The sequence below is a fragment of the Pinus tabuliformis genome, chromosome 5_2 (genome assembly GCF_031772625.1).
Source record: "Pinus tabuliformis cultivar Carrire ecotype Pingquan chromosome 5_2, CPIR1, whole genome shotgun sequence".
In the NCBI taxonomy this organism is placed as follows: domain Eukaryota; kingdom Viridiplantae; phylum Streptophyta; class Pinopsida; order Pinales; family Pinaceae; genus Pinus; species Pinus tabuliformis.
Window position 1 is genome coordinate 394,813,013 of NC_142306.1, and position 72,089 is coordinate 394,885,101.

General features: G+C 33.5%; 1 protein-coding gene across 1 annotated transcript; it reads right to left on the minus strand.

The window, feature by feature from the left end:
• Positions 1-18,223: 18,223 nt before the first annotated feature.
• Positions 18,224-42,706, minus strand: LOC149159168 (uncharacterized). Its single transcript, XM_089434216.1, has 7 exons — positions 42,235-42,706; positions 21,732-22,483; positions 20,694-21,518; positions 20,061-20,197; positions 18,639-19,655; positions 18,436-18,473; positions 18,224-18,305 (listed from the first exon to the last, which is right to left on the minus strand). The coding sequence occupies exons 1-4, from the start codon at positions 42,704-42,706 to the stop codon at positions 20,165-20,167; spliced, it is 2,082 nt and encodes a 693-aa protein (XP_089290342.1). The 3' UTR covers positions 18,224-18,305; positions 18,436-18,473; positions 18,639-19,655; positions 20,061-20,164.
• Positions 42,707-72,089: the final 29,383 nt, after the last annotated feature.

Consider the following 72,089-nt stretch of genomic DNA (forward strand, 5'->3'; position numbering starts at 1 on the left):
GTATATATATATATATATATGGAAGCATGCATATATGGAAGATAGCTTATGTATATGTGTAGCTCTAGTCTAGGGCTTTTGTTTATGCACGTCTTCTATAACATAGATATGGAATTTTCCATATATGGAAGATTGCTCTCATATATGCGTAAATTTTGTATATGCACAAATATATGGAAGCCAACTTCTGTATATGCATGCTTCCATATTTATGTGCATGTATAGAATTTATGCATATACAAAATTTGTGAATACGGAAGACATGTTCCATACAAAAGTATCCATACATACACATTTCCCTTACATATGTGCATATACAGAAGCCACACATATGAAGAAGTCATCTTTTGTATATGTGCAGGTTTTATATATGCACACACACACATATATATGGAACCAAACATATACAGAAGATTGATTCTGTATATGCACAACTTCAATATATGGCTTATGTATATGTGCATCTTTTATAACATAGATATGGAAATGTGCATATATGGAGTATCACTTCCATATATGCGCAACTTATGTATATGTAGATATATATGGAATTCATCTTCCATATATGCACAATTCCATATCTATGTGCATATAAATAAGTGGTGCATATATAGAAATTTTCAATATATGGAAACCATTTTCCATAAATGCACGTTTCCATATATATATACATACATTTGTGTGTGTATGCAAAAGTTGCACATAAATGGAAACAATTTTCCGTGTATGCACAGTTCCATATCTATGTTATAGAAGATGCACATATACTGAAGTTGTGCATATACAGAAATAATATTTCATATATGCATGCTTCCACATATATGTATACATGTGCATATACAAAATTTGCATATTTTGTATATGACCACACACACACACATATATGGAAGAATGCATATAAAGAAGATGTCTTATGTATATGTACAACTTCTATATTTGCACTTATATATGGAAATCATCTTCCATATATGCACTCTTCTATATATATATATACACATATGCACATATATATGTGTCTGTGTGTGGTCATATACAAAATATGCACATATACGAAAGTCATATTTTGTATATGTGCAACTTTTGTATATGCATATAGATATGGAAGTGTGCATATAAGGAAGATGGTTTCCATATCTATGTGCATAAATAGAGGTTGTGCATATATGGAGGTCATATTTTGTATATGCACACTTCCATACATATGTGCATATACAAAAGCCACACATATAAAGAAGCCATCTTATGTATATGTGCAAATTTTGTATATGCACATATATACATATATGTGGAAGAATGCATATATGAAATATTGTTTCCATATATGCACAACTTCAATATATATGCATCTACTTTAACATAGATATGGAACTGTGCATATACGAAATATTGTTTCCATATATCCACAACTTCTGCATACACACACACACACACACACACACACACACACACATATATAGGGGAATGTGCATTTATAGAAAATGACTTCCATATATTCGCAACTTGTGTATATGTACATAGACATACAAGCATGCATATATGGAAGATGTATTCCATATATATCTACATATACAAAAGTTGTGCATATACAGAAGCAATCTTCCATATATGCACATTTCTATATCTATGTTATAGAAGATGCACATATACATAAGCCATATACTGATGTTGCACATATATGGAAGCAATATTCTGTATATGCACACTTCCATATATATGTGTGTGGGTGTGTGTATATGTGTATATACAAAATTTTCACATACAGAGAAGATGGCTGCTTCATATGCATAGCTTCTGTATATGCACATAGCTATGGAAGTGTGCATATATGGAAGCTTTTGTATATGTGTAGTTTCTATATATACACATATATATGGAAGTGTGCATTTACGGAAGATGGCTTCCATATATTCACAACTTTTGTATATGCACAAATTCTATACATGCACATAGATATGGAAGTGTGTATATACGAAAGTTAGCTTCCATATATATGTGCATATACAAACGTTGTGCATATACAAAAGCAATATTTCCTATATGCATAGTTCCATATCTATGTTATAGAATATGTGCATAAACAAATGCCATATAGTGAAACTACACATATATGGAATCTATCTTCTATATATATCCGTGTGTGTGTGTGTGTGTGTACAAAATCTACACAGATATGGAAGATGACTTCTTTTAACGTGTGGTTTCTGTATATGCACAAATTTATGGAAGTGTGCATATATGGAAGATGACCTCCATATATGCACAATCTATATATATGCACATAGATATGGAAGTCATCTTCCCTATATGCAGGATTCCATATGTATGTCCATATAAAAATGTTGTTCATATACAAAATATGGCTTTCGTATATGTGCATATATATATATATATATATATATATATATATATGAAAGAGTTCATATATATATATATATATATATATATATATATATATATATATGAAAGAGTTCATATATATATATATATATGGAAGAGTTCATATACAAAATATAGCTTCCGTATATGAAAAAGTTTTGTATATGCACACACACACACACACATATATATGGAAGCATACATTTATGGAAGACAACTTCCATATGTGTGCGCCTTCAGTATATGGCTTCTATTTATACAGATCTTCTATAACATACATATAGAACTGTGCATATATAAAATTTGCACATATACGAAAGTAAAGTAGAAAAGATAAGCACACAGATATTCCTTCAAAATCTTCTTTATTAACTTCATATCTTCAAAGTTACAATCTTCTTTCCCTGTGCACACAGTTGCAGACTTACCAAAGTCTCCATGCACACAACTTCAAGAGCCTTCCCCTTCAATCTATTACAGAAAGATATGATAATGCAGGCTCAAACGATAAAAAATAATGACTTCCTTTAACTTACTAAGACAACCCTTTATATATCTTTTTGCTTTACAATACTATGGTCCGCAAACCATGGGCGAACTCAAAACATTCAAATTAATCACATCCCTTTACAAAACAAGGGGCTTTATCTTGTCCTAAATCCTATGTGACTCCTAAAACACTATGCGAAGCACTTTCCGCTCCTCAAAATGCAGGTTCTTTACAAAAAGTTGACAAAAATTTGACCTAGGGGGACCCTACCCAACAGGACCCCAACACAAAGATGTGACTCGTCCTGAGTCACTCAACTAGTATGTCCTGAATATTTGCTTTGAGACCACTATATGCATCCTTCAAATTTTGAAGTGTCTCTGCAAAATACATGGTGACCTGTTATACTTCCTCTACCAACTTTTCAGGCATCGGCCCTGTTGTTTCTAGACCGATGGCTCTTTGCACCTGCCATAGGTTCTTCAGCCTGCTCTCCATTGTCTCTGAGAGATGAATGACTTACTCATCCCATGGTTGTGTCTGTACTGAAATGATCTACTCTTTTTGTCGTAGCTCATTAATCTATCCCTCCAAAAAATTTCCCTCCTGGAAACGGGAATAAAGTTTCACAGGTTCTAAGGTCTACAAAGTCACTTTGATGTCGTCAAACTTTTGTTGCATGTCAAAAATCTCTTCCTATATCTTCCATACATGTGGCTCCTCCTGTAGCAACATCCATATCTCTATAGTATCTTCAAATATTTGATTACATTCCTTGACTGTAGTCATTATATCTTCTGTAATAGCCTTGATGTTTGTTGCACGCTGTTTGCGAACCTCTAGCAGAGTTTTCAGCTGCAGCATCATATGTTACTCTGTAATCTGCATTTCTAGCTCGAATTTGACTCTCTTAACTTGTGCCTTTGATTCTTTAACTTCTACCACATTCTTCCGAAGCTTCTCCTCTGGTGTTCCCTCTATCTAGATCTAGAGCTTCAGTGGCTCCCTGCATGGTTTGGTGATGTCGACTTCTAGTTTCTTCTTATGTGCAGTTGACTCATCACATTGTGTTATGTTAGGTACCTCAACTTTTGGTCTTGAAACCTCATGTTTTCCTTCTTATTCAGGGATGTTAATGTTGCACACATATTTGTTGCCATCTTCCACAATCATATTATAGCATTCTATTACATGTTGCAGCTGCATGTTCCAGTCGGGTTAGACCCAAGTCATTGGATCCTTTGGTATCTGCAAAATTGTTTCTTTGATTTCATAAATGGCATCATCTATACACTAAAAACTATATTCAAAGCTGAAGGTTAATAGGAAGCTTTCCCTTAAACTGTAGCAGTCAACAGCGCCATGGCACAACTTCGATTCGAGATACCAATTCATCAGTATCACATCCAATGTATGGACAAATATGTGCCCCCATTCTGGTTGAGGTTCTTCACCCCATGCCATAGTCCAATGAGACAAATGTTCTCGGGATCATCCTTACCATTATATTTCTTTGTGAGCCTTGTGTTTGCATGATCAAACCTTAGCCTAATCAGATGACAATACTCCTTTCAATGTCCTATATTGTCTTTATGTGTGCCCCACCATCATGCAGGTGTTGCCCTTAAAGCGATATCCAAGGCCTAGAATCGTTGTTCTTCTAGTACTTCCCATTCAAATTCATCAAGAAATAAGCTGACATCATCGAGACCATCGTAGTAAGGTAATTAAGTACCTCTGTTGAGATGCATCAAAGAGATTTTGTAAGTCTATTACAACGCAGAGTAGAAACTTCGTGCAACTGGTTCTACCAGTTCTTCAATTCCTCATTCAAGTCCGCAACACATGAACTATCCATTACCCAGCTTATCGCCCATATGTGGAGGGGTTGATCCAATCCTTGTATACCTCAGAGTTAACTTATAGATATAGTCAATATCTTCATTGCCAAAGTCATCGCAAACAAGCTCTGTATACTACGCTCCTTTAGAAGGGTCCAAAGGAACAATGAACCTGGTACCATTCTTCTCGAATACCATACTTCTTCTTTTCAGGTTGATTATTGCATCCATATAAAAATCCTAATCGATTCCAATTAAAGCCAAATAGAGATTTCTTACGTCCATGATCTTAATGACTTCAAACTCTACCATCACGCTTTCTCCTTCAATGTCCACAACAATGCCATGAAATCAGCCCATCGGGATGATTTTCTATTGATTGGCCATGGGTAGCTAAATCGGTGACCATTGTAGCTTTAGTTGCCTCATTTTCTCCTATGTCTACTTCGGTAATACATTCTCATCTGATCCCAAGTGTAGAATCAATTGATCCATTTCAAATTCGTTAATCTATGTAGTTAATCACATCTCTTGACCGACTCTTTTCTTGTTTTTGTTTACTTTATTTATTGCACATTGTTTAGGCTCTGGCTTCTCTTTACTAGTGAAATTATTGACTAGTTCTTGAAATCCTTCCACTGCTTTCTGATCCCCTAACAACTTCACACATGTCTGCAGAAAGGACTTCAGAATGGTTGGATCAGGGTTGTTCGTCGTAGTAACTATTTCAGGATTATACTTCAATGGTACTAGTTGCATCTTTCTTTAACGTCGAAGCTCCTGGGTCCATGAAACTCTTCTTCTTTTCCATGAAGGTTTTTGTCTCCCTCTACATATTGAAGCCGATAGGCTTTTCTCTAGCGTTCCTAACCCATGTATCTTCCATAGGATTTTTTCCCTCTATTTTTTCTTCTCCTATAGCTGCACCAACTTGTGTCACTATGTTAACACTTGGACTATATTCACATGGTTCAGCCTGCATCATTTTCAAGTTCTTTGTAGGCTATTGATTCTTCTTTTCCTGCATGTTAGCCATCAAAACGGGACAATCCTCTATTACGTGGCTGAACTATCTACAATACTTACAGGAAGGGGTAGTGGGAATTTGATAATTCCACACAAAATGTTCAGTTCCGCCGCAGTTATAACATATAATCTGGCCCCAAAATCATCCAACACCCCCTCCTCGAATACATCCTCAGCCCCAAAATCCTCTACGGGCCGTAGGTGAACCATGATATTCCTGCATGTGGGCTTCAACTTGCATTATATAAGCTGCAGTATGCTCTATCATCAAATCATAACTGCGAAAATTTCTTTCGCCATGTCTTACTAATCAGCAGAAGTTACAAATTAACTGCTTTACCACCTTCATATACTTCTGTAACAAATAATAGTGTTCAGTTGGGTGCTGGCATACAACTCAACAAATACTACAATAGACACTCGATCCAATACTTAGTCCAACACTAGGTTCCAGTTTTAGATGATTAGGACCTCCAACAGCCAAATAATTAGGATAAATAGGACACTGGTCCTTATAGTGACCTTCCACTTTACACTATATGCACCAGATGTATGATCACATATCAAGCCGAACATCTTTTGCCTTCTTTAAATCTTGTAGCTCCATATGTAAGCTCGCTAACTAGGTCTGTATCTGTTGAACTCCTATGTGAGTATCCTGTATTGGTGATGCTTCTAGCTTCATCACAATTTCTAATGCCTCATCTTGTGATGCGATCTTTTGTTGTGATAGCAGTAATATGATATGCGATAATAAAACAACTATATACCACTCTTTGTGCTGCTCATCAGAGATCTGAAAGTCGAATTGTCCCAAAAAACATTTTAATCTATGATCTAATTCCCACGCAGTATCATTGACTACTTTCTTAATCTCTTTTATCTCCGTAATTCACTGCAACTGTGACTTTGGTTCCTTTAACTCTATGTTTAGTGCTTTCTTTGTCTCAGCTAGTGAAATGGCTAGGTTTGTTGTACTATGCTTAATATAACACGATAGCGCTCTGTCTTGCAACGCTATGACAAGCTGAGATTTCTTCTTATCCTCATCATTGATCTCTTGTGATTTCCATGCAACTTTTGTGACAAACCAAAATTTCTTAGGATCCTTTGATCTTTGACCCTTAAAAGTAGGCATCTTTACTGAGTTAGCCATATTAAATGGGGCAAGTGGATGTGGAGGTGAGGGTGGAGATGGAGTAGTTGGATGGGTGATCTTAGAAGTAACTTGATTATCCGACTATGACACACCTCTAGGCATTCTAGGGTTGCTTCTTTCTTCTTCCCTTTTGGATTCACCTAATAACAGACTATAAATAGCTTCAATGAAATTATCCTAGTCTATTATGAACCCTTTTCTGCTTCGCGTAGATCTAGTCTTGTTTCCTTTAAACATCAATCTTCTTGCATGCGCAATACGCCCTTTTCACATAACAACATCTTAATCCAAAGCTTTAAGAAATTCAAATACTTACCTCTTGGACCCTTGAAAAACCGACGCTCAACTTCACTATAGGAAACTGATGTGTCAATTGCAAATTCCATAATAAAGCCTCTGATAATACTATTAATCGAGTAATCAACAACTCTTGTGATCTTATTTTCACTCCCCTTGATTCATTTAATCAGCTCTCGGGTCCAAGTAATAGGCTCGCGCTTCTAACAAGTCTTCTGTCTAGCTAGTTTTGAAATCCACTTGTGCAACTCGTTAGTGAAAGATGCAGAAAAAATATCATGATGTTCTATATAAATATACCTCTGAAACCACATTTATGTTGACAGGAGCTATTGACAGGCGCTAACTTCAGATCGAACCAATCTTGAATCTATTTCCAGTTGGATGCCACATCACATATCCCTCAAGAAGATCCATGTCCCAACAACGAAACCATTTGTTGGCTTGAGGGGCTCAGACCTAGGCAGGAAAAATTTTAAGAAACACCCTAAATTTATATGTATAATAAATGGGTGATCCCCATGATACATAGGAAAAATGGGAGGCGATTTTATCAATAATATAATATGTATATATAATTATTTTGGCGAATCTCTCACTAGATTATATTATCTTGTAAAGTCATGGCGAATCTTTCATTGAATTATAAAATCTTGTAAGATCTTGGCAAATCTTTCACTGAATAATAAATCATTGTAACGTCTTGGAAAATGTTTTGTTAAAGTATAAAACCCTATATAATAATAGGAAAACATATTCATTAAACTATAATATACTGACAGACATGTTTGGAAGAAAGAAACGTAACTTTCTCTTCCTACAAACAATGTTGCAACTTTCAGTGGTCATGTTTGTCAAGGTTCTTATTATACACTATTTCATATCCTTCTATTAGTTTCGATAATATTCCACAACAATTTTCTTCTAGGTGTTGATCTTGACCACTAGTTCTATCAAGGTAGGAGAGATTAATCTTTTCTATACCACTTTTGTCAAGCTATCAAATTTCTTTCTTATTCCATAGACTCCAACTGCGAGATAAAAAAACACATCAAGTTTGTTTACCCCAACATGCCAACAAGTAGCAAGCCCCAACTATATAATATAAGAAAGTAGTAGTATCCCAAAGGCCTGAAGGGGAACTAATGGAAATAAGTGATCATTGTTAGAAGCCTTCCAATCAATATATAAATATGTAAATGTATATTTATTATTATTTTGATTGGAAATCTTCAATTAAATAATAAAATTTAATTACGTCTCTCTCAATCTAAATTGCTTATTAGCATAATTCACTACCTTCATATGTCTTGAATTTTTTAACATCATTGTAACATGTGGATTAATTTCCCTTTTGGTGCACAATCTTCGCCTTTTAGGACAATATGGTGCAGTGGCCCAACCCCTACATATCATTACGATAAACTAAGAATAACAGAGAAGATGAAAGGTTGTACAAACCCACATATTTTTCAAACAACTAATTCAACATCAGTACCTTAACTTTTTCATGAAGATATCATATTGAGAACATTTGAAAAATGGTGGGAAATCTGGACAGCGACTATCCCTCTTCTGCGAGGGTGATGCGGAAAGAGTGATAAGATTTCACTGTTTTGATTTTCTTGTTGTTGTTAAATCATAAAAACCGATATTAATGGAGATATTGGTATTTTTTTACTAAATTTTGTGAAGTGACTAAATGTATCTTTAACGATTCACCTTAATATGTTTTTTACAATATGATTTACTAAGTCTATTTAATATCTTCATTATCATAAAAACCAACCTATATCCATCTTAAATCGACATCTACCACTCTTAGAAGGATGAAATCTATTTATCCCTCTCAGCACTTGGTAGACCCAGAATTAAGATGGATCTAAGCTAATGGAATTTCCCCTTTAAATAGTCTATGCTTACATGAATACCATGGTATTACCATGGGTTAATACCATGGGTTATCATAAACCTAGAGCTTAAAAACTAGTATTATTAATTTATAAAAATTAATAAAATTAATAATCGATTTTTATTTTATTTTTTTATTTTAAACAAGTTAAAATGTTTAAGTGACATTAAATTACAAAATCCATTTTTACTCTTGACCTACCAAGCCCCAAGAGGGATCAAATATTTTTTCACTCTATGCTAGTTGGGATATCATGATATTTGATCCCTCTGGGGGCTTAGTAGATCCAGAGTAAAGATGGATCTATGTTGGTTTAATTCCCCCCTTTAAATAGGCTACATTCCATGTGAATACCATGGGTCAATACCGTGTGCCGTCTTTATTTTTATTAACACTAATATTAGGGTTAATAATGTTATTTTTCATGGTAATAATAATAATTTGGCCCATGTTATTTGACCAATAGTCTTCACCTAAATATAACACATTTTTTGACTGTTCTTAAATATAAGGTGACTTATGGAGTAAATATAAAAAAATGTTTTATCTATTCACCACACCTCTCGTTTATTTACAATTTTATCGATTTACCATATCTCTATTATAAATATGGTATTTTTCTCATAGGATTCACTTAAATAAAATCTCTTTTTTGAGTCTTCTTAAATAGAAAGAGGGTTATGGACTAAATATAAAAATATGCTTTATTTATTTACCATACCTGTAGTTTATTTATATTTTTATTTATTTACCATACCTTTGGAGTAAGTATAAAAAGAGGTTTTATTTATTTACCATACCACCACTTTATTTATATTTTTATTTATTTACAACCTTGCATGTTCTTAAATATAAGGTGATTTATGGAGTAAATATAAAAATATGTTTTATTTATTTACCATACATCTCATTTATTTATATTCTTATTAATTTACCATATGTCTTTTATAAATATGGTATTTGGTCCATAGGATTCACTTAAATAAAACCTCTTTTTTTAGCCTTCTTAAAAATAGAGCTATAGACTAAATATAAAAAGAGGTTTTATTTATTTACCATACCTCTAGTTTATTTATATTTTTATTTATTTACCATACCTTTGGAGTAAGTATAAAAAGAGGTTTTATTTATTTACCATACCTCCACATTATTTATATTTTTATTTATTGGGACCAAATACAACCTCCCAAAACACAAAATGGGTGATTGCAAATGAATTTAAAATTGCAAAGTAAAAAATCGGGCGATTGTAATGGAAGTTAATCTCCCAAACTAGGTGAATCGGGTCAAATGATTCTTTTCATAGTTTATCCACCCTTTTTATGGGCTAAAATGAAAAAAATAATTAATTTTTAAATAAAAGTTGGGTTAAATATATGAAATGGGTGTTTTATAAAAATTTCATCCCTCCAAAATGAAAAACCCCTTAAATTTTTCCCTTGGGCTAAAATTCGCCCCTAAAATTTACCATGGACCCAAGTTCATAGTTAGTTGCACTATCTAACAAAACCCTAAACCACCATCCCTTTTGGCAACGACTTGCTTGTGCAGACCATAGACTCACCCGAGGTGCTAATGGGGGATGTTGGAACCAGGTTTCCATATCGAGAAGGATATGGAGTGTGGATCTCGTCTTAGCCTTATATCTATTTCTGCGCTATGTGATATTACTTAATATTATACTGCATTTGATCTATTCATACAAAAAGACTACTCACGGATCTAAACTCTATCTATTGTGGATAAATCAATGGACCTTAATTGTAATTAATTGTAACTGCATTCAGCTATGAATTCCGATTTGATCTTTATTGCGCAACACAAAAGTAAACAATAATCGCATAAAGTAAAGTAGAAAAGGTAGGCACACAAAGCTGCCTTCAAAATCTTCTTTATTAACTGCAGATCTTCAGAGTTACAATTTTCTTTCCTTACCCACACAGCTGTAGACTTACCAAGGTCTTCGCTCACATAGTTGTAGGAGCATTCCCCTTTGCTCTATTATAAAAATATATGACAATACAAGCTCAAACGATCAAAAAATTATTAATGCCTTTGACTTACTAAGACAACCCTTTATCTATATTTTTCCCCTACAATACTATGGTCCACAAACCATTGGCAGACTCAAAACATTCAAATTATTCCCATCCCTTTACAAAAATAAGGGGCTTTGACTCACCCTAAAGCCCTTATGACTCCTAAGACATTATGTGAACCACTTTTCACTCCTCAAAATGTGGGTTCTTTACAAAATTTTGAGATAGGGTTTAAAAAAATTAGAAAATAAATCAAAGATTCTTCGATACTCAGAAAATGAATTTTTAAATTATTATTGTGGGTTCTTTACAAAATTTTGAGATAGGGTTTAAAAAAATTAGAAAATAAATCAAAGATTCTTCGATACTCAAAAAATGAATTTTTAAATTATAATAATAATTTTTTAAAAATGTATATTATTAATTTCATTTTTTTTATTTTATCATAATTTATTACGATAATTATTTTTCTCCCTCGTGTTTTTATATCAATATCCTCAAATTTTCTTTTTGTCTCACGTATTTAACTTAAATATCTCACTTATAATGAATTTTAGTGCTCATAGATTTCCTAGATATTTTTTCCGTAATAAGTATATTAGTATATCCAAATTTTGTGTGCTCGACGTTATTACAATTTAAAATAGAGTAATCTTGTGATTAACGTTCGAAGAAACGTCATCTAAAGCATTAAACCAGTTTCTTCAAATTATTTTGTATAAAAGTTTGCAAGCACAAATCTAAGTTATAATAATTTAACAATAAAATTGTTAAACAAAATATATATTAAAATACACATATTATAATTTGGAATGAACAAATAAATTGTTAGGTTACTATCTACTCATAAAAAAGAGTCAATTGAGTTTTTAATCAGTGTAATCATGATAAAATTATTAGAATTTATATCCCAATCATGTTTAAGAAGCAGGATGATGTGTCTTTTGATGTGAGTTTCCAAGTTAGAGAGAGCATCTAGGGAGGCAGATGATTCCTATTACTTTCCCTATAACATAATTAATATTTTCTAAGTCCAATAAACGATTCTCAAATTCATAACAGTATGGTCTCTAACGTCATTTTCCTCTTATTTTTTTGTTACCCATGGCCTTCTTCCAATTTTTCCATTTTATAGATAAAGCAGTGGTCATGCCCATGGATGGCATGATGTAATTTTTACACTATCATTCCTTAGACCTCAAATTCTTATAGTAGGAAACGTCAACAACACCAATTAGACATCGCTTCTAGTATTTTGTTTAACATTAGAGGGGCCATATATTGGTTGAATTGATATAAAATATATCCATTATTGCAAACTCTCCTGGATCTTCCATCTTCTCCTCAAGGTATCTCTAAAAAATAATACTGTACCCCAAATCCATGGAACAATTAATAACCACCTTTAATTCCTTCATATTTTCCCATCCTAGACAAGGCAATCATTAACATTATACTAGTCATTAAGAAAACAATAATCATCTTATTGACTTTCAAATTAACCCTAATTCCTTTATACTTTTCCATATTAGATAAGACAAATATCAACCTTAGATCAGGCCATGGAGGTTTCGACATAAAAAAAATCAACCAAACAAACTATAATCGTAATGATCAAAATTTAATAATAAGAAATAACAAAAGAAAGTGGACATGGGATTTTAATTCCCTTATCTTTTACATGTATAAGATTTGAAAATTATTATAAAAATCATCAACCATCGGGGTAGGTCGAACCATGGACGTCCCACACTAGAAGGTGATTTGCAACCAATTTAGGGTTTCCACCCAGTTTTATAACTTAATTTACTTGTCTAACAAGGCTTGTGGGTGTTTGTGTTAGGCTCAACGGTAAAGTGATAGTCCTACTCACTCGATCACAAACATCCTTGGTGATACGTGAAAGGTCTCTCTCTCTCTCTCTATATATATATATATGTGTGTGTGTGTGTGTGTGTGTAGAGAGAGAGAGATTATCACCTTCAACCCTCTTACAATTAAACAACTTTTGTATATATTGTAGAGTGTATATTCTATGTTATGACTTTTGTATATATTGTATTGTGAACATTCTATGTTATGAAACAATTTTATTTATTCAAATTAAGACATTTCAAATTTAATAGCAAAATATTTTAATTTTAATCCAAATTATTTTCGTAATAATTTTGTTACCAATAACTAATCATATGTTGAATGAAAATCAATTTAATTTGACTTGTTTCTTCATGTCTTTATTTTAGTCATCACAAGTCAATCAACAATATTGGATGACACTAATTCTTAATTCATGTATTAATTCTTCTTGTAATAATAATAATAAATAAATAAAATTATAATTTAATTATTTTATTTTTTTATTTTAACTCGACTTGTTTCTTCATTTCTTTATTTTAGTCATCACAACTCAATCAACAATATTGAACGGCACTAATTCTTAATCCATGTATTAATTATTCTTATAATAATAGTAAATACATAAATAAAAATATATATTTTATTTTTTATTTTATTTTAATAATGTAAGATATATTATAGAATAAATATTTTGATACCTATCTTAAATTATTGTTTTTAAACCTTTACTAATTATTGTCTTTCTATAATTATATTAACTTTAATTAAATAAATACTTTAATAATACAATTACTCTTAACTGATCATAATTTATCTATTTAATAAATTAACATAAATTCAACTTAACCTTTTTCTTTCCGTAAAAGATAACAAAAAAATCTACAATATTAAAAGATATAAGTTCTTTATCTTTTAACCATGCTTCTCAAATAATCTAATCATATTATTTTAATTTGAGTTCAATAGTTAGTGATACTTTTTAAATTAAAGAACTACTGAGTAATGCACTTCGTTGCTATGCTTAATCTCAATCACGGGCTTTGTGGTTTAAGAACATTTTATGGTTTACAACTACTTCCTTCTCTTTCTTTGACTTTTAGTTTTTAAAATATTTGTCTTTTAATAATATAATATTATTTTAATATGATATAAAGCCAGATGGGTTGTGATAGTGGAAATGCCATCTTAGCTTGGATTAAAATATTTCAATTAACAACAACACACCTTTAAAAATTATGAAAAATTAATCAGCGATGTTGGGTAATCAATTTTACTAATGTGCATTGAATTGTGCCAGAGATAGTGTCAAACATTCACACAAAGCAATTTTAAACTGAAATTGTTGAGCTGGTAATATCTCACTTTAACGGGACTTAGAAAGAGGGCGATAGAATAAATATCATTATTCAGCTTGTGAAAATCCGTTTTTCCAACAACTATTAAGAAATTAAGAAATAAAAAGACAACGAAATGTTCGTAGATGTAATAGCCGTGAAGAATTCATAGATGTAATAATAGGGAAGAATTACAAAGAGTTGTACATTAGAATTTTTCCTTAGATTTTATAACCTTTAAAAAGAGGACCTGAAGGCGTTTAAAACTTTAATCAAAATATTGGAGCATTGTGAGAAAAGGTAACTTGCACATGTAGAAAAACATAGATGGTAATTACGCAAACAAAAACCATGCAGAATTGTTGAATGAAACATAGAGCTGAAGATTAAAGTTCAAAAATTTTGATGCGAAATTGAGACCTTATGGCAAGATTCCTAAATCATATTTGCCAAGGCTGCAAGTTTACGGGCAAAAGAAGAAATTCTACCTTAAATGATACAGAAACAAACGGAATACTTGTTACATTTAGAAGAAATAGTTGAAATCCATTAATTAATTACCACACTGAGAGATGACCATAAGTTGTACACATCAACAAAAAATTAAACCATACAACTTCAAAGATTTCAAGGTTTTTGGGTTCGCCTCGTTTTGTCTTCCAAGATTTCAAGGTTTTTGGGTTCGCCTCGTTTTGTCTTCCAGTTATTACTAGCAATTGTCCCAAAAGGTACAAAGAGAGGCCGATAGGATTATTAAATTACAATTGTTGAATTTCACTGAAAGAAATGTTGGTTCAAGTCTACAAGGAGCAAAGAGATTTGATGTTTGGAGTTCTATGCTTTTTGGTCACTTCTTTAAATACAAAATAGTTACGACTCTAGAAAGTAAATTTACTTGCAAATCCAATACATCAAGATTATGTAACCGATAAAGCACATCTGGTATACTTCCTACACATAAAAAGACATCAAGACATCACTGAAGCTTTCCATGTTCTAAAGATGCAACAAATATAGTTTCATGATCAACTGCCATAAAAACGCATCATTGAATCTTTCCAGTCAAGAAGAATGGCATGAAAGAAATATGCTGATGGTGCAAGTGAAACCATACAACCCAAAGTTCTAGTTTGACAAGTTAACAGAGAAAAAGCATTGGTTATCCTCCCCACGAAGACGTTGTGTCAGAGCTCAATCTGGACAGACGTACGAAAAGGGGATCCATTTCAATAGGAATTTTTAGGATTTGTAAAGAGAAATTGTTCATATTCATGAAACAATGCAGGCAAATGAACTAAAGAGTTTAACCCAAGCTTTAGAGGAAGTCTAATGATTTGTAAAGAGATTGTTCATATTCATAAAACACCGCAAACAAATGAGAGTTTAACTCCAGTTTTATCATTATGAGAAAACAGAAATGAATTCATGAAGATCAACTGATTGTTATTCCAACCCCATGAGAAGGCCATGAAAATAACACAAATCATGCACAGTGAACAGATACTATAGTGGAAGTTGGATGTTTGATATAAAATAACAAATTCACACAACTGCAAGTATCAGTATAGGAGAAGTAGGCTTTGAAATTGTTATTTTTTTTCCAATCAAGGGCTTTCAAAATTAATCTCTCGTGGTGTAGACCATTGTTTTCTTTTGTTTTAGAATTTTGTTGACATTATCTTTTCTTGCCCAGGTATAGCACACACTCCTCAACTACCTTGCAATCAAACACAATTACAGTCCTCAACTACCTTGCAATCAAACACAATTGAGTTAGGGTAGAAACTTCCCCAAAATGTCACCGTGCAATGGGAAAAATGAAAATGAGGAAAAATCACTCAAAGAAAGGAACCTAACTGTCAGTATGCCAAGGGAAAAATAAATAGAGAAAAATAGGTGTCAGTAAGGTTGACTATCACTGTATCTGCACCATGCAGAGGGAAAAACAAGACAAACGAGGCCGAGAATGTTTCCTCCAGCAATAGGTAATATTATCAGTCTTTATTTTGACGCTCGACTACCCTAACCCTCACCCACCCATTCGTTTCGACTACAGTACCTTTGAGAATCGAGATAAGGAAGGTACACTCGAGATAAGGCATAAAACCAAATGACAATAAAAGGTACGACTACAACAATATCACCTGTAGTTTTCGCAAGAGCTCTGGTCAAAGAATATCTTTTTTCCGGAGCTATGATCAAAGGTTATTTCTTTACCTATTATCGAGGCTGACAACCGATATTCTTTCATAAACATTTCTCGACAGAATTTATTCAATTTGACCATATATGATACCAATACATCATGACAATAGACCTGTCAAAGTTCATAAGTAGGTATCTATCCCCTGGACCTAACAGATGTCCAATCACTGATAAATCATCAGCTGTAATTTCAATTTCATGAACCACTAGCACTATGTACTAAAGTAAAAGCAGTTTTATCTTCACAGAGAGAATTCCTCTTTCTCCTGCCCTTCATATATGTAGAAAGATTAACAAGCAGCATCATCCTATTATAAAATGTTGTATCCCTCATTGCATGTTGCAGTTCGAACTTCTTACATATTTGCTTTCATGTTAAGGCGAGCTGCTATCTTCTGACCCAATGATTTGTCACATTGCACCAATCCATGTGATTAATAATTAATATCAATAATAGGTTATTCCAACGGATGTATAAAAAGGATCACAATCATAGTAGCTAAAACGAAATATAGAGAGTCTGAATGGCAAACCTGTGACCAATAAGATATCCAAATACAACAAATTTCATGGGTGACCCTAGGATCTGACAAAGCTGCCACCCATCACTTCACAAAACGCTCTTGCCTGCAATTTAAAATCATCACTGTAATTTCTATCCATATAACAAAAACAATGAATTGACTACTAGAAATCAAGCCAACCTATCGTTCTGGTGCAAATGAACGATATCGCTCTCCAGGTTGTTTGAAATTATTCTCCTTCTCTATCACGCACTGCAAATACCAAAAAATATCCAATATTTCTTAGACTTGCACATTTCTCTTTTGGCAATCTTTACTTCCCCAATTTGTAAACGATGAATTTGATTGATGACAAGGCAAAGCCCTTCCTAACACTTAAATGAAATCAACTTATAAATTAAGGAAAGATGCATCGAATAGCCAAGACACAAAGTGGACTGAACCAACAAACAGAAATAAATTTATGATAAACTGAAAAACGTTAGATCATCAACTGTGACGATATATCCAAATCCAAGAAAAAGCAGCAATAATCTAAGTCATTGTCATCATAATCACAAAGAGAAAAACTATCGAATAAAACAAAAAGCATGCAATTAATAGTCTCCAAAAACAGACTATTCTGAGTTTCAAACTAAAATAGTACAAACATCTATTTCAAAAATAAAAATTATCAAGAAAAACGCCACTACGCCACATACATACTACAATAACGAACTGTCATTGTATCATAATATTGTAAAAATCACAGATCTACGCCAACCATCAAACATGACCTGTAACAGATTTCGAGTCGAGTTGTTTGATCTGCCTTCATTAGATGCCAGATAGTGGCAGGGCCATTGAATTATGAATATTTTTCCCATATGCACCAAACATAATTTACAGGCTAATATAAGAAAAGAATGCACAAGTGCCAGTGTAGGATGTAAAAAAGCTTATCGCATAATTTTTCCAGATTATCCAAACTAACTACTAGCACCTTTCTTATTGATGTTTACCATTTTATAGAGTATCATTCAAAAGCATTATTGGCCATCACAAACTTCCAACATACAATTTTATGATAGAGTATGAATGTTTACATAGGAACCATTTGTATCAGCCTAGAGGTCTTACTTCGCTGCCATGGCCATTTGTTGTCGCTTCAGAAAATATAGCACTTTCATCAGGGTCATAGCAGCAGCTTCATTATTCATGTTATGATGCTCTCTTTCCAAGACATCCTTTTCTTGCTCAAAATCTCTGTGTAATCAGTCAGAAAAGAAAGTATCTAGAGCTCTTTAAAGGAAGCAGTTTTGCCAGATGATTATCGGAGAAAAAAATTATTTGTATTTCAGGTCCATATCAACCAAACTACAGATCAAATCTTTACCTGCATCCATTTTTTTTGCTGATCCGCTGATTCCTAACCTACCAACAAACAAGGTAATAAGACTATTTATTTTGTATAGATAGCTGAATTCAAAATTTTCTTTTAACTTTTTTTACTTTCATTAAAATATAAAACAGCAACAAATAGCTATTGTTAAAACTCTGATGAGAGAAAAGCATTAGGTATACCCCCGGATGCCTTACATGTAAAATAGTACCAGTGATAGGGCTTTTAAGGGGCAGAGATGGTTGTTTCACCAAGGAAACCAAATCGAGAAGAGCCCTGACAAGTTGCAGAAATTATATTTAAACAAAAGAAAAACAAATCAGAATTGCTTTAATGTTTTTGTGTTCAAGTCAATATAATGGTAAATATTCAATTATTTAAAAAGAATTAAAATGTATGTAAAAGATGAGAAATAGGCAGTACTGTTGATACAACAAGGTTGTACATTTTTTCATGATAATTCCCAGTTTTTGCATCTTGCTCGAGTCTTGTAGTTACAAAAATTGCATCAGACCATTGACAAGTTCCGTTATTGATGGAAACTCTTCCTGTATTGCTTATGATTTTACCTGTCTCTAATGATATCAATGATATACTCAAACTTGTCATATCCTGGTTGTGGTACCTGAAATGAGCAGGACAATATATGTTCATTGTAGTTTTCAACTATGAAGAAACTGTAAAAGGCTGATCAACACAATGCTAGTTCAAAGTTAATAGAGGTTAACATAGATGCATCCATTCCTCTAGGTATCCTGAATAATCAAGATAAAGTAGCAAAACGATCTTGATGACTTGGGTCATGCTCCAAATTGCCTTATTACAAGAAGACAGGCGTTAATTAGTTCACCTGTGCTCTAAGAATAGGGTAAACTCAGATTGTACAGGATTGTGCTCTAAGGATAGGGTAAACCCTAATTTTACAAGATTGGCACCATTGCAATCAAAGGTCAGCTGTTGTGCTATATTTTCATCTAATATGGTTTTCTCAGGCATGTTCCTGACTTTGTAAATTACTGTTATTTCTTTTAAATGAATCTATGAAAACAGCACGTACAACCCGTTGCAAGCCAGCTATTTAGTGCTGGATAATTCCAGTTGCCTACAGTTTTGTAGAGCAAATCCACCATTTCAACCAAGTGACATGAACATTATCCAGTCGATACCCCATCTAAATTGAACTCATTTTCTGAAATCCCCATCCCGTCCTGTTGCTGCACAATTACATAGCCCGAAAGATATATTTGTTAGCAAGAAAGTGAATAGGACAGAACATAGACCTAGAATGTTTAAATGATAAAACCATCAATCACCAGCAGAAGCATCAGCAACATACTCTTCTTGTTTTTAGCATGTACCACATTCATTCACAACAAGGTCATTGAAAATATTCTTACAACACAATTCATTCTGATAAGTGAACAAATGTATGCATGTTATAATTGTAGCCGCACAAATTAGGAGGTGCGCATACAAAAATGTATGCTGGTGCATAATTTTGTGTCCAATAAACTTCAATTTATTGTTTTCACAAAAGAAAACAGCCTGACCCAATGCATTCATAGCATACGTTTTCTTCCCAGAAACTTGATGTTTAATTATAATTATTCATAGCATACCTTTGCTTCCCAGAAATAAAGGTCTGTATGACACAAGGCAGTATAATGCACTTTGATTCTCACTTCCATTGCCTGTGGAGGAACCACTTCCACTTCTTCAATCTTCAGAAGCTCCCCTGCACCCCATGCAACAGCAGCTATAACAAAAGTACAAATCAAAATATATCAGATTTCAAGAAGCATAAATTGCACACATACAGTTTGCATAAATCCAGCTTAACCCTGAATATTGAAAGTAGAATATGAGATTTATTCTAGACAGGAAAAATGAAATTAGAGTATACTTATTACAAGAAAATCAGCATAGAATCAGGATAGATTCACTTATAAGAGAGAAAGGAGGACTTAAGAGCTTTAAATCAGGATTTATTATGGGTATCTATCAATATAACAAAATGTTATGCATAAGAGACCATCTAACTGGGATCTCCCCATCTGTAGTTGGTTTCTTTTGCTAATATCAATGCCTTTTGGTTGTTTTGTACTGATTAAAAAGGGTAACTCATCTGTGTCCACACAATTAATTTAACCTTTCAAATTAAATAACATCTGCCACAAATATGTGTAGTCTCCTAATTTATAATAACCATTCCAGTCCTGTTAGAATTGGCTCTGGCCGAGAATGGTACTTACCTGTTTCCCCTCGAAAGCTTTTGGAAAACTCAGGTCGTGGAATATGCACTTGTCTGAAATGATATCAGACAAGGCACTCACGTCCTTCTTGTTTATTGCCACAAAGAATTCCGTCACCACGGGCATAGCCGAGAGCACCTCTGGGTGTTGTTCTTCTGCAGAGGATTTGATCTCAGTATCACCACTCTTTGAATCCGATTGCAGAACCGAGGCCCTCTGTGTGTGCTGTTGTTCTCCAGGGAATTCGATCTCAGAATCACCACTCTTTGAATCGAATTGCATAGGCGAGACCACATCTGGTTGTTGTTTATCTGCAAACGATTTAATTTCAGTATCGCTACTCTTTGAATCCAATTGCGTAACTGAGACCATCTCTGGGTATTGTTGTTCTCCGGAGGAATCGATCTCAGGATCAGCACTCTTGGAAGCCGACTGTTTATCCAAGACTGCCTCTGGATGTTGTTTTTCTGTGGAGGATTTAATCTCAATATTACCATTCTTTGGATCCAATTGCACAGCTGAGACCACCACTGGGTGTTTCTCGGAGGATTTGATCTCAGCTTCACCACTCTTTGAATCCGATTGCATAGCCGAGATCACCTCTGGTTGTTGTTCCGAGGAGGGTTTAATCTCACTATCACCACTCTTTGGATCTAATTGCACAGCCGAGATCACCTCTGGGTGTCGTATGGAGGATTTGATCTCATCGTCACCACTCTTTGAAACCGATTGCATAGCCAAGATCACTTCTGCTTGTTGTTGTTCTGCAGAGGGTTTAATCTCAGTATCGCGACTCTTGGTAGCCGATTGCATAGCCGAGACCACCTCTGGGTGTTGTATGGAGGATTTGATCTCATCGTCACCACTCTTTGAAACCGATTGCATAGCCAAGATCACTTCTGCTTGTTGTTGTTCTGCAGAGGGTTTACTCTTGGTAGCCGATTGCATAGCCGAGACCACCTCTAGGTGTTGCTGTTCTCTGGGGGATTGCATCCCAAAATCAGTACTCTTTGAAACCGATTCAATAGCCAAGACCACCTCTGGGTGTTGCTGTTCTCCAGGGGATTCGATCCCAAAATCAGTAATCTTTGAATCCGATTGAATAGCCAAGACCACCTCTGGGTGTTGTTTTTCTGCAAAGGATTTAATCTCAATATTACCAATATTTGAATCTGATTGCATAGCCGAGGCCACTTCTGGCTGTTGTCGAGAGGGTTTGATCTCCACGTCAACACTCTTTGAATCCGATGGCACAGCCGACTCTACCGCTGGATGTTGTTGTTCTCCAGAGGATTCGATCTCAGAATCAGTCCCCTTTGAAGCCGATTGCATAGCTGAGACCACCTCTGGGTTTTGTTCTTCTGCGGAAAATTTGAACTCAACATCACCATTCTTTGAAGCCAATTTCGTATCTGAGACCAGCTCTGGTTTTTGTTGCTCTGCCGGGGAATCGATCTCAGCATCACCACCCTTTGAAGCCGATGCCGAAGCCGAGACCTCTTCTGTGTCTTCTTGTTCTTCGGGGGATCCGACCTTAGCACCACCGCCCTTTGAAGGTGCCATCCCGTAAGCAATTTTGATCTCGCGACGTCTCGCACTCACGAACTTATGCGCTCGAGGCACCGCATTTAACCAGAAACGGGCATTGGCAAATGAAGGTACCCGCGCAAGGGAATAAGCATAATGCTGCGACTTGTAACGGCCGGTAAAGAACTCTCCACGTGTCAGCAAATAACACGATTGCAGAACTCTCCACGTGTCAGCACGAGGAACAAAGGGACGACGAAAGTCTGTTTCAAAGGAAGGCCTATCGGCCTAATTATAGCATGGGGATTTGGGGCCGAGACACTAGGACACATACCGACAACATGGATACACATAAGCGTTTCGACATCATGTAGAAGTTGTCACACAGATATGTTGAGCCCGGAATTAAAACCAAAGAAAAAATCACAATGCCATTAATCTGCGGCAGGTACTCCACCCGGTATACAATTTACAAATTGTGGACACTTTTCGTTCTCCAACCATTACCTAAAACAAAACGACCAGCAATACAGAGATATGAGGAATAAGAATTTATACTATCTAAAGAAACAAATCATTCATATATGGAAAATTTAAAACAATCAATAATGGCACCTTCCGAACTTCAAACTCAGGATGAACCCGATTTCAGCTCCTGTAACCATTGGCTGAAGGCACAACATATTAGATATAAAAATTCCATGAATGATGTGATCCATTAATTTTAATTAGGCACGGAAGAGGGTTTTTACACCTTGTAGATTTAAATTAGTTGATCAGAGACTAGAGTTAAGGTGACATTACTCACCTATTCTTGCAAAGATCAAATTGATAAAAATGCCACCATAACCGTTAACAACGTCCAAGTGTCGACATTGGTCCCTAAACTTCCCTGCTGGTTGGATCATTTAGAAAGGGGAACACAGATAATTCATTGTGTGCGTTAACCATTAACAACGCTAGTCACGGTTGAGGTCGCTTGATACCCGAACAATTAATATTTTCCCTCACAAACCTGAAACTACATGGATGAAACTCATTCATCGATTCCCAAATTTGAAATTCAAATGTCTTTCTCTTTTGGGAGGGGTTTTTCATTTTTAGTTCTCAAATGATGCATTAAGTATGCGTACATCATTATATGATAGTCCGCATTGGAAATCAACAACACAGACAGGGGCGGCTCGATGGATTGCTATGGGCATGTCGAGGCTCATTCCTACGGTGTTCGGAAGTAGCCGAAAATTCTTCATTCATCCAAATGATGGATGCGCCATTGGTATGTTGTATGGATGGGTCATTGGCTAGCTGACCCATTATACATGATCTTAAGAGAATGCATTAAGTCCAATTATTGGCTTAGTGACTTTTTGCAACTAGATGAACGTTGCCATGGATGATGATCATAAATAATATGACAATAATTACTTCCTAGAAACTCACTTTTCCCTACGAGTTTACATCTCCAGAGGTCTGACAACGAACAAAAGTCGTTGCCAATGTTCTTCCAGGCCAACTCAATTAAAGCGAGCCTGCGGCATAATCTTTATGTGAAATTCAAAATTTGAAATTTGAGCATGCTCCATGCCCGCCCATGCTCGCTTTGGGTGAATGCTTGAACGCGCAAAGGATGGAGAGGATGGCAGTAGGTGGTGGATGGATTCTCTAGCAGGTGGCTTCCCAAAGAATTTATGCTTCCCCGGTTGCTACAACAACTCTGTCAACATTATCAACCTCTACTTCAATCTTGTGGCTGGAGAAGGTACTTATTACTCTTCATTATTACCCTATATTGTAGCCGAGGTAAAATATTATACTTATTGGATATCCTACATGACACATACCTGTAACCATGAATATATGTATGGATTTTATGCCTGAATTTAGCCCATAATTGATTCATATAGATATGCAATTTATGGTGTCTACTTGCCACACCTGTGCGAGGCTCACAGAACCGGAGACCGTGGGATGATAAGTGAGGTTACATCATTTGTTGTTGCTCCTACGACAATTGGTTTTGGAGATATAACAATTCCTCCCACTTCAACTCCATCTCGAGCCTCTTCGCTCAGTCATTAGCTACCAAATTCGGTAATTCCATCTCGAGCCTCTTCGCTCAGTCATTAGCTACCAAATTCGGTAATTTTTCTGATGCTTCTACAAGCAGTGGAGTGTACATTCAAATTCGTTTTGCAGAACTTGTATCTTATATCTGTTATTATTGAAGGGTCCAATGTGATTCATTGGAGTTAATTTTCCAAACATTCCTTCCATTAATAAAATTCAACTTTATTTGGAACAAGGGATTTAATTTGTAATAGTAAGTGTTTCTCGCATCACTTTATCGTTTTATGGTATACTTTGGCACTTTGCCGAAGTATGATTATAATACACACATTTTGTGTATGATATTTTACTTTTATGAATTCTTCGTTCAAGCAGAGTTATTTCAAATTATTAATCATCTCTATATAGTAAAACTTACATGAAAGGGTTTTTTATTATATTCGTTCCATTGTCCATTTTGAAGGCGAAATAGAGTTTCTTGTCTAATTATATATTAAATGATGTTAATAAACTACATTCATCTTTCTCGTCTAATTATATATTATATGATATTAATGAGATCACCAAGCTTGAAATGAATTTAAAATTCCAAAGAAACTAATCATGCACGATATTAATGAATTATATAATTCCATCCTTAAAAAGCTCAAAGAGCTTTTAATACTAAAGAAGAAGTAGAAAAAAAACTAACAAAATTATAAAATAATAAAAGTATAAAATCAAGAAAGTGAAAGAATAAAATAGATAAAATTTAAGAAATGAGAGATAATATTAAAAAATAAGAAAAATTATACTTTAAAATTTATCAAAATAATGAAATCATTTTTAAAAAATAAAAAGAAACAAAAATAAATAAATAAAAATATATCAAACTAATTAATTCTTCTAACACATTAAAGAAAAAATATTTCCATCATTTATTTTTTAATTTACATAAACTTACAAGTATTAATAGTGTGCACCCATTAGTACATCAAGAATAGCAAAATACATGTGAGGAAACAATTAATGAATATATTGCAACATTAAAAAATTAGAAAAATACAAATTAATCCCATCTTAAAATTATATTATGTAGTGTGTTTTGCTGAGAGAGAACATCTAAAGAAATTTGATCCCTTAAATAATTGATAGATTCAATTTTAAGATGGATCGACACTAGTTAATAATAATATAAGTTTATATCATGCAAAATTTGTTATGAACAGAGCAATGAATATAATGCTACATTAAAATTTTTAATATATATAAGTCAATTACATTTTAGATGGCACTAAATGAAATTAAAAAAATAAATAAATCACATGCATAAATAGATATGTATGTGACAACATCTAAAAAATATTAAACCAATATTCATACATCTTAAACCTAGATATATCAAGCATTTAGAGGTATAGAGTTTGTTAGTGTGTAAATTTTATTAATATAAAGGAATTAATACATAACATGGAATTAAATGATAAAAAAATTACATTTTAAAAAATTGATCTCTTTAGGTGCTCGATAGATTCAAGTTTGAGATGAATATGAGCTAGTTAATAACAATATAATTTCATATTATGCAAAACATTTCATACATTTACAATGTAGTATGAATAGAAGTTGTGAAGAACAAACCAATGAACATATTATTGCATTAAAAAAATACAACTCAACTCAATCTTAAACAATATTAAATTAAATTAAATTAAATAAATCAATAACTACATACAAACATATGTATGTGACAACATTTAAAAAAAAAATCATCTAAGATCCATCTTAAAACCAAATCTTTCAAGCATTTAGAGGTATCAAAGTTGTTAGTGTGTAAATATTTTAATATCAAGGAATTAATCCATAGCATGGAAGTAAATGATAAAAAACTTACACATCTAGATATTTTATCCTTTTCAATTTTTAATATTCAAATTTAATATGGATTTAAGCTAGCTAATAACAATGCATATGTCTTTTTAGTACACAAATTCATATCATGCAAAAACTCCCTCACCTTTACATGTATGCAAAGAAAATATCTATCATGAAGATTATTTTCCTCTCTTAGGAACACTCAATGTCCCTAAGCCCATCTTTTTTATGCAAAACCACCTAATAGTACCTAGAATACCATTTGGGGATCAAAGACCCCACAGAAAGGGTATTATTCATGGTGGGATGCCTTATTCACAATGCTTAGGACCTAGAGGGTTCATTTTCCTATGTAAGGCCCTTGTTTCTCTTTTTTACCATGGTTTACGCCCTAGAGTGATCTTTATTTCCAAAATCCAATTAATAGCAACCATATCCCATTCAAAGTTGAAAATCATGTAGAGAGGTCCTATGTGGTGTTTCAATGTATCTTCCACCATGTTTGAGCCTAACAATATTCTTAAAATTCGAAAGGCCTTATTATACTTGTTGATGTAACATACTCAATAGGTTGTCATTTATTGAGGCTACTAGGTGCTTCTTGAAACCACAAAAATTATACTATTTTTTGCTTTGATACCGCTCTCTTATATATCCAACCACCCCAATGGCATGTTTTAGGTGGTGGGGTGCTCCAAGTTCCTCTCACAAACTTATAACTATTCTCTAATACCACTTTTTAATGTATCTAGTATACATACTACACCCACTACACTTTGATTTTAATTTTGATACAAATATGGTATGTACATAAACATGTACTTAGACTAATAGTTATGTTTGTACTCATGTAGTTACTAATGGTTAATTTATTGAATTTTTACCCTTTTAGGTAATGCAAAGACAATTTTATGATGGAGGCTTTGCCACTAAGATCTTAAGAGGAAATTACTAATTTGATGAACAAAGTATTTTGCATAGAAAAATGGTTTCGCTTATGGATTAGTTTTTTTGAGAAATATGGTTGTAAACTATGTGATATCCTTAGTGAAAGGAGGTATGTATATGAACATACATGTATGAAAATTGACTTCAAGTATAACCATAACTACAAATATGGATTCTATATTTTAGGTTCTCCATCCTTATGGGTCTCTACAAGACCTTATAGCATATATATGAGAATATATTAGAAGGCTTTCCAACTTGAAGAGATATGTATGAGGTCCTTTTTTCTTGAATTTTGTCATCTTGAAGAAGGGTTTTTGTTTAGATTCAATGATGTTTTTGTAATAAAAATGAGCTAATAATAGTGTTTAGGGAGGGATCTCTTAATTCCAAACAATTGGGAGTGAGAAAAACATTAGAAAATTTCCCATGTATTGGTTGTAAATTCAGTCCAATGTGAAAAATATTTTATGTGTAATTGTTCATTTTGTAAAATTTTAAAGATAACAAATAGGAAGTTAGCATTTCAAACTCAAATTCTTGTGCTTTCATTTTTTTGGAAAAGTATTTCCATAGAATTCCTAAGAAATTTACCAGAAAGGAGTTGGGGAAGTGATATGTATTTTAGTACCATGCACAATTTTTCTCTTTTGTCTGAAATTCCTCATGTAGTAACATATGGTACATTTTGGGTAATTGGTTTATATCATTTTTTATCAAGATAACATAGTTTTTTAAAAGCATGCTAGCTCAATGGAAGAGCACTTTCTTTGAAAGTAAGAGGCTGGTGGTTTGATTCCATCCAGCCCTAACATGAATTAATTATTTAAAGAACAAAAGTATTCACAATCTGTATTTATTTCTAAAGAGAATTTTTATTATCCCTAGAGAGACAACAACAAGGATTAAAGACATATTGACTTTATAGAAATAATATCTGGGATTAAAGATATATTATCTCTACAAAGATAATATGTATTTAATTGTAGATATGGTATAAATTGTAGCTTAAGAAACAATAATACTTGGGTTCTATATTGTTTTTATAGAGATAATGATTTGAGACACTCACAATATTTAAGACAGTTTACAAGTTTTTCTTTGTCTCAAGTTAAAACAATTTAATCAAAATTTGTCTTAAAGCCCCCTATAGGTAGTAGTGGAGTAATTATAAGCATATGCTTAATTTAGTAACTCTATAGAAAGTACCAAATTATTTTTATTATTTACAGTGTTATAATTATCAATATGGTAATTTGGACAAAAGTTTCAAGTTTATATTATTGCCATTCTTTCCTTGTAGCAAGTTAATAATCATAATACTGTAAATTTTGATTATTTAAATTGATATCATCACTTAACTACTTCTTTATTATTATTATTATTATTAGAATAATAATAATAATATTCCATGTTAATTATTATTGTTTTTATATTAATTAATTATTATTAATATATTCAATTTTATTAAACGATTAGCCAATACCAAATTATGTTGATTGGTTAACTTGCGTATCATTTTTAAAATACACATTTAAAAATAATTAACATCATATTTTATTAAGTAAATATATTAGCAGAATTATATAAAATAAACATCAAATCGCACACTTATCTTACTTCATAATATGTCTGAAATTATTCAAATAACTGCTTGGGTTTTGTCAATATATTATTTCTTCTTCTATTTGTAAAATTTAATTTAAAATTTTATCGCATAATTTTTTTGGTCTTGTGGCTACAACACCACACGAGCGAAGCCTCGACCTTGAATCAAAGGGTCTTATGAGTTGGCTAGAGTTTTCTCCATGTTAAAAATAGTATTAATAATAGTTTAATCTTATTTAATTAATTATTATTTAACTTACATCAAATAAAATTAACAGTATTTGATACTCTTAATAAATTATGGTACAATTTTCCACAATAATGATAAGATAAACTATAAAAATAGAATGTCAATAGATATAAAATCAAGAGGATTTTATATAAACTATCTAATTTATACAAATATATCTTAGAAAATTATTTAAAATAGTTCTTACACTATGACCTGATCTTAACATAGCGCACACATCATTGCATATTAACAGAAATCCTAAATCCACACTAGAAAAACTAAACTTGCAGGTAAGTAGAAAATCTAAATCTACACTTCATAGCACAACTTAAATGACCGAGAATGTGAGGAACTGTAAAAGAAAAGTGACCAAAAGATATAACATGTTATGTAATAAACCTCAAATGAATCATTTTAATGAAAAAAACTTTAGAGGTTTCCTCAGGAGTGTTGGGATCATATTTGATGGCAGTCTTGTTGAGATGGAAATAGTGGCCAATTTTCTCAGAGATATATTGCTCCACTTCATGACTTGCGCTTTTCATGGATTTGCAATGCTCCACCTGTGTGTCATTGATAATGTCTTTATCAACAAGGGCCACCAACATACGTGGAAACCTCAAGTCCTTCATAAGTGGAGCAGCAGGTCCCATTGCGTTGGTGATTGAATGATCTCTGGTGGCTAGGATACCCGCTGGTATTATTATTAGTTAAGAAATTATTATTTCAAATCATAACTAAGTTCTTCAAACAATTTGAAGAACTTATAGACCATTTCCTGACTCAAAAGCGCAGAGTCAGGTGGAATATCCATCTCGGATGTGCTTCTTTCAGATCTCACATAACCGGGATGTATACAAACACCTCCTTTCATGCAAATAGGATGCAGTAAATTGGCTACCAGAGTGGCGAGAGCATGGCGATTTAGGTCATGTTATGTTAATATGCAATGACGTGTGGGCTATGTTAAGATTAGGTCATAGTGTAAGAACTATTTTAAGTAAATTTCGAAGATATATTTGTATAAATTAGATAGTTTATATAACATCCTCTTCATTTTATTTCTATTGACATTCTATTTTTATAATTTATCTTATCATTATTGCGGAAAATTATACCATAATTTATTAACAGTATCAAATAATAATTTTATCTGATATAAGTTAAATAATAATTAACTAAATAAGATTAAATTATTATTAATACTATTTTTGACAAGGGAGAAAACTCTGGCCAACTCATAAGACCCTTTGATTCAGGGTAGAGGCTTCACTCATGTGGTATTGTAGCCACAAGACCAAAAACAACTATGTGAACAAATTTTAAATTAAATTTTACAAATAGAAGAAGAAAAAATATATTTACAAAACCCCAAGCAATTATTTGATCAATTTGAGAAATATTATGAAGTAAACTAAGTGTGTGCTTTGATGTTCATTTTATATAATTCTGCTAATATATTTACTTAATAAAATATGATGCTATTTATTCTTAAATGTTCATTTTAAAAATGATACACACGTTAACCAATTCAACCAATCAACGTAATTTGGTATTAGCTAATCATTTAATAAAATTGCATATATTAATAATAATTAATTAACATAACAACAATAATAATTAACTTGGTATATTAAATTATTATTCTAACAATAATAATAAAAATAATAATAAACTAGTTAAGTGATGATATCAATTTAAATAATCAAAATTTACAGTATTATGATTATTAACTTGCCATAAGTAAAGAATGGCAATAATATAGACTTGAAACTTTTGTCCAAATTACCATATTGATAACTATAACATAGTAAATAATACAAATAATTCCATATTTTCTACGAAGTTACTAAAATAATCATATGCTTATAATTAGTCCAAATTTAGGACAAATTTTGAGTAACTTGTTTTAGCTTGAGACAAAGAAAAACTTGTAAATTGTCTTAAATATTGTGAGTGTCTCAAATCATTGTCTTTATAAAAACAATATAGAACACAAGTATTGTTGTTTCTTAAGCTACAAGTTATACTATATCTACAATTAAATATGTATTGTCTCTATAGATATAATATTCCTTTAATCTCAGATATTGTCTCTATAGAGACAATATGTCTTTAATCCTAGTTCTTGTCTCTCTAGGGATAATAAAAATTCTCTTTATAAATAAATATAGAATGTGAATACATTTTTTCTTTCAATAATTAATTCATGTTAGGGCAGGATGGAATCAAAACCACTAACCTCTTACTTGCAAAGAAAGTGTTCTTCCATTGAGCTAGCACACTTTTCAAAAACTATGTTATCTTAATAAAAAATGATATAAATCACTTACCCAAAATGTACCATATGTTACTACATGAGGAATTTTGGAAAAAAGAGAAGAATTGTACATGGTACTAAAATACATATCATTTTCTCAACTCCTTTCTGGTAAATTTCTTAGGATGTCTATGGAAATACTTTTCAAAAAAACTGAAGACACAAGAATTGGAGTGTGAAATTGTAACTTCGTATTTGTTATCTTTAAAATTTTACAGAATGAACAGTTACACATAAAATATTTTTCACATTGGACTGAATTCACAACTAATACATGGCAAATTTTCTAATGTTTGTCTCACCCCATAGTGTTTGGAATTAAGAGATCCCTCCCTAAACACTATTATTATCTCATTTTTATTACAAAAAAATCATTGAATCTAAACAAAAACCCTTCTACAAGATGACAAACTTCAAGAAAAAAAGATCACCATACATATCTCTTCAAGTTGGAAAGCCTACTAGTATATTCTCATATAGATGCTACAAGGTCTTGTAGATACCCATAAGAATGTAGCACCTAAAATATAGAATCAATATTTGTAGTTATGGTTATACTTGAAGTCAATTTGCATACATGTATGTTCATATACATACCTCCTGTCACTAAGGAGATCACATAGTTTGCAACCATATATCTCAAAGAAACTAATCCATAAGCGAAACCCTTTTTCTATACAAAATGATTTGTTCATCAAATTAAGCATTTCGTCTTAAGATCTTAGTGGCAAAGCCTCCATCATAAATGTCTTTTCATTACCTGAAAGGGTAAAAATTCAATAAATTAATCATTAGTAACTACATGAGTACAAACATAACTATTAGCCTAAGTACATTTTTATGTACATACCATATTTGTATCAAAGTTAAAATCAAAGTGTAGTGGGTGTAGCATGGATACTAGATACATTAAAAAGTGGTATTAGAGAATAGTTAAAAGTTTGTGAGAGGAACTTGGAGCACCCCACCACTTAAAGCATAACATTGTGGTGGTTGGATATATAAGAGAGTGGTATCAAAGAAAAATAGTATAATTTTTGGGGTTTCAAGAATCACCTAGTAGCCTCAATAAATCACATAATCTATTTAGTATGTTACATCAACAAGTATAATAAGGCCTTCAAAATTTTAAAAATATTGTTAGGCTCAAACATGGTGGAAGATACATTCAAACACCACATAGGACCTCTCTACATGATTTTCAACTTTGAATGGGATATGTTTGCTATTAATTGGATTTTGCAAATAAGGATCACTCTAGGGCCTAAAACATGGTAAAAAATATAAACAAGGGCCTTACATAGGAAAATGAAACACTAGTACAAAATGACAAATTAGTTACTAAAAAAACAACTAAAATTTTCATATAAATGACCATTTTTCAGTCGGTGACCAATAGTAGTTAATTTACAGTATCTTACAATGCGACCAACTTTTAGTCATTTTTAGCGTAGTCATTAACTGGTTTTGTCGATTTTACAATTTAGTAGTATATTTAGTCATAAATCTGGTCATTAACTTTTCAATGGTTTAGTCATTAATTGCAAAATTAATGACCAAATATACAACACAGTCTATTACTATATGAATCGTCGAGGAAACCAATTAATGCCCAAATAAATATGACCAAAATGTTGGTCATGTTATAAGATACTGCAAATTATCTACTAATAGTCATATATATGAAAATTTTAGTCATCATTTGAAAGAAAACAATGACCAAAGAAATATGACCAAACTTTAGTCATGTTATAAGATACTGTAAAGTAGGTACTAATAGTCGTATATATTAAAATTTAGTCATCATTTTAATAAAAAATTTATCATTTGCAGTAGTCATTTATCTTTTTTTGGTATTTTCATATTCATTATATAAATGACTGATTTAGTAGTTGCTATTCATTTCATTTAATTTTATTCATAATCATTGTAAATCACTAATTTAGTCATATATTCATTTTATTTGTGTTCATAATTAATTAATATAAAATACTAATTTAGTAGTTTTAGATTGATTTTATGTGTTCATTATTAATCAACATAAATTAATTAGTATGATTTTGGACTAAATTTTAAAAAAATTCCATACAATGTGCATGTTTATCTAATATGATAACGCAAAAAGACATATGTTAATTACAAGAATAAATAATATCAAGTGAAAATAACAATAATTTCAACCATATAAATTTTATTACATAAAATATCGAGTATTACAATATGAGTTTCCAACTTAATATCAGTTGGACCACAATTTACACATGAAAGATTGTTTCATTGTTTCAAAACATTATCACTGTGTTGCCAAAGCATTGCAAATGAATTCAAAAACTTTGAAGGCTTGAACATAAGTCTCTATGACTGTGACTTATGCAAGATATTGTCTTTAAGGGTATCACTAGACATATTCTCTTCTCTCTCTCATTTTGCATTTGTCACTCTAGTGCTATTGTTCTCCTCTTTCTTCAATTGCTTATTCTTACCATCAATATTGAGTTCCTATCCTGAAAATGAAAGAAGATACAATGCAAATTATAAGACATGAAATATGATGAATAATTTAATATTAAAAATTAGACTATAAAATATTTATACAACATATACCTCAACATTCGATAGTTGCCACTATGTGGCTAGATGACCTGTATAAACAAAGAAAATAAAACGTCACCATAGAAAATAACACATTATGAACTTAGCATTCAACCTTCAACAAAACGTTAGGCACAATCATACCAACTAAGTTACACGTTAAAAATATCAAGCAATAGATAACTTATGAAAATAAATCGAAAAAAAGGATCAATGTAAAAAATATCCTTATTGCTTTGTCTAAAAGAGTCATGTTAAATTTGGATATTCTTTTGCCCACAATCATTATGACCTATTTTTTAGGATCATGAGATTGATCCAACATCATATTGGATTGTGGAGACAAAATGATTCAAGTTTCCAAGATGAGTACCTCACTTGGTTGAATGAAGGTGCTAGTTATGACTAGTGTCAAAACCTTAGGAAAGAAGAACACTAAGGCCTAAGGAAATATATCACCACTTTTCCACTGAAAGAAAATATTTTAATCCCACAATGGCCTCTCAGAGTACATTTGGTTGGATGGATATCACAGTATGAGAGATGATTGTCTAATATAATGAGAAGTGTACATATATTGCCACAATACCCCTTAGAGTGAGACCCCATAGTTGTGTCCCATAATATTAATCATATTATACTATTTATTTATAAATTAGGACTAACAGATAATTATTAGTTTGAATAACTAGTCTAAAATTACAGTTTTAGTATTTTTGTATGCATGAAAATATTCGGAAAATAAAGGTACTTTTTGTGACTAGTTAATTTTGAGTGAATCTAAACACACAAGTAATTATGGTGCCTCATTGTTTCTCTAGCGGTTATTCGCTCATTGTACCAATTTCTCCCATGTCCTCTACTACTTTTGGTGAATTCCTCTTTGATGATGTCCAATGCCAATGCAATGGACATTTATCCTCAAGGTTTTTCTGAGCCAAAGGGAACATCCACATGTAACAACCAAAAAACAGACTCAAAAATATTATTGGGGGAAAAATGCAGTAATTATATGACAATCCAAGAAACACTACATGTTAATCATCTTCCCTTTAATATTGATTAATAATTTATTTGCATGATTATGTAATACTAAAGTGTCAAGTAGGAACATTTAAAGTTAGCAATCCATCAATATCACCTTTGAGAGTGCTTAGTAGTTAATACTTCCTATTACACACATAGTAGATCACCAACTTCAAGAATAACAATATAAACACAACAAAAATGAAATGAAAAGAAATGTTAGGAAGTCAAATGCGACTAGTCTTGAGTCAAGAAAATACTAGGCTCTTCACATTAGAAAGGCATTCTTAGGCAATAAAACAGAAAATCCTTCCATTGCATCATTGAAAAAAAATCATTGAAAAAGGTCTCAAAATCCGAGCAAATGCTCGAGTGATTGTCGTATCAATTAAAAAGAAAAGCAATCATTTGATATGATTTTAACTTGTGGAATATATTGAAGAATATGAAGCTTTCTCATCCCTTTCTCTTAATCAAATTGTAATCCATGGGTTCCAATCAAGTAATCAAATTCCCTCCAAGATAGTTAAGATATCACTATGGAGAAGGACTTCTAGAAGCATTGGGATACCTTCAGAGAGTTCCTCCGCCTCCCTAAACTATAAAAAAAAATGTACCAAGTGAATTTGCCTCGTACAAGGCATTCACTGCTATAACAAGACACAAAGAAATTTATAATCATTAACTGCAGTTCTGACACTGTCACTATCGTACACAACTTAAAAAAAAGCATGCACAAAGTCAATTTGCCTCGTACAATGCATTCAGTGCTATAACCATTTAATTGATAATATATTGCAACCAGTATATACGATACTATTGATCTATTAATGTGTGTTGCATAAACAATGGTATTATTTATCATCGTAGTTTAATGAGATTGTTTTTTTTCTGAAAGTTATGGAAATTTGAGTAGGGATTTTTGTAAATTCAACTTACATTTGTTAGACTTTAGAATTTTAGGTGCTCTAGAAGTTTTTGATGGTGCTGAATCCATTTACAATATAAAAACATGATTCTGATTAATTTTAACTGTCAAAGTAATTTCTCCACCATAAACTCATTCCTTATTTATCTATTAATAAATAAAACCATATATATTTTTTTAAATAATAAGCTTGGTTAAATCCAATAATAAATATATCTAACTCGATACATCAATGAATCAATAACACAATATTTGAAAAAACAATTTTATTACTGCCACTATCATACAACTCATTAAAAAAAAGGTGTACCAAGTCAATTTGCCTTGCACAAAGGCATTCACGGTAACATAAATTGAACATAAAAATTAAAAAACATCTGATGAAATTTCCTCCATCTTTTCAGACATTTATTCGATTTCGACCATATGGCCGGCAGTTCTAAGTATAAGTCATGTATTTCATTTGAAAAAAAAAGGACCATGAATTAAACTTTAATGAATGTTAAAAATTTCAAAACTATTGAGCAACTTGCAGTCGTAAATGTTAGAAATTTTATATTTGTTTAGCAACTTGCAAAATTGTGAAGGAAATGAATCTTCCGTTAAATATACTTAACAATTTATTTATTATTTAAGAAGTAAATTCTCGGTAATGTTTATTTGTAGAACCTATAATGATATTTCAGTTCTAATATATGTATTATATTTTGTGTTTTCGAGTTTCAAATTTGATGATCCTTTCGTCCACCGACCTCCCAAACAAACCGACCAAAAACTTGCAACCCTTCTTAAATTTTAACTTCAACCCAACTTTCTAAAGAGCGTAAAATGATCGTTATACCGATTCACACGGTGTTTAGATTCAACTAAATCGTGATAACGGTGTTTTGATGGTCATCTATCGAACTCCAATCAGAAAACATAAAAAATCAACACGAAAAACCTACCATTAAACTTCCTTTGCACGGCAAAGAACCACATTAAACATGCCTTGGACTCCTGATATTGCAATTGAACGCATAACTTTATTTATCTTCTATTCTATCAATTATGTTACATTATACATACCTTTCATTGTTGTTATCAATTTTCTTCTTTAATACCACTAAATATTGCTGGCATCGTGCACGACTTATTCAATTTTCAGTGAGGCTCATGGTGTGGCACTATGAGAGGCCAGTCCAATGGCTGTTTGTCTTCGTGGGACCGGATCTCGGTACGGCATTTGGAAACCCGTGGATTGCTAAAGGTGTTTGGAATGGTTGGAGTTGTCACAACAAGGGTAAACAATTTTTCCAAAACCAAAGTTTACTTAAAGTGAATATTTGGTAATTGTTAGGTGCCGCTTGACGAAATGTATCTGACATTGCCAAGATTTATATGTATGAATATATAAATCCCAAGAAATATGGTAATGTTGTTATTTGTAGCGTTGTATTAAGTTTCATTTTAGACGACTGTCATTTTTTTCTTAAATAATAATCTAAATGATATTTTGCTTTACACCATATTATCATATTATTGTTAGTATTTACCATGGAAAATTTGTTTTCTATGAATGCTTTTATATTATTTTTTTATTTATTTCTTTGCAATTTGTTATAAATTTGGGTTTAGGTAGTGTGGCTCACAACTAAAAATTCCTATATTCACACAGAACGAGATTTAAAGGTTAAGTTTAACAAGATCTAAGGGTTGAGTTTTGCTAAGTTCTAGATGCAATTCAGAGACCCACATATATAATAACAATGAAGTTGAGTTTTTTCTAAGTTGTAATTGCAATTTGGAGACTTGTAGGTCTACAAAAAGCCACATAGAGTTGAACTCCATGTGATGTGGTGAAGGATTGTGCTATTCAATCCAATCTTATGATGTTGTGTAGAAGATTAAGGTTGAGGAATTTGTTGAAGGGCTAATTGTCACCCTCCAAATCCTACTAATCAAGCAAACTTGTTCTAGTTGAAGGGTTGGAGGTATGCAGTGAATTTGTTGGCATGGAAGGGTTGAGTTCTTGTTGATTTATTATAGTATTTCGAGGTAATTTGTTTTAATGACATTGTGATCAAATGGACACTTTAGTTTGGCATATAGCCAATGCTCACATAACAATTACTAACTAACATGTTCACATCATTCTAGATTGGTACGGCATATGACTAGAATATCATCTTGGTTGTTGATGCCCATTGCCAAGAAGCGATCCATCCAAGACGAATCTTTGTTCTTGCAAGAGGTTTGTTTCTGAAGCATCTGTTTGAAGAATGGTTGGTTTTATGACAGTGTTTACATGGATGAAGATAAAAACAGTGATATTTCAGATGGCCAACTCGGTCACAGTGTTGGCATTTCACAATCTGTCCCAAACTCTATTCCTGGAATACTTCTGAAACTGGTGAAAAGCTGAAGCCTTCTGCTAGAGGAAGTGTCCTAGATTCTTTGAAAAGGTATTACCAACTGAAGGCATGATCAGGGGCATATTTGTCTTTGGCTACAACTCTAAAACTAGTGTGGCATGTTGTGGCTCAGGCTCGCTTGATGTGACTTTGAAGCTTGTAGATGACCATCATTTCCCACCTGTCATATACAAGGTGAGATGATGGAGAAAACTTAACTACAAGACTGTTCAATACTCTAGAACAAGTTCTGGCATATGACTAGAATATCATCTTGGTTGTTGATGCCCATTGTCAAGAAGCGATCCATCCAAGACGAATCTTTGTTCTTGCAAGAGGTTTGTTTCTGAAGCATCTGTTTGAAGAATGGTTGGTTTTATGACAGTGTTTACATGGATGAAGATGAAAACAGTGATATTTCAGATGGCCAAATCGGTCACAGTGTTGGCATTTCACAATCTGTTGTTGTTGCTCTTGATGTGGAAGGGGGGAAGAATCTGTAATAGTTGGAGGTGAACTGTCATGAAGGAATCCAACACTCTAAAACTGAATGGGTTTGGAGTAGTTTGGAATATGAAAGGACATGTACTTCTCATATCCAAGACCAATTCTGTGCTTGTTGTGGACAAGCTCTTCCCAAGGTCTAATGATGGGCTTGAGAACAGCAGGCTGAATTTCTGCACCTGCATGTACAACTGCTACTTTATTGGGTACTAAATCGAAATGAACTGTAACAATATTGACTTGCTGCTGATGGGTTGTTGTCTCAATGTTCTAAACAGAAACAGGTTCAGAATGATGATTCCTCTGTTTTAATTCTTCTTGCTGAAGCTGAGATTCAAGCTGTAAAAATTCAATCTTTTCATGTACATCTTGTAAACAATTATGAATATCGGTGAGAAAATCCTTGCTGATTTCAACTGTATTATCCGTAGTAGAGAGTACTAGATTTTCCAGTAACTCTAATTTTGCACCAATTAGAGCCATTTTTAACCTCAAAAAATAGTAAAACAACAAGGAAAAGATGGACACCAATTTCTCTTTTATATAAACTTATGGCAACAACTTCAAATCAATCTTGGCAGCTTGCAATAGATTCAACACACAAAGAATGGTGATATCCGGAAAAAAGACTCCTCATCCAATTAACCTGAGAATTTAACTTCCAACAAGGCAATAAGAAATTCAGGCCTCAAAAATATATGTTCCTGTACCAACCTTGAATCCAAAAGGACTTGTCCTCGCAACAACTTCAATCTACTTCAATAACCATCTCTGATATGAACAACCTTAAATTTTCATAGAGGACTGTAGGTGAGTTGGAGGTCAAGAAGGTTATTGACAGGTTTGAAGAGCAACAGGAAAACATACCACCAATACAAGAAAATGAACAACAAATTCAGGAGCATGAAAAACAACAAGTGGAAAATGATGAACAACAAAAAGAAGGAATCTTGCAGGAACCTTTACAGGAGATTCAACCTGATAATGCACCATCACAGTTGGTTCACAGATCTTCTAAGACTTATAAGCCCTCACAAAGATATCCTCCTTCAAACTATATCTTTTTGATTGATGAAGGAGAGCCTAATTATTTTTAAGAAGCCTGTAAAGTTGAGCACAGTGAAAAATCGAAGAAAGCAATGGAAGAAGAAATGAACTCTTTGCTGGAAAATAAATCTTGGGAGTTGGGAAACCTCCCAAAAGGTAGAAAGGCTCTACAAAACAAATGGGTTTACAAGATTAAGCATGAAGTTGACGAAAAGAAGGAGAGGTATAAAGCAAGGCTAGTGGTGAAAGGTTTTGCCCAAAAAGAAAGTATTGACTTCACTGAAATTTTCTCACCTATTTTTAAAATGTCATCCATTAGAGTCATTCGTGGTCTAGTTGCTGCTTTAGACTTAGAATGTGAATAGTTAGATGTAAAAACTGCTTTCCTTCATGGTGAATTGGAGGAAGAAATTTATATGGAGAAACGAGAAGGCTTCACAGAAAAAGGCAAAGAAGGCCTTGTTTGTAGGTTGAAGAAGAGTCTCTATGGGTTGAAACAGGCACCTCAAAAATGGTACAAGAAATTTGATTCATTCATGTTGGAACATGGTTTTCAGAGATTGGAAGCTGACCATTATGTCTATATCAAGAGGTATGATCAAGGAAAGTATATCATATTATTGTTATATGTGGATGACATGTTGATTGTTGGGCATGATAAGAATAAGATCCATAGATTGAAGAAAGATTTAGGCAGCAAATTTTCAATGAAGGATTTGGGACCAACACAACAGATATTAGGCGTGTAGATTATGCATGACAGGAAAAAAAAAAGGTTGTGGATGTCACAAGAAAAATATATCAAGAAGGTGTTTGACAAATTTAATATGAAGGATGCCAAGCCAGTTGGTACACCCCTTGCATCCCACTTCAAGCTAAGTACTAAATTATGTCCTAGTGATGACAAGGAGAAAGAAGAGAAGAAAAAAATTCCTTATGCTTCAGCAGTTGGCAGCTTAATGTATGCCACGGTATGCACACAACCAGACATTGCATATTCAGTGGGAGTAGTGAGTAGGTTCCTTGCCAATCCAAGAAAACAGCATTAGCAAGCAGTAAAAAGGATTTTGAGGTATCTCAAGGGTACTAGTCATTATTGTTTATGTCTTGGCCATGATGAGACTGTGCTTGAAAGATTTACGGATGCAGATATGGCTAGAGATATGGACACTAGAAAGTTCACTACAGGTTATTTGTATACATTTGCAGGTGCAACAGTGTCTTGGGTGTCAAGGCTACAAAGAATAGTAGCCCTATCTACAACAAAAGTAGAGTACATAGCTGCAAAAGTAGCTTGTAAAGAGATGTTGTAGATGCAGCAATTCCTAGGAGAGATAGGAATAAAGCAAGACAAGTATGTGTTATATTGTGATAGTCAGAGTGCCATTCACCTGGTGAAAAAACCAACATTTCATTCAAAAACCAATCACATTGACTTAAGGTACCATTGGAAGAACAATTATCCTTGGAAAAGATCCATACAGATAGGAACCCTGCTGAAATGCTCACTAAGATTCTACCACGAAATAAACATGAGTTATGTAGAGACATGGTAGGACTCGGTGTGACTTGATTCATAACTCTTATTTGGCTTCAAGTGAGAGAATGTTAAGTGTGAAGCCAAATTCATGCAAGATTCTAGATCTTTTTTCTACCTCTATAAATGTGTAATTTCTCTGGCCAAGGAAGGCAAGCCAAGGTCCAAGCTTGTTACTATTTCACTATTTTTGATTGAGTTATTTTGTTGTTTCTCCATTTGTCTGTCTTTGAAATTATTCTTTGCTATTGCTGTCTAAATCTATGAGTATAAATCTGTTGTGTGTGTTGTATGCTCTGAACTAACATTTTAAAACGAATGCCAGATATACACACTATAAGTACGCAATGGTAATCGCATATAATTGATTTTTATTTTGAAAAGACCGGCATACTTGTACAATATACAATGCCGAAAGACATTTTGAAAAGACAGGAATTATTGTACAATATACAATCCCGTCTTTCGGGGAAAGGCACTGATATTACGTCTGAATTCCAACTCACTATTGTCATTTGCTTTTTCTTTTGAGAAAGATCCTGCATCTTCATTCACACAGGGTTGGCTAGAACTAGTTACTAAGGGATTAAGATTGGATGCAGTTACAGTAGTGTTTTGGCAGAAAATGACAATTTACATTTCATAATAGAAACTTCCCTCTTCTCACATGAAACACTTCAATAAACTCTCACTCCACACAATTTCGTAACAAACCTTCAAATACGCTAATTGAGAGACGCTTTACAAACCCAAAGAACCAAACCCACCCAATCTAATGTGAACATCGATATATTTATCCATTTCATCCATGTCTCCACGGAATACATGACATACTCGAATTTCCCCATCGAGGCTACCCGTATATATCATGTAGCGGTTCATCATATCATCAATGCTTGCAGTAATACTATTTACTGATGGCCTTCCAAAACCGCTACGCATCGATGCAAATTACCCGCTTTTCTTCTCCAAACTCTAATGCTCTTATCGGCAGATCCATAGCAAACCATGTCAGAGATCGTTGCCAAGCATAGCATAGCTTGTCTGTGTCCTTTCAACTCGCCAATGACAAATATGTTCCGTCTGTTGACCAATTTATCGACCTCCCACACGAAAACGGAAGAATCACCTCCACCGGAATACAGGATCAAACCGTGCGGGCTTAGAACGAGACCATTCACTGCAAATTTATGTTTATCCACGGTGGTCACCAGCGAATGTTTTTTATGGTCGGCGTATTTCGTCCAGACTTTGATTGCACGGTCGGCGGAGGCAATGTAGACGAACCCACGCGAAGAAATGATCATTGCGTTTATGGCGTCGTCGTGCACTCTAAACGAGTCCACGCAACGAAAATCACAGAGCCTCCACACCTTCACCGTCCTGTCCCACGAAGCCGAATATAGATTACCGTTTTCTACAGCCATTGCAGATATTGTATCTACATACTGGATCCAAAGGCACTACTTGTGCCTGCGTATCTCGACATAACTTTTAGGCGACAGAAGGTTGAGAAAATAGTCCTTCACGGTGGGTATCGTGCACAGGAGACTATGATGCAGAGAAGAGTCCTGTTGAGCCTTAGAACATTTCCATACTCTAATCCTGTGATCCTAGTGGGCACTGAATATATTATCTTCGATAACCAGAATACATTTAACTGCTCCACCTTCACAACCGAATCTGAAGGGCTCTACGAGTCCTCGGGAATGATCATATTGTAAAATTCTTAATTAATCATGAACAATTCAATTAACAGCCCAAAGATTATCAATACCAAATATTTCACTGACAAACTTAATATGATCTTTGTTTAAGATGACATACCTTGATTAACAGCAGAAGAAGTAATGGCTGCCATCTTCTATCTTCTGTCTTCTGTCTTCTTCTCAGAATTCAGTTTCTCTCCTCTTGCCCTCACTTCCTTATGTGTTTCTTGATGGAGAAGAATACAACTATTGTGGGGAGAGAGAGGACCCAATCCTTTATATTTTTAACTTTAAATCTGGTACGTCCATCATATACCAATTCAACGCTTTAATGCTTTAATCCTTTAATGCTTTAATGCTTTTAATTATGGAATGACTTAATTAGTTGGGTCACATTAAGATTTAGAAACTTCCATTTAATTTCTAACATTCTCCCACTTGACCCGACTATTCATAATATTAAGCGTTGAACATCATACTATGATAAATTGCTGAGAGTTATGGCGGTTGTGCACTATTAATTCAATGCATTCCCTTCCATATACTACAATACCAGCAATCCATCAATTCATACTCATAATTGATATAAAACAGCATAATGGTCCACATAATGTCTTATATCATAATGATTAAACATAATATCTTTATAAGACTCTTTCTTGTTTAAAATTACATAAAATACGTACTACTTCATTAAAACAAGAGATACATAATTGTATATTAGAAACACATAAAAGAGCTCAGAATGTCACACATCAATTATTACAAAATACAACCAAGACCCATTCTTTGAACATGTTCCTTAAATTGTCTTGGTTGTAACCCTTTCGTCAAAGGGTCTGCAATCATAAGTTCTGTCCTGATGTGCATGATTGACACTCTTTGTTTCTGAACCTCATCTTTCACAACAAGACACTTCAGTTCTATATGTTTGGCACCTTTAGAGTACTTGTCGTTCTTTGAGAAAAATACTGCTGCAGAGTTATCACAATAAATTTTCAGCGGCTTGCTAATGGTGTCGACAACCACAAGTCCTGAAATAAAGTTCCGCAACCATAATGCGTGAATTGTGGCTTCAAAACATGCCACAAATTCTGCCTCCATAGTGGATGAAGCAACGATAGTCTGTTTCGCACTTTTCCATGATATGGCACCTTGAGCAAACATAAACAGGTAACCAAAAGTCGATTTCCTAGTATCGATGCATCCAGCAAAATCTGAATCGCTATATCCAATCACATAGGATGCCTCTCCCATATCTTTCATTTCAAAGTTCGTCGATAGAAATTCCTTAGTCTCATGCAATATACTTAAATTATTTGCAGCAAGCAAGATGTCATCAACATAAAGGACCAGAAAAATAAACTTGCTCCCACTGATCTTTTGGTATATACAGTGATCAACCGTATTTTCCTTAAAACCAAAAGATGTAATAATGGTATTGAACTTAATATACCATTGCCGGGATGCTTGTTTAAGCCCATATATTGACTTCTTAAGTTTATACACCAATTGTTTTTTACCTTCTACAGAAAAACCCTCAGGTTGATCCATATAAACATCCTCATCAAGATCTCCATTCAGAAAGGCTGTTTTCACATCCATTTGATGCAACTCCAAATCATAATGAGCTACTAATGCCATTATTATTCTTAGTGAGTCTTTTTTCGAAACAGGAGAAAATGTCTCCTTGTAATCAACACCATCTATCTGAGTGTAACCCTTAGCAACAAGTCTAGCTTTATACCGTTCGATATTACCACTAGAGTCGTGTTTGGTTTTAAAGACCCATTTACATCCGACTCTTTTACAGCCATGTGGTAACTCAACGAGATCCCAAACTTCATTCTGTTGCATGTATTTCATTTCTTCTTTCATGGCATTAATCCATTCCTTTGACTCTTTACTTTCTACAGCATGTGAAAACGAAACTGGATCCTTATTGATTCCAATATCATAATCTGATTCTTGCATATAAACCACATAATCATCAGAAATAGCTGACCTACGATTTCTTTGAGGTCTTCTTAATGCTACTTGTTTTGGTTCATGCATATCAGCATTATGTAAGTCATTTCCTTCAGGAAGTACTTCTTCATTTATATGTTGTTCATTATCATCATGCTGTTCTACAACAGCTGGAACAACATTTGGAGTAATAGTAGATGGAGGAACTATTCTAGGCAATGTAACATTTACCCTTGTTTCCTTTATTTCTACTATTTCTCTTCTAGTACTCACACTGACTTCACCATTCTCAATGAATCTTGCATTACCAGTTTCTACAATTCTTGGACTATGATTAGGACAGTAAAACACGTACCCTTTAGATTTCTCAGCGTAACCAAAAAAAATACCCACCGATCGTTCGAGAATCTAATTTCTTTTCATGTGGATTATAAATTCTCGCTTCCGCTGGACAACCCCAAACATGCAGGTGTCTTAAGCTAGGTTTCCTATTAGTCCACAACTCAAAAGGAGTCTTTTGAACAGCTTTACTAGGAATCCTATTCAACAAATAATTAGCGGTTTTGAGAGCATACGACCACAAATTCTTAGGTAGTGTAGAATCTGACATCATACTCCTAATCATATCCATTAACGTCCTATTGCACCTTTCTGCTACACCATTTTGATGTGGTGTACCTGGCATTGTGTATTGCGCACATATGCCATGACTTTCGAGGAATTTTGCAAATGGACCTGGACACTGGCCTGACTCATCATATTTACCATAATATTCACCACCTCTATCAGACTTTATGATTTTCACCTTTTTATCTAATTGCCTCTCAACTTCCTTTACAAACGTCTGAAGGACATTCACAGATTGAGATTTTTCATGAAGCAAATAGACATAACCATAACGGGAAAAATCGTCAATGAAAGTGATGAAATTATTTTCTCCATTAAAGGCTGGAGTGTCCATAGGTCCGCAAATATCAGTGTGTATTATTTCAAGAAGCTGGCTGCTTCTAGTGGCTCCTTTCTTATTATGTTTGGTTTGTTTGCCTTTAATACAATCCACACATAATTCTAGATCACTAAAGTCCAAATTTGACAAAATTTCATTACTTACTAATCTCATCATTCTTTCTTTGGATATATGACCTAGTCGTTTATGCCACAAGAAAGCAGAATTTTCATTCAACCTGCTACGTTTACATCCAACATTATTTACTACATTCAACAGGGAATTCGCATAAGTGTCATTCAGTTTCAATTTATATAAACCATCAATTAGAATACCAGAACCAACATTATCAGTATTCTTATATAAATCAAAACAACCAGATCCAATCACACATCTAAAACCAGAAATATCCAATTTACTTGCGGAAATAAGGTTTCTAGATAATGAAGGTACATAAAGGGTACTGTATAAGTCTAATACATATCCACTTTCTAGAATTAGACGATAAGCCCCAATGCCTTCAATTGAAGATTTCATTCCGTTTCCCATAAAGAGAAAACGATCTTCATTTGGATTTATGGTTCGGATCGTAAGAAATCCCTGCATATTGTTGGAAACATGAGTTGTAGCACCAGTATCAAGCTAGCATGTATTAATAGGAACTTCAACTAAATTTGATTCAAAACATACGAAAGATAGACATCCTGCAAATCGAAAATGAAATAACTATAAGCTCATAACTAACGCGATTCAGATGTAGACATAATAGTATAATATAGCACTCCTTTCGGTAGATACTATCTTATACTTAACATAATTAAATACCAAAACATAAGTAGGTAATAAATATATTCAATTAAATAGAACTGACATCTTTGGATGATCAATATTTATTTAATCAAAATATCTATCAAACCTCATCATGTCAACTAGTTATAGAACAAGACTTTCCTTTGGGTAAGTTCTCAGGTTCTATCATTAGTGACGCCAGTTTTAATTGGTATTATTATAACTGGCAATTTCTATCAATAATCATTATGTCACTTATGCACTAAATGATTATTCTGATTTTGACCACTTTGGTGATTAACAAAATCATAAATCTCATGTGCATAAACACATACCTTATGCAAAACAACATTCTGATTTTGACCACTTTGGTGATCATAAATCTCATGTGCATAAATAATTTATAACACATACCTTATGCAAAACAATCAGTCATAGAGCAATTACTTTTATGCCCAAATTTCAAATAATTATTTTGCACCAGTAAACTTTAATCGTGCAAAGCCAAAACAGTAAATGATGCACGAAAGACCCTTCTAATTTCAATCCAAATTATATTGAATATAAGTAATTAGGGTTCATATTTCCAACCAGTTAATGTGACCCTTGGAAACTAATACCCAAATTACACAATGTCATAAATCCCAAAGCATTATATCGAGAAAACCAGAAATCTCCAAATTACTAACACGTTTTTCTTGAAACAGTACTGAAAAACAATTTACCAAAAAATCTATTGACAGTCTTCCATCGCTGTAACGATTTACAGGTCTTCCAAACAAAGTTCGGCCATAAGGAGGATCTAAAGGAAATATCTTGCGAGTGAAACTATGTCCCCTTCACCCTTCGATGGGATACTCTGTTTCATTCAATCCTTCACAAAATGCCTTTCTGATCTGTAAACCACTTGACTAAAAAAAAATTTTTATCAAACGCCAGTTTTCAGGCGATACAAGACCAAACAACTTGATTGTTAGTTGTAAGTGAAAATGAAATAAGTCCGTATATGCAGTCATGTTACCTTCTGACCGCTCTTAAACACAGCGATGCATACGGGAGTATTTTATGAGAATGGGTTTCACTGTTAATACAAACTAATAGATCATCATGGGAATCGCACGACTGTCCGTGAGGTTCATCCGCGTCCTGCCCACAACTTGAGGAACGCTTTGCAAATCCAACATAGCGGCGAAGAAAACTATAAAAACCAGGCTATTGAGGACGGCGGGGATGGAAAAGGAGCAGACCATAAATGGAAGGGGAGTACAAGAAATAAATGGGATAAGATCGACATCGGAGTCTTTACAAAGAAAAGTCGAAAACTTTATATCCGACGGTCGGATCACGAATCTTAACCCACGATGGGCGAAACGAATCTTGATTAATAAATGTGATCTTAAAGCGGATTTGTTCATTCATCCAAGAATCGATCCTTAGCTTTTAGGTCAAGAACGAGTCGTTGAGATTTATTGGATCTCAGTCAGAGGTGCGAGTGACACATTATAGACTTGAATCATTAGAATGAACGAGCCAATACAGTCACCATAGAGTAATTACGCAAGCACTGTGATCCGATCATAGCAGCGAGTTACAGGCTATAAGACCCTAGCCCATTATTGTAATGCGATCATGCATTGCGATCATGTAATTTTGTTGATGGGATTAATGGGAATTTTGTCTCAATCACATGAGTAAAGCACAGAACAGATCAATTGCTATCATAGGAAATATTCAGTTATTGATTGTGGCTCCGATACCACATGTAAAATTCTTAATTAATCATGAACAATTCAATTAACAGCCCAAATATTATCAATACCAAATATTTCACTGACAAACTTAATATGATCTTTGTTTAAGATGACATACCTTGATTAACAGCGGAAGAAGTAATGGCTGCCATCTTCTGTCTTCTTCTCAGAATTCGGTTTCTCTCCTCTTGCCCTCACTTCCTTATGTGTTTCTTGATGGAGAAGAATACAACTATTGTGGGGAGAGAGAGGACCCAATCCTTTATATTTTTAACTTTAAATCTGGTACGTCCATCATATACCAATTCAACGCTTTAATGTTTTAATGCTTTTAATTATGGAATGACTTAATTAATTGGGTCACATTAAGATTTAGAAACTTCCATTTAATTTCTAACACATATTGTCCACATACTCGAAGGCCCTTCCCAATGGATCCACTATATAGCAAATTATATTCTTTCGCAAAGGCGTATGCAACTCTCATGACCTTTGTTTGTTGACACGCATCCATATTTTTTGAGGGGCAGAATGGAGTAAAAGTTAACTGACATTTTTGTACGACCTTGTAGGCAAAGAAGGTCTTGGTGTTGACTGCCGGAACGTCTTTGGCATGGCTTTGAGAATTCAAAACACTGTTCGCTTTCAATTCCATCTTCTTGATCTTAGGTTGCAGAGGGAGCTGAATCCATTTCTTGGTGCTCCTCTATGTCCTCCTTCGGAGTAATGTTTATTTGTAGAAGCTTGTAATGATTTTTTATTTGTATTATATTTTGTGTTTCCGAAACCCTTTCGTGCGCCGACCTCCCAAACAAACCGACCAAAAACGTGCAAGCCGTCTTAAATTTTAACTTCAACCCTACTTTCTAAAGCGCGTAAAATGATCGTTATACTGATTCACACGGTGTTTAGATTCAACCAAATCATGATAACGGAAAGTTTGGGACCTTTCATGGTCATTTATCGAACTCCAAACAGAAAACATAAAAACTCAACATGAAATTCAAATATTGTTTTAAGCTTCCTTTGCACTGCAACTAATCACATTGTACATGCCTTGGACTCGTGATATTGCAATTGACCGCAATAATTAATGGAATTTTAAAAGGCAAATAATCGTTTTGATTTATCAGAAAATTTATTTATGTTCTATTTTATTAATTAAATATATTAAAACAATAATCTTTTATTAAAAATAAAATGCATAACAATAGCAGCATACCTTTCATTGTTATTATCAATTTTCTTCTTTAATACCACTGAATGGTGCTGGTATCGTGCACGACTGGTTCAATTTTCCGTGAGGCTTGTGGTGTGGCACTGTGAGACACCCGTCCAATGGCCGTTTGTCTTCGTGGGACTGGATCATGATCCGGCATGTGGAAACCCGTGGATTGCTAAATGTGTTTTGGAATGGTTGGAGTCGTCACAAGAAGAGTAAACCAATTTTTGTAAAACCAAAGTTTACTTAATGCGGATATTTGGTAATTGTTAGATGCCGCATGACGTAATGTTGCCAAGATTTATATGTATGAATATATAAATCCCAAGAGATATGGTAATGTTTTAACGGTGTTAAGTTATTTGTAGCGTTGTATTAAGTTTCATCTTAGAAGATTGTCATTTTTTTCTGAAATATAATCGTAATGATATTTTGATTTACACCATATTAGCATATTATTGTTAGTATTTTATCATTTTTTGTTTTTTATTAGTTATTTTAGTTTTTTGTTTATTTATTTGCAATTTGTAATAAATTTGGTCTCATTTATATAATAGGTTTGTGGTGTAATCCTTGTAGGTTGTGGAAGGCTAGGAGAAGAAACACTTTCATAATTATAGTTGTGAGTGGTGGGATTCCTTGTTTCCATAATTTCACTTTCAATTTTTCTTGCCCATGCCTTTTCCAATGAATCAGGTTCCCAAAGACAAACCTCATGTTGAATGTTATCTTTTAAAGTACCGATGAAGACATCAATCCTTTGCTTCTTTGGAATATCATTTACCCTTATATTCAATTTTTGGAAGTCCTCAATGTGCTTTGCCATTGAACACTTTTGTTTGAGATTTATCAATTGACTAACGAATGTGTTTCTCTTTGTATCTTCATAATGTGCTATCATTTCCTCCGTGAAAATTGACCACTTAACAAGTTGTTTACGAGAACAAAGCCCTTTATACCATAAAAATTGATCTGGTTCTAAATATGAAGATGCAATACATGCCTTTTGTAACAATGGTACACCATGTAGATCAAAATATTTCTCCATTTGTAGTATCCAATTTACCGGATCCTTACTATCAAACTTCCTCATATCGCCTTTTCTTGATTTTAGGAGCTCGATGTTGAAACAACTATAACTCTGTAATTTTGGATCTTCCAGTTCTGAAATCATGACTTATATTAGTCCTCTGCGTCTTCTTTCTAATGCCACCAGTGATCGAAATCGGATTCTCCAAGGAAGAGTTATGCACAATCTCCCAAAATGACTTGATTATATACCTTTTCAGAAGAGCGAACTTGTATGAAGTGCCATGTGTCACAGTTTTGACCTTCAGATCTGAAAAATACACAGGAAACTATAGTCCGTCCTATTTCTCTAACTTCTTACTACATTTCAATCTGATTCTCAAAACAAAAGTTATGACAATTTTTCTCAGGTCACCTGTTTGGAATGTAATTCAGAAGGCTGCAAAAAAGCCAACTTCCTTAGATCATATCTCCGCAAGTATAGTGCGAAAAGCTCTAAAATTTGGACCCAAGGTTCGGAACAATTTCAACCCAAATGGGTTTTTCTTTTAGTATCTAAAATGTTGTAGAAAAAAGTTATAGCACAAATTCCACGATGACCTGTTTGGAGCAACGAAAACCCTAGAATCCAAAGCTCTGATTCCAAATGTTATGAAACCAGCTGACAAAAAGATAGTAAAGAGAGATAAACGCCTTAGAATTCAACCTCTTCGAGGGGGCAACCTCCTTTACATTACATAAATGAACAATTCTTCAATGATACAAATGACAAGACTTCCTTTCTATATATAGGAGTCTAAGGGGTCATAATACATTTAGAGCCCACATAACAATAATAATGTAAGGGCACAATAACAATAGTGGGCTTCTATGGGGTACAATAGTAACAATATGTGGACTTCATGAGTACAACAATATAATAAGGGGTTGTACTAATAACAATAAGGGGTTACACTAGTAGCATAGGGGTCTAACAAATTATCTAACACTTTTGAACGACCTTGCAAGCAAAGAATGTCTTGTTGTTGACTGCCAGAACGTCTCTGACATGCCTTTGAGAATTCAAAAACCTGTTCGCTTTCAGTTCCGTCTTCTTAATCTAAGTTTGCAGAAGGAGCTGAATCCATTTCATGGTGCTCCTCTATGTCCTTCTTCGAAGTAATGTTTATTTATGTTTATTTGTAGAAGCTTATAATGATTTTTTAGTTTTAATATATGTATTATATTTTGTGTTTCCGAGACACTTTCGTCCACCAACCTCCCAAACGTGCAAGCCGTCTTAAATTTTAACTTCAACCCTACTTTTAAAGCGCGTAAGATGATCGTTATACTGATTCACATGGTGTTTAGATTCAACTAAATTGTGATAACGGAAACTTTGGGACCTTTCATGGTCATCTATCGAACTCCAATCAGAAAACATAAAAACTCAACATGAAATTCCTAACATTGTTTTAAGCTTCCTCTGCACTGTGACTAATCACATTATACATTCGTTGGACTCGTGATATTGCAACCGACTGCAATAATTAATGGAATTTTAAAACTTATCAAATGATCATTTTGATTTATCATAAAATTTATTTATGTTCTATTTTATTAATTAAATATATTAAAATAATAATCTTTCATTAAAAATAAAATGCATAACAATAGGAGCACACCTTTCATCGTTATTATAAATTTTCTTCTTTAATACTGTTAAGCTCCATTTATTTTACACAAAAGCTACCTTGATTTATGGAATTGCAGCTTTTCTTAACTTATGGAAACCAACTGCAGTAGTTTCCTCTCACTCACCCAATCATGATGGTTCTTGAATTCGTTAGCTGCGTCTCCTGATCCCATCATTATCGAATAATGGCACTCTGTAAATTTTATAATTGATTACATATTCATTGTAAAATTTACGCTCAACTTAAGGACGGAGCCTGAAGTCAAGCCAGCTAGTCTTCGAACTGCATTTGCTATGCAAATGCAAAGTAGATCAAAGCTGATTCAGTCAATCTCCGGGTTAAGTTTATAAATTGGACAATCAATTTGTAGTCATTTTCGGTAATGCTGACTGCTTTTGATTTGCTGGAGAATTATTACAGTTATATGGAGTTTATTAAAATGTCATTTTGACTTACTCCTTTCAGTAAACATTATTTTTTTCTCTGGTTAAGTTTTGTTTATGCAACAAAATAATGTCTAGTGATCCATATGATTTTAATTAATTAGAGAATAGCCACAGCATCTTTAATTAAATAAAATTATATATTGATTGGCAATATCACATAAAGATTATTTAGACATTAAATTGTAATTAATTACACTGAATATAATAAATTTTATCCCACGGGAATTTTTATTATATTTATGTGATTAATTAGGATAAAATTTCATAACCTACCCACAGGAGTTATGAATTAATAAGTTTTATCATAAAGTTTTATTGAATCTGCTTGAATTGAAAATTTAGCCCACAGGCAATTTTCATGTCATTTGATTCAATTCTTTTTAGCATGTTTTACATTGGTAAAACATGAAAGTTCATAAAGTTTTATTGAATCTGTTTGAATTGAAAATTTAGGCCACAGGCAATTTTCATGTCATTTGATTCAATTCTTTTTAGCATGTTTTACATTGGTAAAACGTGAAAGTTCATAAAGTTTTATTGAATCTGCTTGAATTGAAAATTTAGCCCACAGGCAATTTTCATGTCATTTGATTCAATTCTTTTTACCATGTTTTACATTGGTAGAACATGAAAGTTTATTAAGCCTCAACATAAGCATGTGATTCTTTATTTTGATGCAGTAGTACAACCTGCAAATTTCTCTGAAATTCGTTCTGACATTCCCGAACTTGAGGAAGTAATCTCGTTTGTTTGTTATGAATCTGATATGGTTAATATTAATATTAGCACATGGTGGATTGATTCTGGATCAACAATTCACATTTCGAATTCCTTGCAAGGTTTGCAAAACCTAAGGAAGCCAGTGGGAAGTGAGCAAAGCATCTTATCAGGAAACAAGATGGGCTCGCATGTGGAAGCTATAAGAACATGTTATTTAACTTTAAGTAGTGGCTTTGTTTTGGACTTAGAAAAGACCTTTTATGTTCCAAGTTTTTTTAGAAACTTGATTTCAGTTTCAAAGCTTGTACCTTTTGGATATTCCTTAAACTTTTCAGAAAAATCCTTCAGTCTATTCTATAAATTTGATTATGTTGGGAATGGTATTTTGTCTAATGGTCTTTACTGCATTAATTTACAAAACAAAGTCACATATGATTCAATGCATGTTCACACTGGCACTAAAAGATGTGGCACCGGAGACTAGGTCATATCTCCATAGATAGAATTAAAAGATTGGTAAATGAAGGAATACTTAATACTCTAGATTTTACTGATTTTGAGACTTGTATGGACTGCATAAAGGGAAAGCAGACCAACAAGTCAAAGAAAGGTGCCAATAGGAGTTCAGACATATTAGAAATCATACATACTTACAGATTTTACTGTCCATCTCACAGCACTAGGATTGTGGAATCAAGAAATGCAAAGTTTCTTGAAAATGACTTGATCAGTGGGAGCGATCAAACCAGAAACATAGTTTCTGAGAAAGATCATTCAGAATCTTAACCTTCCACTTCAAGTGAAAGATTGGTTATTGTTCATAGCACCCCCAAGTACAAACTGGTGTTGAATAACCAATTGTTGAGGTTCCACAAGCTGCTGACGATATTCCAGTAGATGAAGGAGTTCAAGAGTTGCCAAGAACTTTTGAACAACAAGTTGAACCACATACTTCTCAGGAAGATGATGGTACAACATTAAGAAGATCTACTAGACCTAAGAGATCAACAATTCCTAATGTATGCTCAAGTCTGCACAAGACCTGACATTGCATTTGTTGTGGGAATGTTGGGACGATATCAGAGTGATCCAGGTTTAGACCACTGGAGATTTGTAAAGAAAGTAATGAGGTACCTTCAAGGGACCAAAGACTACATGCTTATGTATAGACGGACGGACAACTTGGAAGTAACTGGCTACTCAAATTCTGACTTTGCTGAATGTGTTGATTCACGCAAATCAACATCAGGATACATTTGCCAAGCAGACCTTGATTGCCACTTCCACTATGGAAGCCGAATTCGTCTCCTGTTTTGAGGCGACTTTACATGGTGTATGGCTTAAGAATTTCATGTCTGGGCTTAGAATTATGGATTCTATATCTAAGCCATTGAGAATATATTGTGATAATTCAGCTGTTGGTTTTATGGCTAAAAAAGTGGGAGTCGAAATAAACACATCAACATTAAGTATTTAGCTATAAGGGAACGTTTTAAAGAAAATAAAGTGGTCATTGAGCACGTCAGCACTGAGTTAATGATCGATGATCCTTTGACTAAGGGCATGCCACCGTTTAAATTCAAGGATCATGTATTGAATATGGGACTTGGTTCCATTATGCAGTTTTTCATTGTATGGACAATGTTAATGAAATTCTTAATTATTGTGATGTTTTTTCTCATATTTATGTGCACCTTAAGTTGATTTGAGAAAATTCATTTAAGAAGAACCAAGAATAAACATAAGGTTAATTCATTAAGATATTGTTGCCACATAAATTATAATAAGAATAAATGCATAGTAATACATGGAAGATAATACTCGTCATAAGAGGACTTATCGCCATGATTCATGTATCTATTACTTAATACAGTTTGTCAATGGTTTTTGAGACATTAAGTTTGGAAGTATGGACCAAGTGGGAGAATGTTAAGCTCCATTGATTTTACACAAAAGCTACCTTGATTTATGGAATTGCAGCTTTTCTTAACTTATGGAAACCAACTGCAGTAGTTTCCTTAAGTTAAGAAAATCAACTGCAATTACTAAATTTATAATTGGGAGCTACTAAAGTGGTCCATCACTTTGATCTGATCTCTACCTTGATTTGTGGTTTTTCTAACACATAGCTTTTAGAAGCTTGATGGAAGCTTAGCTATATGTTCATCTGTTTGGTCCCCAAGCTCATATCTCAATCCCCTTCAGTTCTACACCATCTAGCTGAGATAGCAGAGCTTGGAAGTTCCTTCAGAATTCTTGTGTTCTTTTTCTTTTTCTTGGATTGAAGCTGGAGTGCAGAAGAAGTAGCAGGCAAGTGGACTGTGCCCTTCATCAAAACATCACCAATGGCTGGAGGTAACTCGTATCCCTGGGTATTAAGTTTCAGTGATTCTTTTCAGTTCTTTCCGCATGCAGAATCGCTGTTTAAGTTTATTAGTTTTCTAACAAATACCACTAAATATTGCTGGTGTCGTGCACGACTTGTTCAATTTTCCTTGAGGCTCAATGGCCATTTGTCTTCGTGGGACCGGATCTTGGTCTGGAATTTTGGAAACCCATGGATTCCTGAAGTTGTTTTAGAATAGTTGGAGTTGTCACAAGAAGAGTAAACCATTTTTTTGTAAAACAAAAGTTTACTTAATGTGGATATCTGGTAATTGTTGGGTGCCGCTTAACGTAATGCATGTAATGTTGCCAAGATTTATATGTAAGAATATATAAATCCCAAGAGAAATGGTAATGTTACAACGGTGTTAAGTTATTTGTAGCGTTGTATCAAGTTTTTTCTTATTAGATTGTCAAATTTTTCTGAAATAATAAGCTTAATGATATTTTGCTTTACACCATATTAGCATATTATTGTTAGTATTTTCTCATGTAATTTTTTATTTTCTATTAGTTCCTTTATATTATTTTTCATTTATCTATTTGCAATTTGTAATAAATTTGGGCACATTTATATAATAGGTAGTGTATTTAGATAGCTAACATTTGATAGAACCACACACAAAGTAAGATTCAAAGGTTAAGTTTAACAAGATCCAAGGGTTGAGTTTTTCCCAAATTTTAGATGCAATTTGGTGACCCACACATTAAGTTTAACAAGATCCAAAGGTTGAGTTTTGTCCAAGTTCTAGATGAAATTTGGAGATCCACAAGTAGAATAAAAGTGAAGTTGAGTTTTTTCTAACTTCTAGTTTCGAGTTGGAGACCCGCCTATCTACCAAAAGCGACATAGAGGTGAAATCCATGTGATGTGGTGAAGCATTGTGCTTAATTTCCTTGAGGTCACTAAATATGGAGGATTCAATCCAATCTTATGATGTTGTGTAGAAGATGAAGGTTAGGAATTTGTTGAAGGGCTAATTGTCACCCTACAAATCCTAGTCATCAAGCAAACTTGTTCTGTTGAAAGGTTGGAGGCATCGAGTGAATTTGTTGCCATGGAAGGGTTTGGTTCTTGTTGATTTATTATAGGATTTCAAGATATATTGTTTTAATGACATTGTGATAAAATGAACAACTGCTTAGTTTGACATATAGCTAATGCTCCCTAGGCACTTGTATTAGAAACCTCAACAATTGATGTTTATGCTCTTCCACTAACTTGGGATAAATTAATATTGTCATCCAAGAATACGTTAGAAATTTTTTCTAAATAATTTAATAATATACCATTCATTAAGCACAAAATATAGTTCCTACATTCATTTGTCAATAAGGAATCCTTATAAATTCATAATTCCCATACTTCATTCTAACAATTGTCTTGCTTATATCTTCCTCTTTTATTGTCTCTAGGTGACATCCTGATGTCAAGTCTATCTTGGAAAATATTTTTTCTCCTCTAGGATGATAAAATAAATTCATTAGTTATAGGTAGAGGATATTTATTCTTCATTGTGAGTTTGTTCAGTTGTCTAAAGTCAATACATAACCACAATGTTCCACCCTCCCATTTTAACAAAACGAACCGATGTCCACCAAGCTAAAACACTTGGATATATGTACCTTTTGTTCAACAATACTTCTAGTTGCATTTGTCACTCATTTAATTTAGGTGTACTCATTCTATAAGGAGTCTTTGATATCGAAGCAATACATGGAATCAAATCAATAGACAAATATATATCTCTCTTTTGTGGAAACCTCATATCTCTCCAAATACATCTTCAAACTCTAGCAACACTAGATATTTTCAAGGATTGCATGAACATATATATGGATGCTTTCACAACATATGGTATTATATTTGTTTTAACCTTAATAATTCTAGGAAAAACCTTACTAAGATTTAAGGAAAGCCATATTGCACAAAGTAATGAAAAATGACACATAATTTAAATTGAAGGCAGAGTGTGGGGCAACATATCTTAGAAAAAGGAATTCAAATGGATCTGGTGAAGATTAAGGTAATATCAAACTTTTCAACTTGATGAGTACAAAAAGGGTATGATTTTTTATAGGAAACACAGGTTATAACTTTTGTTCTTTAATTGAGAAATTTTTACAAGTAGCACGCTCCTTATTTTCTCTAACTATTAAAAATATTGAATTTGTGTGGGAAGATAACTACTAGTGTGGGTCTAAAATCTTGAAATACCTACTTTCTAAAGCTCCTATTTTAAGAGGGCCTAATTAGTTCCTCTTGTTACATATATCCATGGATGCATTAGACATCACCAGTAGAGCTATCTTAGGACAAAAATATGGAAATCATCCATATGCAATTTATTTTATCATAAAATATCTCTTTTGTAGAACTAAATTATATGGTGATAGAAAAATAGTTTCTTTTGGTAATACATGTAATTAAGAAAATCTAACATTATATAATAGCTAATATAGTAATCTTGCACACTGAACTCATTTATATTAAATACTTAATGAATAAACCAATCACAAACATTAGAGAAACTAGGTGGTTATTAGTATTGCAAGAATTTGAGATAACCATTCACAATGAACCAATGAAGGATGATGTAGTGGTTGGATTTCTTTTAAGATTAACATAAAATGAGAACAAGCCTCCTATAGAAGATTCTTTCCCTAATGAAAATCTATTTGCAGGATCTACTAACTCTCCTTGGTTTGCAGATTTTGGTAATTAATTTTCTAATGGAAAGCTCGCTCTTCACTTGTCTCTAATGCTGCAACAAAAGATTGTGAAATAGAGTTGAAGATTCACATGGATCGGTGGATGTCTCTTCTAAATTAAACCAAAACTCATTATCTGAAGATGTGTATGAGAAGACGAGGTCTATGGGATATTGAAGGCATCGTATGATGGTCCTTGTGTCAACTTTGCAAACAAACTAAATGTGTACAAAGTAATTCATCGAGGTTACTACTGGCCCAATATATTCAAAGATTCCAAGCAATATTCTAAGACATGTTATAGATTTTAATGCATCGTAAGATCAGTGCAATCAAATGAGTTGTCATTGTAGCCATAGGCGGTGCCAAATCCCTTTGATAGATTTTCCCTTGATTTCATGAGGTGTATTAATCCTCCTTCACGTCATAACTCATACATACTTATATGAACATATTTATGTCCTAGAATAGATACAATCCAAGTTTCTACACGAAGGGCTCTTCACCAGGTTTGAGATACTTCTAGAAATAGTTACTAAGGGATGATCCCAATTCACTTCATGGCTTGTGAAATTAAAGCATAGTCACAACACCATACCATTAGTAGGTGTATGGATAGCTGGAAGGGACAAATAAGATTACTGAGGATCTCGTCATCAAGTCTATTAGGCTACACCTCAATGATTAGTCTAATCAACTCCCCGACGCTTTGTGAGGCTACCAGACTACATGGGAAATAACTATTAGTTATGCTCCATATGAATTAGCATACATGGAAAGAGTACTTTTGTTGATAAAGGTAGAGATTCAAACACTTTCAACAATGGTAGAACTTTGAGTGGACATATATGATGCTTAGAAGCAGAGGATTCTCGATATAAATGAGTTAAATGAGCATTTTCAATCTACTGGACACCAAACATCTGTGATACAACAGAAAATAACGTGTTGGCACAACAAGCTCATTAAGAAGTGTAAATTTAAATCTAGAGAATGGAATTTGGTAATTGACTTTAAGTTTAAGAATTTCTACGTGAAGTTCAATGTTTGATGGCTCAAACCCTATGATATTAGAACCGTATATGTTAACTGAGCCATTAAACTTCATAAAATTAATGAAGAGAGGATACCCCTGATGGAAAATGGAGACAATATTCAATTATAGCATAGAATTCTTATCAAAAGAATCATTCTTAAGGAGAATCCATGATTGACGGCCATATAGAAACCTAGATATTGTTCCTATGGGAGAGGTTCCTACGAGGTAAATTATTCTCTCATCTTATTTATTTTCTAAAAGAAAAAGAAGAAAAATAATAAAGCCCATTTGTGAAAACCCTTATGTGCATAATTTGGGCACATGACATGTCGAAATAAATGAATAGAAAAAATTAACGCCACGAATAAAAGGGCATTTCATTTTTCCATGATGGTTATGTCGTGATCTTGTTTTTGCACACTTATAGTTTATTTACATATTTTTTCTTCTAAAGAAATGTTTTTCATGATATACCTAAGAGAATGCTATTGTTACTACAACTTCATTAATCAACACTATTACTACAACTCTACTTGATAAAATGCTTGTCAAGATACCTGACGCCAAACATTTGTGATACAACACAAAATAATGTGGTGGAAGAACAAGTTCATTAAGGAGAAAAAATTTAAATCTAGTCAGAGGTCCTTATCTAAGGAATCCTTCCTAAGCAGAATCAATGATTGATGGCTAGATAGAATCCTAGATATTGTTATTATGGGAGAGGTTCCTACCAGGTAAACTATTCTCTCTTATTATTCATTTTTAGAAACAAAAAGAAGAAAAAATAATAAATCCCATTTGTGAAAAATCTTATGTGAATAACTTGGGCACATGTCATGTGAAAACTAGCCTAGAATATCACATGACATGTTAAAATAAATGAATAGAAAAAATAAAATCACAAATAGAAAGGAACTTCATAGTTCCATGATGGTTATGTGAGGGTCCTTTTTTCGCACACTTATAATTTATTTATATATATTTTTTATTTTAATAAAATTCCTTTTATGATATGCACAAGATAATTCTATTTCTACTACAACTCCATTGCTCAACCATATTTCAGAAACTCCATTAATTAATTGCCATTATTGCAGCTCGGTGATAAAAAATTGGAGCATTGTTGCTTCAATTATAATGTTGTACTTTTGTTTCTACAACTCAAGGATGAAAATCTAGCTACTGCAACTCTAAATCACCATTGTCGCAACTCTGGAGTGCCACTACTCCAACTCCACAACTACAATTCCAAGAGCTAGAATCAATGATGATTATTCATGTTATGACACCATGACAATATCGAGCTACAAATTTGGTTGACACCTTTGTTCCAAATATGTGGTGCCATTCTTGCAACTATGGAACCCTATTGCTAAAACTCAAACATGTTTCCACAACTCCGGAATTACATTACAACTTCAATGCCAATGTGGATATAAGTTCTTCTTTGGGTCCAAAAAAATACAACAATGAAGGTAGAATCCATAACCCCAAGTTATTGTAGGGAAGGGAGGTATGTTTCCTAAAAGCTGCATAATGAATTATATTGATTAGCATTACTCAACTCGACATCTGATATGAATTCACTTGCATCAATTGTGTCCACCAGCACCTAATGACATGATCATCCCATCAAAAAAACCATATCCTTTCATAGTTGGAAACCTCCAACCACCAACTATTTTATTCTATTTGTGTTCAGAGTTTTTCTAAGCTATGAGAAGGAAAATTGGGGAGCTCATTGATTTGTATAGAACCTACATATGGCTTTGTAATGGAAACATATGACTATATATGGTGTATCTCTCAATCGAAAGTCTAGATAGAATATTTTCTCATAATGCAAGGGTGTCATGATGAGGTAGCCCTTGAATTTTCTACAAATTAAAAAAAAAAAGAGGTATACGCTAGTAGTAACAATGGTGTGTGTGATAGAGGATGTTGTAGCTAAAGTAATAGGACTAGGTCAAAATGAAAATCAAGGATGTTGTCACCATAGGATAAAGCCTAATATTATTGAATAATTTCTCAGGTTTCATAAATGACCACAACCAACTCCATGGGCAGATCTTGCTCTAATATTGAATATATATAAGTTGTGAAGGTTTCCATGAGGATGTGTATATTTAACACCTTAGGTTATTGGATTACCCACAACATGGAAAATAGGTTAGAATGCCACTTTTCTTAATGAGGAAATTGCAAAATATCAATTCCCTTATTGAGTAATTTGGATGAACTAGGGACGTGTCACATGATGGGATCATAACTCTTTTTATTGAGCATGCAATACAGAGAGAAGGCCAGGCGTGGGAAAAAAACACTAATTGAAACCACAAATATTACAAAATCCGATTGAGAATATGTTATTATGTAACTCCAACTTGCAATTATGTGGTTATAGCTCTGGAGAGTGCAGGTGTTGCAGATTCTAGAGCCACAACCGAAGAACTCATAGTTTCATCTTCATTAGCTACAAAATATCTTAGCATTCCAATACAGGAAGAAATCCCCGAGGATTCTAGTACAACTCTATGGATATATGAGAGTGTTCATGATAGTGATAAAAAATAACATGGATCACATCCCCAACTAAGAGTTTCGAAAGAATGATAAAGAGGCTAACATATGCATCCATTCCAAAGAAAAGAAGGACTAAGTATACCCTCCTTGCCATGAATCGCTAAATATGAGGAGAAACCCCTATTTCTTCAAAAGAACCAACAAGGGTAGAATGAGAAGAAGAAAGAGTTACAACACAAGAAGAACTCCCTTGTGTTCCATAATAACATGAAAAAGTAATTTAATAAAGACACCTTGCTAATACATGAGAGCTGGTATAAGTGATGGGGATGGTCATCACTTTTCTATTCCTACAATTGATGAATAAATGTAGAAAAAAACCTTTGATGTAACACAAAAATCAACAAGAGAAATAATGAGACAAGGCCTTGTTGAAATTCCGGAAGTGTACATAGAATAGAAATAGGAAGAAGAAGAAGCTTTCAATCCTAGCATGTCCATAGATGATACCATTTCTATGCCATAATTGAAGAAGACATACAACATAAGGAGGCATAATGTAGTACGTAACCCTTGTCTCATGCCTTTCTATGCACCTATTTTAAGGAATAATAGTATGTCACCATTAAATTTTTAATATGTGAACTTAAGGGGGAGGGATATTTTGAGAAAATGTATTTCCATGACCAATAAGTAGGTTTACTTACTATAGGGGAAGTCATCCTTGAAGGAAGATCTAAATACCAAACTTACAATAGAGAAACCCAAGAAGTTCTTGTCCAAAAAGATTATAGAATAATCTACCTTTGTTGAGATATCTACTCAGACACAGGGTAACACAGTGGAAGAAAAATACAAACAAATAGATATCTCTCATAGGTGGATGAAAGTTAAATAAGATAGGAAGAATAAAATAATAGCATCATATGAAAAATAGGTGATTCTAGTAAAAGAACATCATCGAGAATTTTAGAGGATTGAGAGAGAAGCAGGTTGAGCACTTAAAAATCCAAGGAATCAAAAGGAAATAAGCAAGGAATTTTTTTTTTTTTTTTTTAATTTGAATTGGAGGAATAGGTGAATAAACTGTAGATTGAGAAGATAAAACTTGCATTGTTGGTGGAGTTAGCAATTAAATGCAGGGCTCCATCTCAAAAATATAATATGTTGTTATAAGAGAAACATGTATTATTTAAAAGGAAAGCCATAAGGACTAGCAAACCTTTTGATATCACCTCCTTAGCTACATTTTTGAAAACTTATTATGCACATGCCAATGTGGAAAATAACTTACTATCTGAATTATACCAGCATAATTTCTTCCTATTCGATGGTCCTATTCGGTACTCCAACCAATTTGTAGGGGATCTCCAAATGAGAAAATTTGTATCTAAACTAAGAGACCATGCTAAATGTACATATACTCATAACATTGTACAAAGAAATATCTATATAAACATATTAGTTAGGGTAATGTATCATGGATTTTTACAAGTCCTTCACACACACATGGCTAGCACACATTATAGGACATATATTCAAGGAATGGATAAAGAATCCATGGAAGGATGTACTAAATGATGGAAATAATATAGGGAGGGAATTCAACAAAGGGACACCATTAATATAGACAATATGAAGATATCAATGGAGAGAGTGCATAGATATAATAAGTGCATTAAAAACTATGGATATGGATTGATAGGTCTAAATTTTCACTATCCAATGATCTAGCTTCTAACCAAGGAATACATGGAGTACAAGTTTCCTAAAAGAGAATAATTAGCCCACTAGAAGGAAATTCAATAAAGATGAGGATATTCACATGCACATGACTCAGATTAGATTGATTACAACCTAAACAACCTCCATAGGAGCATCACCTTCTCAAAATTAGTTTGAATATTGGTTGCATCAGTACATGTAATGAATTTAGTTGGTGGTAGATGAATAGTGCCCAAATTGTCATATTTTTAGCACTTGTGCAATACATTTTTTTTCCATATTTTTCTCATTTCCATTTCATATTAATACCCTTTTCATACACAATGATTCATTTTTTCTTAATCTATGATTATCCTATTAAAATTCAATTTCAGTGTTTATTCTTATGAAATTCTTATATTTTTAACAATGGTAGAATAAGTGTTGAAAATTGCTAAATAGTTATTGCAACTCCTATGTGTACTAGTTGCAACTCTACTTGAGTATAAGTGTTTCAATTCTTGAGTGTTATACAAATTTGTTTGCGTTATGGACATAGTTGCTACAACTTTGATTTTGTTGTCACCGTTGATACAAATTTGTGTGCCACAACTCCCACCTCACTATGCCATGGATCTTGCCTCAGTAGGGATGCTACAACTCCCCCCATGGTTTTTGTTACAACTCTTGAGAAATTATGCTAGAATTCTATGACAAGTATTCCAAGGTATCAGTGAACCAAGAAATTGTTTCCCATGGATTGGAAAGACAATAAACAATCATATTTTGTCATCAAGATGAGTGAAAATAGAAAATAGGAAACTAAAACAATATGACGACTCAATCAACACCTACCACATAGCTTATTAAATGAACTTATGCCTGATTTTTGTTATCTTTTAGAAAATTGATGTAACAGGATGGAATGGAATGATCTGTTTGGCATGGATCTCCATCTGTTTCCTTGATTAATTTAGATAGAAAAAATTATGTATAAAAACCTTCACTCTCCTTCACAGACAAAATGGTTAATCAAGGGAATATATATGAGAATATGATTCTTTCTATTTTTTCTCTATATGGGGATCCATAGTCTAGTATAACATTGTTGCGGGACACTATGAGGTGCAATACACTGACGAAGAAAACAACTTTCATTATTTTTTTTCCATGCAGGTGAATCTCTAACTTGATAAACTCTTTCACTGAAAACATGAATAAAAGTACTTTAACCGAAAATACAAATGAAGTATTTTAACTATTTTTAGCCCCAAAAAGATCATGGAAAGGCCTAGTTATCTAGAAGACATCTATACAAATTTAGACAACATCCCTAAGAATAACATGAATAGATGCATCAATTCCTATGATGCTAACGTTTGTATGCATTTAGCTGACATAATTTTTCAATAAGAAAAAGTCAACCAGATTTTATTAAAAACAAAGGGTAGTTACATTTTCATCCCTTTGTGCCTCCCCAAAGTTTTGCGTTGTTTATTACATATCTAATGTGATTTTTTAATGTTACTTATATAGATCTAAATAGTTTCTTTATTGTGTGTCCATCTCACGAAAAGGAAACAACTTCATTTACTTTCGTTTATATTCTATTTTTCCCCTTTGTATAAGGCTAATTTTCTATATAAAAAAGTGTTTCTATTTAAATATCATTGTCAAAAACAACAAAAACACTAACCTTCCTTTTACGTTTTATCCATTATGTTCGAAATTTCCCATAGCAGCCAAAGGAAACATTGATGAGATCTACAAAAATCCCATTATATTTCGAAACTCCTGGAAGTGCAAAAGGAACCATTGACAAAAGTTTTGTAAATGATCTCACCTAGTAAAACACTTCTCCCATGTTTGGAGAGGAGATCATTCACCTGGTTCTACTCTCTATAAATGTGTGAGAAAGAAATTCTCATGAAGGCAAATCATAAGGATCTAATGAACTGCCACCAATTTAATAGAGAAGGTAGCCCAAATGATGATTTCTCATGCGCCCATTAAATTATTTTTTTTGAATCACCAATAATGGCCAACTCCTTTATGGCCAACCAACTAGCATAAAGAAACACACTCCTTACTATTATGTTTTTTGGTATGTTATTAGAGTCTTTTCCCCCGAAAAAAATAAACAAATAGGTCAGTCGAGTCTCCATGACAACATACACCTTGCATACATAAACCCTTGAAGAGTAAGCCCCATCGAAATAGCCCACCAGCAAGGATGACCCAATCTCATCGATACAACAATTTCTCCTTGGTGGCTTCAACTTCCATGAATCTCTTGAAAATATGTTGATACCTTTAGCCTTGTGCTTCTCACAACAAGGTCAATTTGGTCAAAAACGTTAACGCTCCTACTCCTCCATATACCACAAAACATGTATAACAATAACACTTTGTAAGATTTCTGGCACTATATCCATGGAGTGAGACATTCGTCAATGGAACTCCTGTCGTAATCTACTTGAATTTTTACCATCTATAAACCTCCTTCCAAATCAAATGACTAAATGCACATGAAATAATGAGATGTACCACCTCTTGGTTCACCCTAACACAGGGAGTAAAAATTCTCAGGCCGTGAAAAACCCTTCTAATTAGTTTTTCCCAAATAAGGATCCAATTATGAAACATCAACCACATGAAACATTTCAATCTCAATGGAACCAACCACCTCTAAGAATTCAATAGCCATGCAACAATATTCAACAAACTATACCCATATGTAATGTGATTGTATATTTCTTTCATCGAGATATAACATTTGATCTCACGACCACCCCAAGATAGTTTATCGTCCTTCTTTGTTAGTGCAATTCCCACACGGCTAATCTTGTATACAAACATTTCCCATTCGACTGATAAGGCCTCAGGGAGGTTGAGATCTCCATTGTTTAGAAATATTTGTGAAACAATAAGGGAATGCCTATAGATACATATTTGATCAAGAAATTGAATACGCTTTTGATATATAAAATTTATGGTGGGTACTGAAAGTGAATGAACACACTCCATGCCTTTAATAGTGTCAATCCCAATTTATGTCTTTTTCCCCTTGCAAAACTCCTATCTTAGATTCCCCACAAGCTATTGTTTGAACTTCATCATGTTTTTCCAAATATAGGAGACCTCCTCCTTTTTAGGAGCTCCTTCTTTGATGCAAGACACAATTTTAAGGATTTTAAGGTAATTTTATCTTACTAATATGTGCCATAAACCTTCAACATGGAAATCTATTCTTTTAGTAGGAAAATCAGTACCAGAAGAAATTTTCTCTAGAGTCCAGTAGCAACTAGTTGAGGCTTTTTGATTGTGGAGGGTTCTAGTGGATGGGTGTCAGTAGAGTCATGGAAGTGGTGTCTTTCTAACTGATGGACCAAGCAAACTATAATGGGATTTGAGTCTTCTAGCTTGTGGAGGCAAGCTACTATGTGTAAAATTTGTTCAGCCATTAATAGAAGATTTTAGTGGAAACAACAATGGGTGGTTTTTTTTTCCTCAAAGGGGTTTTCCACCAAAATACTTGTGTCTTCTTGTGTGCATGTTTTGATATCGTTCATGGTGTTTTTAATTTGTTGATTTTATATTAGTTTCTTGTTGGGTTACTAATTATTTTTATTTGGTAAAAGGAATTGAAAATTTTAATAAGCAGTAGCACTATTAATGCCCACCCCATAAGTATTGAGCTAATTTCCAAAATTTTGGGTTATAACATTGGGTTTAATATTTGCGTTTATAATATTAGATTTATAATATAGTGTGTTTAATATATAGAATTTAATATATTGTGTTATAATATTAGGATTTATAATAATCACCCATAATTGAATCTATTTAGCATGGTTGACCTTTGTTACCCATGGTCAATCATGTTCAACCACAGGTAGCCCAAGTCAACCATAGTCAATCATGGTCATATATGGTCAACTATAGCCACTGTAATCAACCTTTAAAAACCACGGTCAAGCCATATTTAATGTGGTTAACCATTGTTAATATGGTCAAATATGGTCAACCTAAGTCACATGGTGAAACATGGTCAATGATAGCCTTCAATAATCAATATATACAACCATAATCTATCATGGAAAGCTACGAAAAGCCATGATCAAATTACTCAAACCATGTTCACCCATGGAGAAATCGGCGAATCCATGTGACAAACATTGCAATGGGATGAACATTGTTGGATTGTGAAAAATATTGTTGCAATGTTACATTGTCATTTTGTGACAAAAATTAATCGAACATCACAATGTGACAAACATTGTTGCATTGTGACAATTTTTCTCAATGTTACATTACATTTCAATTTATCCAGTGTCTCAATACAACATTACAAGATTAGTTGCTCACACTTACTAATGTGTTTGACTATGTTTGACAATGATTAACTATGTTTGACACACAACACTCTTCAACTCCAGTTTATAATATTGGTGTTTATTATTCAGTTTATAATATTAGGATTTATAATATTAGGTTTCATATTATGGTTTACCATATTGATTTTAATATTAGGGTTTAATATTGTGTTCATAATATTAGAGTTTATAACAATGGGTCTAATATTCAAGTTTATAATATTAGGTTTAATGTTTAGGTTTATAATATTCGATTTGATATTGAGGTGATAATATTGGAGTTATGATATGTTGGACACCTAATCCTCTATGGGTTAGTGTGGAAGCCGAATAGACTAAGGAAGTCCAAGAGAACTTGGAATACGAAACCAAGAGTGACACCATGTACTATAAATGTATATGATTTGTTAATAATAAATGAACTCTCATGCTTATATTTCATATTATGTTGCTGCCCATGTGTGTGTTTAACATGGTATCAGAGCAGCAGGTGTATTCATGCCCTGCATAATTACTGCGAACCAAGTTTAAGCCTGGGCATTTTGAGATTTTCCAGAATTTGTCATCAATCTCCCTATTTATAGAAATATTCTAATATATATAACACCTTCCATAATACTGCATGAAAATATGTTGTTTCATTAGGCAAACCATAACAGTTACGCTGTACGAGTCCTCTTGATGATCTTTTGATGGCAGGAACATTCTCCTGCATGAATGATGATCTAACATTTTTGGATCTGTGAATTCTCTGTCAGAGGTCGAAGTCGAAGGATCTATTTGCTCCACTGAATTAATGTCCTGCCATGAATTTGGAGCCTTGGAGCATCGTTGAACATCTTCAGTGAGCGCAAGTCCAAAATTGATTTTTGGTCAAAACTTGCGAGCTTGTGTACACATGTGGTGAACCAGACGTGAAGGTGAAATATGGAATTGATTGAAATGTTGTTGGAAGACTAAAGGACTTTGAGTTGAATATGTTGGTCGAAATCATTGTGATGGTGAACGTTGGTCTGAATTATGCATATTGTTGTGTGTTGGAATACTGAATGAGGTGAAGAAATGAATGTTGCCCAACATTGAGACGATCGGCATATGTATATGCATTGAACATGTTGTACTGTGTTTGCATGGTTGGAGACTGGTGAGTGGTGCGTTGAACATTCATTCGCATGTCATTTTGCATTATTTGAGGTCATGCCATACATTATATATGGGTATTGATCATGGTATGTAAATCCAAATCAATGTTGCATTAAGGGTTTTTAAAAGGTTGAATGGCATCATATAATTGTTCCAATTGGCTTTGATGTGCCACTGGTAAGTTTTGAATTATTTCAAACCTGTCAATGATTAAATTAGAGCAACCCTCCACATCTAGATACTTGAGCTTATTTAAATTCCTGAAGTTATATTGAATCCTTTCCAAATCATGCCAATTTGAGAGATTGATATACTCAAGGTTCATCAAATCAACAAAGTTAGTCGGCAGGTCCTCCAAATTGTGACAACCTTGTAAATCAATGTGTTGGAGATATTTGCCAAAGGAATCGAGTAGGCATCCTGAGAGATTAATATGTCAGAGGTCCCTCAAATCAACAAAGGAATCTGGTATCCTCTCTAAATTATGATATCCCCACATATCGATGTGTTGGAGGTGGTCTAAATGACCAACAGATTTTGGTATCCTTGCCAAATAGTGGCAATCTGATAGATTGGTGTGTCGGAGTTGCGATAAGGATATGAAAGAACTCGACAGTGTTTTCATCATAGATAGGCATAGTAATCAGGTGTTGTTTTATAATTTAAGCCAATTTACATCGACCTTGTGTTGTTAACCAACAAGTTCAGACATGGAATATTAAAAACACATATGACAATGTATGGAAGGCAGAGATTTATAACAGCCTCCGGGGTGGTCGGACCCTCAGCATCCAGCTTCAGGTAAATAATCAGCTACATTTCTCCGGCAGCTATTCTGGCTTTGCCTATGTAATCAGATTGAAGAATTTGTTGCCTCTGATCATCTTCTTTATTCATCATTGCAATCTTGTTCTCGAATTAAGGCTTAAGAACAATCCACAGAAAATCAATCTATGTCGATCGGAATACCTGTTATCATATTACTCTGAGCGCCTTGTCATACTGTCAATTTGGCATTCAAAATTCCATTCTTCAAACAATTATTCTCATGTACTTCAAATATTTATTTTATTAATTTCGATACTTGCATTTCTATAATTCGGAAGGAAGATAATCCACAAGCGTACTACCTTTTGATAGCCATCATTTCTGCTTTGAAAGTGAATATGCTGGGGGATTTTTGGGAATGACAGAGTTCAATGTTCATAACAATTGGGGACTGTTTATGTTCTTTAAAGTTGCAGCAATTTGGCATTACTTAAGAGTTCAGTGGAAATTGTTTTAGGCCAAGACTATCCTTTGTAGATCAAATTGGTGTATTTTCATAAAGGTTGTTCATATCAGAGATTGTTATTGAACTAGATTGAAGTTGTTGCCAGGACAAGTCCTTTTGGATTCAAGGCTGGTACAGGAACATATCTTTTTGAGGCCTGAATTGCTTGTTTCCTTGTTGGAAGTTAAATTCTTAGGTGAATTGGATGATGAGTCTATTTTCTGGATATCACCATCCTTTGTGTGTTGAATTTATTGCAAGCTGCCACGATTGATTTGAATTTGTTGCCATAAGTTTATATAAAAGAGTAAATGGTGTCCATCTTTTCCTCATTGTTTTACTATTTTTTGAGGTTAAAAATGGCTCTAATTCGTGCAATATTAGAGTTACTGGAAAATCTAATACTCTCTACTATGGATAATACAGTTAAAATTAGAAAGGATCTTCTCAATGATAGTCATAGCTATTTATAAGATGTACATGAAAAGATTTACTTTTTACAGCTTGAATCTCAGCTTCAGCAAGAAGAATTAAAACAAAGGAATCATCATTTTAAACTTTTTTCTGTTAAGAACGTTGAGACAACAACCCATCAGCAGCGAGTCAATATTGTTACAGTTCATTCAGACTTAGTACCCAATAAAGCAGCATTTGTACATGCAGGTGCAGAAATTCAGCCTGCTCTTCTCAAGCCCATCATCAGACCTTGGGAAGAGCTTGTCCACAACAAGCACAGAACTGGCCTTGGATATGACAAGGACATGTCCTTTCATATTCCATACTACTCCAAACCCATTCAGTTTCAGAGTGTTGGATTCCTTCATGACAGTTCACCTCCAGCTATTCCAGATTCTTCCCCTCTTCCACAGTAAGAGCAACAACAACAGATTGTGAAATTCCAACACTCTGACCAAGTTGGCCATCTGAAAGATCACTGTTTTGATCTTCATCCATGTAAACACTGTCATAAAACCAAACATTCCTCAAATAGATGCTTCAAAAACAAACCTCTTGCAAGAACAAAGATTCATCTTGGATTCTTGGCAATGGGCATCAACAACCAAGATGATATTCTAGTCATATGTCAAAACTTGTACTAGAGTATTGAACAGTATTGCAATTGAGTTTTCTCCATCATCTCACCTTGTATCTGACAGGGGGGGAAATGATGGTCACCTACAAGCTTCAAAGTCACATCAAGCGAGCTTGAGCCACAACCTACAACACCAGTTTCAGAGTTGTAGCCAGAGACAAAGATTCCCCTGAGCATGCCTTCAATTGGTAATACCTTTTCAAAGAATCTGGGACACTTCCTCTAGCAGAAGGCTTCAACTTCTTGCTCGTTTCAGAAGTATTCCAGGAATAGAGTTGGGGACATTTCCTCTAGCAGAATATT

What these genes read in the sequence shown, in the direction of transcription:
- LOC149159168 (XM_089434216.1), bottom strand. Translation starts at nt 42,706, where the DNA reads ATGGCTGTAGAAAACGGTAATCTATATTCGGCTTCGTGGGACAGGACG. An exon ending in GAGAACAGCAACACCCAGAG is followed by an intron (nt 21,519 to 21,731) that starts GTGGTCTTGGCT and finishes CAACACCCAGAG; the next exon opens with GTGGTCTCGGCTATGCAATC. An exon ending in AAGCTTTCGAGGGGAAACAG is followed by an intron (nt 20,198 to 20,693) that starts GTAAGTACCATT and finishes CTTTTGTTATAG; the next exon opens with CTGCTGTTGCATGGGGTGCA.